Source organism: Neoarius graeffei, chromosome 5, assembly GCF_027579695.1.
Source record: "Neoarius graeffei isolate fNeoGra1 chromosome 5, fNeoGra1.pri, whole genome shotgun sequence".
NCBI classification, from domain to species: Eukaryota; Metazoa; Chordata; class Actinopteri; order Siluriformes; family Ariidae; genus Neoarius; species Neoarius graeffei.
Window position 1 is genome coordinate 109,274,333 of NC_083573.1, and position 59,418 is coordinate 109,333,750.

The 59,418-nt window shown below is 43.4% G+C and overlaps 1 protein-coding gene across 1 annotated transcript; it reads left to right on the forward strand.

Annotated features, from left to right (window-relative positions):
• The first annotated feature begins 15,396 nt into the window (after positions 1 to 15,396).
• LOC132887227 (mucin-2-like) lies at positions 15,397 to 52,282 on the forward strand. The gene is made up of 13 exons (XM_060922722.1): positions 15,397 to 15,467; positions 19,379 to 19,477; positions 19,569 to 19,631; positions 19,723 to 19,791; positions 19,876 to 19,947; positions 20,050 to 20,124; positions 30,873 to 30,962; positions 31,164 to 31,235; positions 32,437 to 32,487; positions 32,742 to 32,813; positions 32,931 to 33,039; positions 50,007 to 50,109; positions 51,865 to 52,282. Exons 2-13 carry the CDS (start codon positions 19,404 to 19,406, stop codon positions 51,879 to 51,881), a joined length of 867 nt encoding a protein of 288 aa, XP_060778705.1. The 5' UTR covers positions 15,397 to 15,467; positions 19,379 to 19,403; the 3' UTR covers positions 51,882 to 52,282.
• The last annotated feature ends 7,136 nt before the right edge of the window (positions 52,283 to 59,418 follow it).

The window sequence follows — 59,418 nt, forward strand, 5'->3', positions numbered from 1 at the left end:
AGAGGGTTGATGGTTGATGAGATGTTGGCCTCTAACTGGTTTACTGGACCCAAGTTTTTATGGGAAAGGCAGATTGATCTCTCTATGAAGATCTCACCAGAACTGTCAGTAGGAGATCCTGAAGTAAAAGTAGCTCAAGTCCTTAACACAGAGAGTGCAGATCAGCCGGGTCTAACAGACCGTTTGTCCAACTTTTCTTCTTGGTCCCGTGCTACCAGAGCTGTCGCCTGTCTCCTGAGATGGGTAAAGAAAGACAAATCGAACCACCTTGCCACTGTCACTGAAAGAAAGAAAGCAGAATGTGTCATTGTCAAGGCTCTACAAAGGGAGACTTATAAGGATGAAATGAACACAATAAACAAAGGCAAAAATGTACCACAGAACAATGAGTTGTTTGCTCTTGACCCCTTCATAGGAGAAGATGGAGTGCTTAAGGTGGGAGGGAGGCTCGGCAACTCTGCATTGCCTTATGCCTTCAGACACCCTATAGTCATACCTAAGAGCCACCCCATAACCAGAATGATCATTGCAGACTATCATGAAAAGGTCAAACACCAAGGCAAAGGATTCACAATGAATGAGATAAGAGCAAATGGATTTTGGATACCAAGCATGAATAAGGTCGTGGCGTCTTGCATTCGACAGTGTGTCATCTGCCGAAAACACAGGAGACCAACCGAGGAACAGAGAATGGCTGACTTGTCATCAGAAAGAGTAGACCCCTCACTGCCATTTAGCTATTGTGGAATGGATTGTTTTGGCCCTTATCTTGTTAAGCAAGGGCGTAACACTCACAAAAGATATGGCCTTCTTTTCACGTGTTTCTGTTCTCAGGCAATCCACATTGAGATGCTGACTGACTTGTCCACAGATGCCTTTATCAACGGGCTGCGCTGCTTTATTGCTATACGTGGTACAGTTAGGCAAATAAAGTCAGATCAAGGGAGTAACTTCATTGGAGCCCGAAATGAATTGCGAGAGTCACTAAAGGAACTTGATCAAGAATTAATAGCTGCTTTCCTGTCTGACAAACAGTGCGACTTCATCATGAAAGGCTGTACTGAACACCACACTCTCACCGGGAAGGATGGATGATTCTTCACTCCATGCTTTCTTTTATGAAGCAATGGCAATAGTGAACAACAGGCCCCTCACTGTCACAAATTTAAGCGATCCAAATAGCCTAGAGCCCCTTACACCAAACCACTTACTTACCCTCAAGTCCACAGTAGCATTGCCCCCACCAGGCAAGTTTACCAGTGAAGACCTATACTGTATACACGCAAGAGGTGGCGTCATGTGCAGTTTCTAACTGAGCAGTTTTGGAGTCGCTGGCGCAAAGAGTATCTTGCCAATATTGCCATTGGACAACGCTGGCATGTACCTAGGAGAAACCTACAAATAGGTGACATAGTGATGGTTAAAGATGAGGACTTACCAAGAAATGAGTGGCGGCTTGGACGAATCTTAGAGACTAATGCAAATAAGGATGGGCTTGTCAGAAAGGTTAAAATTAGGTTGGGGGACAGAAACCTGAATCACAAGGGTGAGCGTGTATGCAAACCATCAATAGTTGAACACCCCATACAGAAACTAGTCCTATTAATGGAGGCCTAAAAATTAGCTTAGTATCTGCCACTAATTCTCTTTACCTAAATGTGTGGGTTTCGAGACTCATGAGGTAAAATGGACTCATGGTTTAAAAGGTCACTTTATGATTTACAAGGTCATTTAATGTTAAAAACAGGTCATTTCATGATTTAAAAGAAGCTATTTCATGATCTAAAGGTATTTAATCTGCACTGTGTTAAAAATGTGTTTGAACAATTCTTGATTTAAGATGCATGTATGGTGTATACTTTAAATGGGTTGTTTGATGTTACATTGTTATGGAATGCTTATCCAGGGTCATTTTCTATTGAAATCATTCATTCCTGTTGTGACATGAACTCCTGATTTGGTGGGAGTGTAGATGACCCTGTCAATCACACCTTTGAGTTTGTTCATTTGAACCTATAAGATATAGAAAAGGACTTTTATTGAAGTATTGAAGAACATTAATGCATTTGCAAGAAGGACTTTTATTGATTTAATGTGTATTGCAACTGTAACCCCTCATAAAATCTGCGTTGTGAAGTGCTTAAAGGACGAGGAGATGTGGGACAGTGCAGCAAACTTTATTTACCCTGGGATGCACAAAATTACACAGGAGGTCAGCAGGACAGCGCAGGCTTGCATGCACAAAAGAAAGCACTCGCTCACTCTCCAGGAACTGTGTGAGTGCATATGAATAAAATTAAATAAAACAGAAAAAAGCCTAACAAGGAATTGCTTATGTACCTGGGATGCACAAAATAACACGGGAGGTCAGCAGGGCAGTGCAGGCTTGCATGCACAAAATATGTCCATGATATTTGCAAACACACTGCAGAACAATAAGAGCTTAACATTGCTGGGGCAGCAAACAACCTAAATGGAAGGTTGACAAACTGGTCCAATCCCAAACAGATTGGAAAAGGCCTTTTTTGTGGAATAATGGGTCCAAGGAAATCTGCCAATATCCCTTAGTTAAGACCAGTGTTGAACAAAAGCAAGCTGCGCCTAACCAACTGAGCATTACATTACAGGTATTTAGCAGATGCTCTTATCCAGAGCGACATACAACATACCCAGAGCAGCCTGGGGAGCAGTTGGGGGTTAGGTGCCCTACTCAAGGGCACTTCAGCCAATCCTGTTGGTCCAAGGAATCAAACCAGTGACCTTTGGTCCCAAAGCTGCTTCTCTAACCTTTAGGCCATGCCTTCTCCATGCAGTTCACCAATGTGAGGCATCAGACAAGTGTCAAATTTAGACACCTTGTTGCCTTTTCTAAAGTCTACACAGAAAAGACAAACTTGTCAGTTTTGGGAACCAAAAGCACGGGGCTGCTCCAATCACTGTGTGAATCCTTGATTACCCCGATGCCAAGTATAGCTTTGAGTTCATTCCAAACCACATTTTTTTGTGTTTGGGGGACCCATCATGGGCAGCTGCATATCAGCACCCCTGGAAGAGACTCAATATGTTGCTCTATGACTGAATTTAGTGTGACTGAATTTATTTCTTACTCATAGAAGGTCCCTCCTCCCAATTTTCCCTAATGGCATCCAAGATGCCATAAGGCTTGCAATCATACAGTAATTCAAATGGGGGAGAGCCCCATGAAGGCTTAAAGGACCTCTCATAATGCAAGTAAGTGTGGTTCTAACCACCAGTAGCAATTTTTGTGTTGCCTACACAAACGTACAAATCATATTTTTCAGTGGTCAGTTAAACCATTCGACTAGGCCATGCAGATGATAAACACTGGTATGAATCATTACCTGAATCATTCCTGGTAATTCATACAGTTCGCAAAATGTGCATGACATCAATGCTGTGCCTTGATCATGCAGAAGAGTGCTTCTGCAACACTGCATGCAGAAATTTTGTGTAGCGGCACTGCTTCCGGGTATTGCATTGCATAATCCACTAAGACTAACACAAAGCAATATGCCTGTGCAGATCGATCTAATGGCCTGACAAGATCCATACCAAGTCTTTTGAAGGAAATCTTGATCAATGGTGAAGAGCACAATGGCTCTTTTGGGGTGGCCGGTGGATTCACCAGCTGACATTTGCGATATGCCACACACCACCTGTGAACATCACCATGAATGCCCAGCCAATAGAAATGGGTGATGAGTTGGTTCAGTGTTTTATCTTGACCTAAATGCTCCGCCATGGAAATATGATGAACTGCACTGGATAAAAGTTCCCTGTGGCTCTTCATGACCAACAATTGGGTCATTTCTTCCTCTGTGCTAGTATTTTGTGTCACTTAATATAACCTATCTGTAATAATTGAAAAGTATTGTCAGGAGAGTGCAACCTTTGGCTGGAAGTTTTGATCATCGATTACTCTTACTTGGTCAAAAGCATGCCTCAGAGTTTCATCTTGTGACTGCTCCAATGGGAAATCCCAAAAGGATATCCCTGCGGAGAGTGGAAGGGTGGAGCTATCACCACCTTCTGTGTCCCCCGATGCAGATCTGATGCAGACAGCCCTGGGACCCCACAGATAACTCTGCACTGGAAACCCCCCAAGTTGTGCTACAGCAGGACCCAGTCACAAATATGTAAGTGTTCCAATAAGGCTTGAAACCCCAACCAATTGGTTCCCAAAGTCAATGGATGGGTGAGCCGAGCACTAACCACCACCTCCACACTATGTTTTTAACCCCTGATTAAATAGTGATGGGCACCAGTGGATACTTGTGAACATCCCTGTGTACACACCTCATCTTCATCAATTGTGCATTCCCTAATGCCCCACACTGAAACAGGCTTTGATGAACTGTGGTCTGATTATAGCCTGAGTCTGCCAAAGCCTGATGTGTACCCCCTTGAAGCGCATCACGAATGCAGATCAGAATCCATGCACCCTTAAGGGGATGCTGATCTCAGAAATGCCTAGCTTTCCCACTCTGCCTGCACATCTACCCAGGCTTTGTCCTGGCCTTGGTGAACATGGATGGTTCCACCTGTGGAAAGAGAGGGGGTTAGTGGCAACATTGGTGTGGAAGGACAAAGGGCTGAGGGAAAATGGAGAGGGACATTGGTCCAGGGAGCAGGCTTTGGGGAAATTGGCCTCCATTTCCACAATGCAGGAAGAGGGGAAGGGTGGGGAGACATGGAAGTAGAGAAAGAGAGAGAGAAGGGGTGTGGGGGGGTGTCTGCTCTTGGAAATGGTACCAGATGATCCTCTGCCAGCCAGACTGCCTCCTCCATGTGGTGGCACTGGACCCAGCCTGCCACTCCTGCCAGCACCCAATCGATGAACTGCTCCAGTACCACTAGCCAATGATGTCATCGGTGTCACACTCTTATGTCAGCAGGTACCAGCAGCAGGTGTCTCAGGGCTATTGGGTGAAAGTGAATGGGCAGCCAACCTCACTAAAGGCCAACACACAAATATGTTGGTGTTGTTGTTCTGGGGTGCAGCTGACCCACTGCAGTATGACTAATTTCAGGTCCAGATACTTCAGCAGGTTGGAGGTTGGGAGCAGTTAAGCTGCAAGCTAGGCTTCCACAGACACGAGTGGCAATATAAGGACCACCCACTCTGAGGTTGGCCATGAGCAAGCTTCAGTGACATGCACAAACAGCTCCACAAAGGCCTCAGGGTTATCCTGTGGACCCATTTTGGCCAAAGTGACAAGGGTGAGGGCCAAAGCATCCATAGAAATGGCAGGTGGAGTACCTGTTGGCTGGACCAGGCTCTGGATCACCTATGGGTCCTCCACCTGGGCCTGGAGCAGAGCCTGGAAGCGGTGCTCCTGATTTTCTCTCAGGGAGTTGAGGACCTGATATTGGCTTTGGTGGATGCTGACAAGGGTCTGGAGGATCTTGGCAATGGGCACCGACTCTGTGATGGTATTACACACATCATTGCCTCAAAATTGCCTCAAAAAATACTTCAAAACACCAGTTCTAAATGAATTGAAAACAGTATTCTTCCTCAGTTCAGCTGGTAAGCTGTTGTAGATCATCTTGCCATTTTAGTGCAGTGCTTGTCTTCTAACTTTTAACTTTGCCTTTGGAACCCATAAGTCATTGTTTACAGTTGTTATCCTCTTGGTAACTGTTGGCTTGAGATGAAACATGTCACACAGGTACTGAGGAACTTGGACTTCCTCTAAATTTCCAGAGCAATAAGAGATTGTGTGATATGACAGCATCGACCTCAGTGAATATGCTGCTGACAAACTGTATCAAGGGGAAACTGCTTCCCTCTGCTCTCCTCTGGATAGCATCTCAACCAGGAGCAGCCAATCAGGTCCCTCCTGAGTGTGTAGACCAGGTAACAGAAGCATGAGGGTTCAGTGATCCTTAGAAAGAAGAGTACTTCAGGAAGAGGATCAGTGATCAGAACCTGGCCAATAAAATCATCACACACATGAAGTCTTCAAGAAGCCTCTACATCTGTCTGTGAAGGATCTCAGTCATCCAGGTCATCATAAACTCATCTCATCTCATTATCTCTAGCCACTTTATCCTTCTACAGGGTCGCAGGCAAGCTGGAGCCTATCCCAGCTGACTACGGGCGAAAGGCGGGGTACACCCTGGACAAGTCGCCAGGTCATCACAGGGCTGACACATAGACACAGACAACCATTCACACTCACATTCACACCTATGGTCAATTTAGAGTCACCAGTTAACCTAACCTGCATGTCTTTGGACTGTGGGGGAAACCGGAGCACCCGGAGGAAACCCACGCGGACATGGGGAGAGCATGCAAACTCCACACAAAAAGGCCCTCGCCGGCCCCGGGGCTCAAACCCAGGACCTTCTTGCTGTGAGCTGACAGCGCTAACCACTACACCACCGTGCCGCCCGTCATCATAAACTATAGGTGGTAAAGAAGGCAACTGGACTTGCTTGAAATTCTTGAAGACGTTTCACCTCTCATCCAAAAGGCTTCTTCAGTTCTGTCTGACTAGTGGGGAGATCCAGATATTTATTCTCTAGTGGACCAAAAGCAACCCAAAGGAGAGTCATTGAGGTCACATGGGTCGTTGACCCTCTCAGTCATCTTGTAGGTCTTAGGGTCACTGGAGGCTGGGTGTGAATGGTGTTAGCAGCCTAGAGGGTTGTTAGGGTGATCTGTGGATCATTGGCTCTCTCTCTCTGTCATCACATGAGTCATTGGAGTTGGCTGAGCCTTGGTGTGGATGTACAGTTTTCTGGGAAGTGTGCTATGAACTGCATTGTAGGTGGCTGATAAGTGGTGTCTCAGACCACCTCCTCTGTTCAGTGATGGTCATTCCAGATTGATGAAGATGGCTTCTTTTACTCCTCTTTCAAACCACTGGTCTTCTCTGGCTAGAATGTGTACATTGCAGTCCTGAAATGAGTGTACTTTGTTATTGAGATGAAGATAGACTGCAGAGTTCTGGCTGGAGGAACTGGCTCTCCTATGTTAAGCCATGCATTTGTAAAGCAGTTGTTTCATTTCCCCAATGGACAGGTCTGTGCATTCCTCACTGCATTGAATTGTGTACACTACATTGTCCTGTTTGTGTCCGGGTATTCCGTCCTTAGGGTGGACCTATTTCTGCCTCAGAGTGTTACTGCGACTGAAGTGTACAGGGATGTTATGTTTGTAGAAGATCCTCCTGAGTTTCTCAGATAGTCCAGAAATGTAGGAAATGACAATGTTCTTGTGTTTGTTGCTGTTTTCTTCTCTGTCCATTATGTTTCTTTTTCTGGTCTTGACAAAAGCCCAATTGGGATACCTGCACTTCTAAACTGTTTCTTTGATGTGCTTTTGCTCCTTCTCTTTTCCCTCTACCATTGTAGGAATGTTCTGAGCCCTGCCATGTAAGGTCCTAATGACCCCCCAATTTGTGTTCCAGTGGGTGGTGAGAGTCAAACAGTAGGTACTGGTCTGTGCATGTGGGTTTCCGGTAGACCTCGATGCTAAGGCTTCTCTTTTGTTTGATGTGCATGCTACAGTACAAAAAGGCTAGGTTGTTTCCACTGATGTCCTCCTGAGTCAACTTGATGTTCTCCTGAGTCAACTTGATGTTGATATCCACTGCATTGATGTGCTCTATGAAGGCTTTGACCTTCTGGGTTTTGATTTTTACCCAGGTGTCATCCACATACCTGAACCAGTGGCTGGAAGTGACTCCTGAAAAAGTGGTCAAGGCTTTGTTTTCCACTTCCTCTATGGATAGATGGGCTCACTGGTGTCCCCTATAGTGGCCAATCTATACATGGAGGAAGTAGAAAACAAAGCCTTGACCACTTTTTCAGGAGTCACTTCCAGCCACTGGTTCAGGTATGTGGATGGCACCTGGGTAAAAAGATAGACTGCAGAGTCCTGGCCTGAAGAACTGGCTCTCCTGTGTTGAGTCATGCATTTGTGAAGCAGTTGTTTAACCCTTTGATGCAAAACATGGGTCAAAAGTGACCCAGCTGAGTTTTTATCTTCTATATATTTGCAATAAATTAATTCCATCATTCAGTATTCAAGGTATTCCTCAATTAACTTGTTTTTGATCATCATACATCCTTATTTTATTTTTTCCTTTCTTACTTTTTGAAAAAAAAACCTTTTTGTATCACTACCCTTCTAATGCACAACATGGGTCAAAAACGACCTGCATTCATTTTCCAGGTTATTTCATGTATGGCTGAGTGTTTCTATAATATACTTTTGAAATAAATTCATTTTGTCACTTACTTTTCCAAATATGTAGTAAATATCTTGTTTTTGTTTAGCACAAATCATCATTTTTATTTTTCCTTTTTTAAGTTATGAACAAGCACAGCTTTTGTAATTCTACATCAATTTTACACACATGGGTCAGAAACGACCCGCATGCATTTACTACAGCATTTGGTGGGAACTGTGAATTGTGCTTGTGTCAGACATTTCACAGCTCAGCACAGCGCCCTTTGCCCATCTAATACATGTAAGTAATGTTTTTCAATTGTTCTAACATTACCTCTCCTGTGGGTTCACCACCCACAGAGGTAGCAGTAGGGGTTTGGTGCAGTATGGATTGGGTGGCAGTCGAAGGCAGGGGCCTCGAAGACCTGATCCCCGGACACAGTGGCTGGCTGTTGGGACATGGAATGTCACTTCGCTGGGGGGGAAAGAGCCTGAGCTTGTGCAGGAGGTTGAGAGGTACCGGCTAGAGATAGTCAGGCTCACCTCCACGCACAGCTTGGGCTCTGGAACCCAGCTCCTCGAGAGGGGCTGGACTTTCCACTTCTCTGGAGTTGCCCGTGGTGAGCGGCAGCGGGCTGGTGTGGGCTTGCTTATAGCTCCCCAGCTCAGCCGCCATGTGTTGGAGTTTACCCCAGTGAACGAGAGGGTCGCCTCTCTGCGCCTTCGGATTGGGGAGAGGGCTCTTGCTGTTGTTTGTGCCTACGGGCCAAATAGCAGTATAGAGTATCCGGCCTTCTTGGAGTCCCTGGGAGAGGTACTGAGGGGTGCTCAGACTGGGGACTCCATTGTGCTACTGGGGGACTTCAATGCTCACGTGGGCGACGACAGTGACACCTGGAGGGGCGTGGTTGGGAGGAACAGCCTCCCCGATCTGAACCCGAGTGGTGTTTTGTTATTGGACTTCTGTGCTAGTCATGGTTTGTCCATAACGAACACCATGTTCGAGCATAGGGGTGTCCATAAGTGCACGTGGCACCAGGACACCTTAGGTCGGAGGTCAATGATCGACTTTGTAGTCGTTTCATCTGATCTCCGGCCCTATGTCTTGGACACTCGGGTGAAGAGAGGGGCTGAGCTGTCAACTGATCACCACCTGGTGGTGAGTTGGATCCACTGGCGGAGGAGGAAGCTGGACAGACCTGGCAGGCCCAAACGTATGGTGAGGGTCTGCTGGGAACGTCTGGCCGAGCACTCTGTTGGGGAGGTCTTTAACTCCCACCTCCGGGAGAGCTTTTCCCAGCTTCCGAGGGAGGCGGGGGACATTGAGTCTGAATGGACCATGTTCTCTACCTCCATTGTGGACGCAGCTGTTCGGGGCTGTGGCCGCAAGGTCTCCGGTGCCTGTCGTGGCGGCAATCCCCGAACCCGGTGGTGGACACCGGAAGTAAGGGATGCCGTCAAGCTGAAGAAGGAGTCCTATCAGGCCAGGTTGACCTCCGGGACTCCTGAGGCAGCCGACGGGTATCGACAGGCCAGGCGTGCTGCAGCTTGGGCAGTTGCGGAGGCAAAAACTCGGATCTGGGAGGAGTTCGGGGAGGCCATGGAGAAGGACTATCGGTTGGCCTCGAAGAAATTCTGGCAAACTGTCCGGCGCCTCAGGAGGGGGAAGCAGTACTCTGCCAACACTGTTTACAGTGCGGGTGGGGAGCTGTTGACCTCGACTGGGGACATTGTCGGGCGATGGAAGGAATACTTTGAGGATCTCCTCAATCCCACCATCATGTCTTCCACTGAGGAGACTGAGGCTGATGACTCAGAGGTGGACTCATCCATTACCCGGGCCGAAGTCACTGAGGTGGTTTGCAAGCTCCTCGGTAGCAGGGCACCGGGGGTGGATGAGATCCGCCCTGAGTATCTCAAGTCTCTGGATGTTGTGGGGCTGTCCTGGTTGACACGCCTCTGCAACATTGCGTGGCGGTCGGGGACAGTGCCTCTGGAGTGGCAGACTGGGGTGGTGGTCCCTCTTTTTAAGAAAGGGGACCGGAGAGTGAGCTCCAATTATAGGGGAATCACACTTCTCAGCCTCCCAGGGAAAGTTTACTCCAGGGTACTGGAGAGGAGAATTCGACCAATAGTCGAACCTCGGATCCAGGAGGAACAATGCGGTTTTCGTCCTGGTCGCGGAACACTGGACCAGCTCTATACCCTTCATAGGGTGCTCGAGGGTTCATGGGAGTTTGCCCAACCAGTCCACATGTGCTTTGTGGATCTAGAGAAGGCATTCAACTGTGTCCCCCGTGGTATTCTGTGGGGGGTGCTTCGGGAGTATGGGGTTCGGGGCTCTTTGGTAAGGGCTGTCCGGTCCCTGTACGAACGGAGCAGGAGTCTGGTTCACATTGCTGGCAGTAAGTCAGACCTGTTCCCAGTGCATGTTGGACTCCAGCAGGGCTGCCCTTTGTCACCGGTTCTGTTCATAATTTTTATGGACAGAATTTCTAGGTGCAGCCAGGGGCCGGAAGGAATCCTGTTTAGGAACCACAGGATTTCATCTCTGCTTTTTGCGGATGATGTTGTCCTGTTGGCTTCTTCAAACCAGGACCTTGAGCATGCACTGGGGCAGTTTGCAGTCGAGTGTGAAGCGGCTGGGATGAGAATCAGCACCTCCAAGTCCGAGGCCATGGTTCTCGACCGGAAAAGGGTGGCTTGCCCTCTCCAGGTTGGTGGAGAAGTCCTGCCTCAAGTGGAGGAGTTTAAGTATCTCGGGATCTTGTTCACGAGTGAGGGAAGGATGGAGCGTGAGATTGACAGGCAGATCGGTGCAGCCTCCGCAGTGATACGGTCGCTTTACCGGTCCGTCGTGGTGAAGAAGGAGCTGAGCCAAAAGGCGAAGCTCTCAATTTACCGGTCGATCTACGTTCCGACTCTCACCTATGGTCATGAGCTTTGGGTAATGACAGAAAGAACAAGATCGCGGATACAAGCGGCCGAAATGAGTTTCCTTCGCAGGGTGGCTGGGCGCTCCCTTAGAGATAGGGTGAGAAGCACAGTCACTCGGGAGGAGCTCAGAGTAGAGCCGCTGCTCCTCCACATCGAGAGGAACCAGCTGAGGTGGCTCAGGCATCTTTTTCGGATGCCTCCTGGACGCCTCCCTGGGGAGGTGTTCCAGGCATGTCCCCCCGGGAGGAGGCCCCGGGGAAGACCCAGGACACGCTGGAGGGACTATGTCTCTCGGCTGGCCTGGGAACGCCTCGGTGTTCTTCCCGAGGAGCTGGCTGAGGTGTCTGGGGAAAGGGAAGTTTGGGCTTCCATGCTTAGACTGCTGCCTCCGCGACCCGGTCCCGGATAAGCGGAAGAAGACGAGACGAGACGAGACATTACCTTAGAAAAAAATTGATTATGTTTAGGTTACCTTGAGAGTGAGTAGATTACTTGTCAGAAAGTTACAAGTAATTACTATTAGCTACCTAGCTGTTGACATATTCTACTTTAGTTAGCTAATTTTATTGTAGTTGGCTTAGCTAACTACATAGCTAAGTGGCTTGCAAAGCAAAGTAGTTAGCTAAGTAGTTAGCAAAGCTACTTAGCCAAGTCACCAAAATATAACTATGTATGTTTATGTATATTGATGTGCGTCTGAAATTATTATTGTGCTTTTGATTTTCTTTATCCAGAGTATGGCTGCTTGTTTTACTGCTGAGATGGTTGTAGCAATGCTGCAGGAAGAACCAGATGAGGAAGATGAGGAAGCAATTTGTCCTGGTTCAGAGTCAGAAACCTCTGATGATGATGATGACCCAGACTATTTGCCACAGGGTCAAGCTGGAGTTGTGGGTGTGTCTGGGAATCCAGCTCTTGTACATGAAGAAGACTCCTCTGATGATGCAGAAGACTCATCTGATGAGTCCTCTGAAGAGGAAACTCAGACCCAGTCCAATAGATTCAGTAAAAATGGATCTTACTGGAATGAGAATCCCCCACTCATGGCAAAACGAGAAGCCATAACATTCTGAGGAGCTGCCCAGGACCTACACCTGGATCCAGAGCTGTTTCACCAAAAGATGCCTGGGATATGTTCATGAGTGACAACATCATTGAGGAGGTTCTAAAATGCACCAATTTAGAGGGACGAAGAACAGCCACATCAAAAGGGAAAGAGTGGAGAAGCATTGATAAAGAAGAATTCATGGCCTTTATGGGCTTGACCCTCCTTGCGGGGGGGGGGGGGGAGAAGAGCTGGGATGTGGCTTTGAGGGATCTGTTTGTGGATCCACTGCAAAATCCCATTTACAAGGCCACGATGGGGATTGGGAGATATGAAGATATCCGCTGGGTCATACGGTTTGACAAAATGACAAACGTTGCAAATATTAAATAAATAACTGGCCCCATTCACTGCTAAAGTAATTACTTGAAACAAATTATTATTATAGTATTAAGACATTTAATTTTAAATCACACTTGGATGACCCATGTGTAGTAATATAAGTATTTTTGTTCATAAAGTAGGAAATAAAAAATTAAATTAATGATTTGTGGTAATTAAAAACAAGATATTTAAAGAATACTTGGAATATTCAATCATAAAATAAATTGATTTCAAAAGATAGAACAAAGAAAAACTCAGTCAGCATGAAATAACCTGGAAAATGAATGCGGGTCATTTTTGACCCATGTTGTGCATTAGAAGGGGTGTGCATATGTTTTGCATCAGAGGGTTAAGTTCCCCAATGTACAAGTCTGTGCAGTCCTGACTGCATTGAATTGTGTACACTGCATTGTCCTGTAGTCATGGGTGTTGAAAGCTCACCGATTTGCATGGGGCATGAAGGCTAGCCCATATGGTCCAATCCCACAGAAGATTGACTGTAACACAAACTGCTGAAAAAGTGAATGACCTTTCTGTTTTAGCCAGTGTTAACTTTTCATTAACACTTCATGCCTGTTGGTTTGGGACACAGCCACAGTGTTGTGAGAGGAACCTTATCAGGATGAGAGGTCCATGTGATGTGTGTGCGTGCATGTGTTTGCTTGTACACATGCATGGATGCACGTGTGTGTATGTGGGGGGTGTACTCTTGAGAAACTATGTATGGAATGTTTGTAAAACTCAAGTCTATTTCATGACTCAGAGAGAAGAAAAACTTGCTTCCAGATGAGAGTAATCTCATTACTTATTACACACACACACACACACACACACACACACACACACACACACACACACACACACACTGTGACACACAGTGTGTACCGTATATGGTAGAAGAATAAGATGATTCGCAGCTTAACTACAACAGTAATATCTGGTCAGACAGAGAATACTCATTTCTGATTGGAAGCCTCTAAAGTTAATTTAGTTCTAAATCACTGTCGTCATTTGAAATGTAACCATAGCAGTAAGCTTCAACATATCTTTTCACATCACTGAACAACCAGAAATATGGATGAAACTGATTTAAAGGCTATACATGATTCTCAAGACAAAATACAGTATTTGAAATAATGACAAAGCCATGTCTGCTTTATTACTTTATTACTATTATTACTAGTAGGCTCATAAATAATTTATTTAGAATTTCATGTACAACTATGTTTGACTCTTAACTTTTGCATTAATCTGAGTAGCAGTGTACCAGGAGAAGTTACTACATGAACTTCTCTAAGCTGGCTGTTAAACTAACCCACTAAAGGACTGCTATTAGCATTAACCAGCAGGTTTGTGTTAGCTTATTCACATTCAAGCTAACATTAAAGTGAAATGGCCTTTTGATTTTATAAAATTGGTGAAATTTAGTTCCTCTGAAATGTGGTCATTGTGATATATGTTTATTTCTGTAATATCTCACAAAATATCAGGCCATTCTGTGGCTGGGAAGTTATTTAATTTGAGGGGATTAAAGCAAATAATGTGCATGAAATCACTCGCTTGGCGCAGTCAAGCAGACAGAGGAAGTCCGTGTGCGCATGCGCAGGTTTACCTTCTTCTTCTATTGGGTTTTACTGCAGCTGGCATCCACAGTGTTGCATTACTGTCATCTACAGGTTTACCTTTGAGCGTGCACTGACAGTTCCATCATTCTGTCGCTAAAAGAACAGCTGATCACACCGAGGTGCTCGCTGACCGCCGATATTTATTAGTTTGGGCCTGCGTTTCTTTCCTTTCTATATAACATAACGCCTTTTCTTCTTGCTTTCCATTACTGTTGTCGCTCTTTCACATTTCATTCACACACTCACGTCCTCCATTTTTCTCTCAAATTTGTATCCCACAATGCCTTGCATGAATGGGGAAAGCCCACCATGTGATGCATGACGTAGTATCTTGAATTGGGTCATGGGAAAGCAGGAAAAAATAGCAGAGAATTTAGGGCCACATGCCCTTAAAGTAATTAATTGTTCTCTTTTTTATAAAATAAACAAACAAACAAACAAACAAACAAACAAACAAAAACTGGAAGTCTGTAGTTCAAATTCGGTAGCTTTCAGTCCACTAAACAAAAATAATTGGGTGTTGGGGAAAATTATTTTTATGAATTACACTTGAAAAGTCTGAAAGACCGTCTACCTTTCATTAGCAAATCAACTGTTAAAAAATATCTCTTAAATTAAATATTGCACTTTAGAATGTTATGTTCTGTGAACTTCCAAGGTGCACGAACTTCAATTGAAAAACTGACAAAGAGCCAGCTTCCTGTGGCTTCCCTCACCAAGAAATGTGATTAATGTGCATGTTTACATGATTGTAATTTAATTCCAGACATGGGCTTTTGCATGTGGATGATTTAATTTAAAATTTTGTACTACATAATATGCAAAATGTTAGTAAATTTTACTTACTTTTCTGAAGCATGTCTTTTTTTTTGCATTTTGCTACTTGACAACCACATAATTCTTCTATTTACTAATTAATTCTAATATTGACTACAGTAAAAACAAATACCCATTACATCCATGACATAAATCTATAGAAATATTTCATGGTTGTTTCTGACATGAGAATGCAAACCTAAAGAACCTGTTAAACATCACTGAACTAAAATTTACTCTTGATGGAAGAGACAATAGTGTAATACTTTTAATGAGAAAGTTGATTAATTAATCTCCCTAACAGAACTGACACACCAAACTCGCCTGTCAGGTTTGAGGTGTATGATAACATACTATTTTAGATTATCGTCCCTCCCTTTGGCGTAAGGTGGAGGTTAGTGAACAGAAGAAGGCACATCGTTGTTATCCGTCTGTCACTTTGGATCGTGAGAAGCAGGTGAGTGTAATTAATAGGTAGAATATATATTGGTTTAAAATTGTGTATACATTCTGTATACTGTGCACAGTTTGTTCATGAGTTAAATCATTATTTAGCCATTATTTGCTTGTGTTTAATAGTGTTGATAATGTTAGATTCAAATGGTATTGCTGGATGAGTACTGAAAGATCAATGTCTTTGGACAAACCTGAGCAGATACGTTGAAAATTATTGAATCAGAGGGTAATTGAGAGAGCAACCCATATTTACCAGTAAATCTATTAAAAATGCTAATGGAAAAAAAGAGAATATAAAATTTTAAGCTATAAATTTTGCACGTGACTATATAATAATAGCAGTAAGAGATTTAGAGTTACGTTCTGTAGTATAGAGATGTTTATTAGACTGAACAGCTTAAAGTTTTAACTTGAAACAAAATGTTTAAAGGAATAAGTCAGACTTAAAAAGATGAAGAAAGAAAGAACCAGTCATACACCCCATAGAGGAAATGGTGAGGATAAAGGCATTCAAATGGGGGTGAATCATAAGGATAGGTTGTGTCAGTTCACACCCATGCAGTGAGATTAAGAGAACAATTGCTACAGCAAGAAAAATATTTGTGACTTGCCACAAAATATGAATGGTATCAAGCTTGTAATTAAGTTCATGAACTCCCTAAAGCACAAACTGTTGCATGCAGCAAATGCCAGAATCAGTATTTGCTATACAATGACTTAACTCCTTGAATTTTCAGTTTATTGTCCAGTTACTCATCTTAAAGCATTTTATTCAGTAACTACCATGATTTATGCATTAAATATTACTAAAAAAAAATGGTGTGTAGTTACAAGAGTGATAAATGTAATGCCTAGACTTTTCATAGGACTGGGTGATATTTAAAGGGGTGACCATTAACAGGGACTCATTATGAAAAATACACTTTTTTAGCGTTTATGTACATAAATCTAGTTATCTGGAGCTCACAAACTCTGAAATAAGAGACAACCCGGTCAGTTTCTTTTGTGCTGCATATTTCAGAAAACATGAGCTTCAACAAGCTGTTCAGATTCACTTCCCCTTTCTATGGGGGGGCATTAGAATAAGCCCACCCCCTCATCTGAGTATCTCCACTCATGGCATGAGATCTGCCCTTGTGCATGAACATTCATGAGGAAAGTGGTACTTGATTAGCTGGTGGAACGGGGGAATCATTGTGCTTGTGTTTTATCCTTGTGGTATTTTGACCAAAGCATGTCACAGACATTTCATGAAAGCTAGACGGCCTTTTGATTTCATAAAATCAGTGAAATTTAGTTCCTCTGAAATGTGGTCATTGTGATATGTTTACTTCTGTAATATCTCACAAAATATCAGGCTATTCTGTGGCTGGGAAGTTATTTAATTTGAGGGGATTAAAGCAAATAATGTGCATGAAATCGCTCGCTTGGCGCAGTCAAGCAGACAGAGGAAGTCCGTGTGCGCATGCGCAGGTTTACCTCCTTCTTCTTTTGGGTTTTACGGCAGCTGGCATCCACAGTGTTGCATTACTGCCATCTACAGGTTTACCTTTGAGCGTGCACTGACAGTTCCATCATTCTATCACTAAACGAACAGCTGATCACACCGAGGTGCTTGCTGAGCGCCCATATTTATTAGTTTGGTCCTGCATTTCCTTTCCTTCTTATATAACATAAGGTCTTTTCTTCTCACTTTCCGTTACTGTAGTTGGTCTTTCATGTTTCATTCACACACTCACGTCCTCCATTTTTCTCTCCTGTTTCAAATTTGTATCCCACAGTGCCTTGTGCGAATGGGGAAAGCCCACCACGTGATGCATGATGTAGTATCTTGAATTTGGTCATGGTGAAGCAGGAAAAAATAGCAGAGAATTTAGGGCCATGTGGAGATAAATTCATTAATTGTTCTATTTAAAAAAAATAATAAAATTGGAAGTCTGTGATTTGAACTCAGTAGCTTTTGGTCACTAAACAAAAATAATTGGGTGTCAGGGAAAATTATTTTTATGACCAACACTTGAAATATCTGAAAGGCAGTCTAGCTTTAAGACCTCAGGTAACTGTGTCAACTTGTGGAAGAGGGGTTTAATCTGTCACCTTTAATTTAAAAGTTCAGATTTAGAATTGCCAAACCAACTCCAATGTGCTGGCAATAATTCTGTCGTTAAAACAGGTCAGCCAGTTGCACTGATTAACGACTGAAACTTTAATCTCAAATTTATTGACACAATATCTCATTTTCTTTATGTGCCATCCTCGTGATTCTTGAGAAGTAAACAAAGTCATGCAGAAAGTCTTGAAGAAAATGGCCAGTTCTCAAGAAATGTAATAAGTTTAACACAGATTTCTTCACAATGTTTGGATTGTGAGACAGGAGTCACAACAAAAGTGGTGACTTTGTTTATTGTCCAAGTTAGCAGTGAAGCTAGACACATTTTCTGATTAGTTATGATAACACTAAAATGGCAGTGCATTGGTTCAAAAAATATTTTTTTTGCAGGGTGTTCTTAAAAAAAACCCTCTACAATTCCTTGCATGCATTTCTCACAGCTAGAAACAGGAAAATGGTTTCCTTGCTCCAGGTTAAAGTTGAGATTATTACTATACATCAGAGGAGCTGAAGAAGAAAAACAAAATTTACAAAATGGTGATAAAACTAGGAAGCATAAACTTTATACCATGAGACAAGTTTGCATACTGAAATTACATCGAGCCCAAAAGTCCCTTGAATGATGGGTTTTTTTTTTTTGTTGTTGTTCCTATTATTTTGGCTACTGTGTTATTGTCCTACCCCAAGACACACTGAGTCCCTATATACTGTAAAGTATAACTGTGAATTTGCCAATTGTAACATGGACACAGGAAGAGAGTCACTGTACTGATTAAACTCCACCCATTCTGGGCTGTTTTTCTGCACTGGCTCGATCTGTTTCTCTTCCCCTTTACTGCCTTGGCTTATAAATTACAGCACGTTTTAAACACTGACTCATTGTCATCCTTTATTGAAATGTTTCTTCAGTCAACAATACCCGATGTATCATTTACTAACTTTAGATTTGCTAACAAAGTCTTTGTGTGACAGTTTTACTGAAAATTTATTAGTATTCTGTAATCGTGACTTTCCAAAGCAGTTTAAGAATGCTGGTTTTATGTTTATTTACAATAGATTTTTATAACAACTACAACATAACTATATCATGTTATAGCAAGCAGAAAGTAAAGTTTTGCTGAACAATTTAAATGACAGTAATACCAAGACCAACAACTAGTTTTAAAAAGAAAGAAAGAAAGAAAGAAAGAAAGAAAGAAAGAAAGCCAGGAGGTCTCAGGAACTTGAAAGAGCTCTTAATGACATCATCAATGATGCTTGTGGCAAACTAGAACATGCTAGAACTTGTGGAGTCCATCATGAAAAACCTGTTTTGACAAAACGAATCTTCTGTACATTTGATTCTTTGTTTTCACAGAAATAAACTGGCTTCAAATTGTACTCCAGTAAGACACTGCAATCACTCATGTCTTGTTCGATTTTCTTTGTGTGTGACTGCAGAAATTCATGATGTAATTTACAGTGTCAGAAAAAAAGGCTTTCTAAATGTAAAAAATGGATTTTTGGAACCAGAAATGAGAGTGTGACTTTGAGGGGATGGATTATACTTGTTCATATTATGATTTCAAAATCATTTATGTTCATCTAACTTCCACTAAAAGCACTGACCTTAAGGTACCTTTAATTGCTATCTCGTGACTTTTAGCAACATAACTTTCAATTGTTCGTATCTGAACAGTTTTTTTTCTTTTTCTAAAATAAATGGCACACAGGGACCTTAACTAAGGGGTCAACTGGGTAATAGGGTGTGGGGTTTCAACTCAGACCCTTTTCCCCAAGTGTATTCAGACCATTGTATTCAGTTCTTCAGGTGTGAGTCCTAGCAATATGATCAGGAAGAAAGGTCTGCTACAAGACAACAGCTGGATTAAGAAAGATGTAGAAGAAGATGAACCAGTAGAGTAAGACACCACCCAGACACACACCCAAATACCATCATGAATGAATAACCATTAAACTGTCACTCATGCATACATCTCACTCAATTTATAGTGATGATCCTAACTATGGCAAAGATGTCTTAAGTAGCCTTAAACCATGGACCAGCACTGAAAGGTAAGCAGTAAAAAGATGCAGTAATCATAACTAATATTCATTTCTGTGGCTAATTTTTTCTCCTTTCTTTCTTGATGTATTTCCACAATAGCAAGTCGACATACACGACACAGAGCAACACAGCAAACTTAAACACCTCCGTTACCACAACCACTAAGAGGTACTCAACACTGTCTGATCATGACCAACTGATACACAGATTTTTTTCTTATCTCTGTTCAGAAATTCATAACTTATATTGTAGGTTCAGTGAGAGTGAGGACTTTACAAATAAAAGCACCAGTCCTACTGCCACCAAACCCCCGGTCCCTGAAAAGTAAGCTACACAATGCACAACACAGGCACAACAGATGCACAACACAGCTTCAAAATATTCCTCGGTATATGAACAAGCTAATTTTTTTCTTTATTTTTGTAGGAAAACTGTACTTACATCACCATCGAACACTTTTACAGCTCGGGTGTTCTCTGGTGCAAACTCAAGCGAAAGACTGTAAGTGAAATAAAAAAAAAAACAAGCAAAAAACTGAGTCCCACTGTGTTTTCATGATAGTATATACATACATAGCGTACAGTATACATACACTTATTCACATGAAATGTTGGGCACACATTGGTGTGAATACAATAAAGCTGCACAGAAAAAGAAATCATAATATTTAAATCCATAAAAAATGATGTGCAATGAAATGGAATGATGCAGGAAAAAGCACTGAACACAGTAAGAAGCCTAGCTGATTGCACTAATTAGTTCTCTTAGCTGTGCCAATTTGAATCAGTGGGTTCACCCACTGTGTGGTGTGGTGGTGTAGTGGCTAGCACTGTCGCCTCATAGCAAGAAGGTTCTGGGTTTGAGCCCAGTGGCTGACAGGGGCCTTTCTGTGTGGAGTTTGCATGTTCTCCCCGTGTCTGTGTGGGTTTCCTCTGGGTGCTCTGGTTTCCCCCACAGTCCAAAGACATGCAGGTTAGGCTAATTGGTGGCTCTAAATTGTCCATAGGTGTGAATGGTTGAGAGGAGAAAATCTCTATTATAATCCAGTAGAAAGCAACGGGAAACCATTACTGTAATTCTCCTCTAGAAACTTTGATGGCTGAGGCCGTCCGAGTGGACCTGCCATCAGGCAGAACACTGAAGAAGAAGATTACTTCTGCCAACTTAGTTGGATGAGGTTGTGTTTTTGACTCTGTGTTTGTTTGTTTGTTTGTTTGTTTGTTTGTTTGTTTGTTCCCAACATAACTCAAAAAGTAACAAACAGATTTTGATGAAATTTTGAGGAAAGATGAGCCATGGGCCAAGGAACAATTGTTTAGATTTTGATGCAAATCTGGATATGTATGCAGAACCACTTTTTTTTTGTCTATTCCCAACTCGAATAGAACTTGAAAAGTAGTGAATGGATTTGGATGAAATTTGGTGAACAGCTTTAGTATTATTCCAGGTTTAAGTGATTAGATTTTGATGTTGATTATACGTGGCTTGGCAGAGATATGCACTCTACCAAGTGCCCTTCGAGTTTTATATATAAATATATATATCAAAGTCCCTCCCACACCAGGACCTGGTCTTCCCAGGCGGTCTCCCATCCCAGTATTAACCAGGCCCTTAAGGCACATTGGGTGGCACTGATCTCCACTTCTATAGCCCTCAGCCACTCCATTATATAGCTAGGATTAAAGTGGGAGGCTAGTCCTCTGGTTTGACTCCTCACCAAATTTAGACTCCTCCTCTGTATTGCAGCGTGCCTTGCAAAAGTATTCTTCCCCTTGGTGTTTTTCCTGATTTGTTGCATTGCAAGCTGGAATTAAAATGGATTTGGGGGGGGGGTGTAAAACCAGAGCAGGTGGGTGGAGCACAGAAGCACGGCAGGCCAGAACTGAGTTCTCAGAAACTTTTATATTTTACGATGTATATGTGGCTTTTCAGCTCATTCACTCTCTCACACGCACACACACATGCATTCTGGTCGGGAGAGAGCTCCCTTTCTCTGCTCTCTCTCTCCTTTTATAGGGCGCGGTCACTGGGGGAGACACACAAACACAGGTTAATTCACATCAGGTGCAGTGATACTACCACCTACCTTTCCTACCACCCCCCTCCATTCACAGACCGACACTTGACCACACCCCCACTGCCACATACCCCCACTGCCTGACTCAGGCCGGGGAGCTGTCCGGCCTGCAGCCGACAACACCCCCCCCCCCCCCCTTGGCGGGAGAGGAAATCCGCCACGACCATCTGCGCCCCCAGCCTGTGGACCACCTCGAATTTAAATGGCTGAAGTGCCAGATACCAATGGGTGATCCGCTCGTTAGCATCCTTTATGAGGTGGAGCCACTGCAGGGGTGCATGGTCCGAACAGAGGGTGAAAGGGCGCCCCAGCAGGTAATAATAATAATAATTATAATAATACATTATTAGGTAGTAGCGGAGGGCGAGGACTGCCCACTTGATGGTGAGACATTCCTTCTCTATCGTGCTGTATCTGCCCTCGCGCACCGACAGCTTCCGGCTGATGTACAGCATGGGATGTTCCTCCCCCTCCACTTCCTGGGACAGAACAGCCCTCTGTCTGATGCATCCGTCTGCAAAACAAAGGGGAGAGAAAAGTCAGGGGAGTGTCATAGTGGTCACCCACACAGTGCAGCCTTTACCTCAGAGAAAGCCTGCTGGCATTGCTCCGTCCACTGGACCGGATCTGGTGCTTCCTTTTTAGTGAGATCAGTCAGCGGGCTGGTGACGTCCGAATAATTAGGTATAAATCTACGATAGTAGCCAGCTAGCCCCAGGAACTGTCTCACCCCCTTTTTGGTCTTGGGCCTAGGGCAGGCTGCAATCGCTGCTGTCTTATTAATTTGGGGATTCACCTGCCCATTGCCCAAGTGGAAACCCAAATACCATACTTCCACCTGCCCAATCGCACATTTCTTCGGGTTGGCTGTGAGACCCGCTCGCCTCAGCAACCTAAGGACGGTCCTCAGGTGTTCCAGGTGCCACGGCCAGACATTACTGTAAATAATGATGTTGTCTAGGTAGGCGGCCGTGTAGGTGGTGTGGGGGCGGAGGACCCTGTCCATAAGCTGCTGGAACGTAGCAGGCTCCCCAAACAGCCCAAAAGGAAGTGTGACAAACTGGTGTAAGCCAAACGGTGTGGAAAAGGCCGTTTTCTCTCGGGATAGAGGAGTCAAGGGGATCTGCCAGTATCCCTTTGTCAAATCCAGTGTCAAATAAAAACGAGCCGTGCCTAGTCGATCGAGCAACTCGTCAATACGAGGCATTGGGTATGCATCAAATTTAGACACCCCATTGACTTTTCTGTAGTCCACATAGAACCGGACCAACCCGTTGGCCATGGGAACCAAGACCACTGGGCTGCTCTAGTCACTGTGGGACTCCTCGACGATGCCCATTTCGAGCATGTCCTCAAGTTCTTCCCGAACCACCTTTTTTTTTGTGTTCGGGCAGTCGGTAAGGGTGGCTGCGCACTACTACCCCCGGGGGCGTCTCAATGTGGTCTTCTATGAGGTGGGTGTGGCCAGGCATGGGTGAGAACACGTCAGAAAATTCTGTCTGCAACTGGGTGACCTCCGTGAGCTGGGTCGGGGAGAGGTGGTTTCCACAGGGGACCGGGGGAGTGGGCGATGTAAATTTTCCCTTTTGGACCTCCGGCCCCAGCTCCACCTTCTCCGGAACCACCAACACCAGCGCCACGGGGACCTCCTCGTTCCAACGTTTTAGCAGATTGAGGTGGTAAATCTGTAATGCCCCACCCCTGTCCATTCGCCTCACCTCATAGTCGACGTCCCCGACTCACCATGTGACCTCAAAGGGTCCTTGCCACCTGGCGATCAATTTGGAGCTCGATGTGGGCAACAACATGAGTACTTTATCTCCTGGTGTGAACTCCCTAAGCCCCTGTCGTACAGACGGACTTGACGTTCTAGGGTCTGCCGCAAATTCTCCTGGGTTAGGCGCGTGAGTGTGTGGAGTTTGGTGTGCAGGTCAAGAATGTATTGAATTTCATTTTTACTAGTTGAAGGTCCCTCCTTCCAATTTTCATGTTGCACATCCAGAATGCCACGCGGCTTACGCCCGTATAATAATTCAAATGCGGAGAACCCCGTGGAGGCTTGTGGGACCTCTCGCACTGTGAATAACAGGGGCTTGAGCCATTTATCCCAGTTACATGTGTCATCACTTACAAATTTTATAATTATATTTTTGACTAAGCCATCCGTTTGTGGGTGATACAACCCCGATTCCAAAAAAGTTGGGACAAAGTACAAATTGTAAATAAAAACGGAATGCAATAATTTACAAATCTCAAAAACTGATATTGTATTCACAATAGAACATAGACAACATATCAAATGTCAAAAGTGAGACATTTTGAAATTTCATGCCAAATATTGGTTCATTTGAAATTTCATGACAGCAACACATCTCAAAAAAGTTGGGACAGGGGCAATAAAAGGCTGGAAAAGTTAAAGGTACAAAAAAGGAACAGCTGGAGGACCAAATTGCAACTCATTAAGTCAATTGGCAATAGGTCATTAACATGACTGGGTATAAAAAGAGCATCTTGGAGTGGCAGCGGCTCTCAGAAGTAAAGATGGGAAGAGGATCACCAATCCCCCTAATTCTGCGCTGACAAATAGTGGAGCAATATCAGAAAGGAGTTCGACAGTGTAAAATTGCAGAGTTTGAACATATCATCATCTACAGTGCATAATATCATCAAAAGATTCAGAGAATCTGGACGAATCTCTGTGCGTAAGGGTCAAAGCCAGAAAACCATACTGGGTGCCCGTGATCTTCGGGCCCTTAGATGCCACTGCATCACATACAGGCATGCTTCTGTACTGGAAATCACAAAATGGGCTCAGGAATATTTCCAGAGAACATTATCTGTGAACACAATTCACCATGCCATCCGCCGTTGCCAGCTAAAACTCTATAGTTCAAAGAAGAAACCGTATCTCAACATGATCCAGAAGCGCAGACGTCTTCTCTGGGCCAAGGCTCATTTAAAATGGACTGTGGCAAAGTGGAAAACTGTTCTGTGGTCAGACAAATCAAAATTTGAAGTTCTTTATGGAAATCAGGGATGCTGTGTCATTCAGACTAAAGAGGAGAAGGACCCGAGTTGTTATCAGCGCGCAGTTCAGAAGCCTGCATCTCTGATGGTATGGGGTTGCATTAGTGCGTGTGGCATGGGCAGCTTACACATCTGGAAAGACACCATCAATGCTGAAAGGTATATCCAGGTTCTAGAGCAACATATGCTCCCATCCAGACAACGTCTCTTTCAGGGAAGACCTTGCATTTTCCAACATGACAATGCCAAACCACATACTGCATCAATTACAGCATCATGGCTGCGTAGAAGAAGGGTCCGGGTACTGAACTGGCCAGCCTTAGAAAACATTTGGTGCATCATAAAATGGAAGATACGACAAAAAAGACCTAAGACAGTTGAGCAACTCGAATCCTACATTAGACAAGAATGGGTTAACATTCCTATCCCTAAACTTGAGCAACTTGTCTCCTCAGTCCCCAGACGTTTACAGACTGTTGTAAAGAGAAAAAGGGATATCTCACAGTGGTAAACATGGCCTTGTCCCAACTTTTTTGAGATGTGTTGTTGTCATGAAATTTAAAATCACCTAATTTTTCTCTTTAAATGATACATTTTCTCAGTTTAAACATTTTATATGTCATCTATGTTCTATTCTGAATAAAATATGGAATTTTGAAACTTCCACATCATTGCATTCCGTTTTTATTTACAATTTGTACTTTGTCCCAACTTTTTTGGAATCGGGGTTGTAAATGCTGGTGCGGATCGGCTTAATTCCCAGTGTGCATGACATGAAAGTAGTGCCTTGATGAGTCAGAATCTCTCTGGGGATTCCGACTCGGGAGATGACGCGGAAGAGCGCTTCTGCAATACTACATGCTGAGATATTACGAAGGGGTACTGCTTCCGGATATCGCGTTACATAGTCCACCAGATCTAAAATAAAGAGATATCCTCGTGCTGACCGATCTAATGGCCCGACGAGATCCATCCTAATTCTTTTGAACGGGGTCTTGATTAATGGCAGAGGGAGCAAAGGTGCTTTTGGAATGGCTGCGGGATTTACTAACTGGCATTCGCGACATGCCGTACATCACCTACAGACATCGCCGCGAATCCCTGGCCAATAGAACCGGGCCATTATTTGGGCTAGTGTCTTATCCTGCCCCAAGTGTCTGGCCATGGGATTAAAGTGAGCCACCGGGAATATGAATTCCTGGCAGCTCTTTGGGATCAAAAGCTGGGTTATTAGATTAGATTAGATTAGATTAGATTAGATTAGATTAGATTAGATTAGATTAGATTAGATTAGATTAAACTTTATTGATCCCTTTGGGTGGGTTCCCTCAGGGAAATTAAGATTCCAGCAGCATCATTACAGATAAACAAAGAAAAGAAATAGAGAAAACTTCTAGAGAAATTAAAATAAATTAAGTATTTACATATACAAATATAAAAAGAATAAGATATGGGGAAGAGAGGAAGGGGGGAAAGGTGATGAGAAGGGGGGGCGATGGCAGGAGAGATATTGCACTTTATATTACACATTATATTGCACATTGTCCGGTATTGCTTATTGTTAGGCTAGGCTACTGCTCCTTCCCGTCCTCTGTCCTTCTGTTTCCCCTCCTCCTCCCCAGAGAGGAGTTGTACAGTTTGATGGTGTGAGGGACAAAGGAGGTTTTAAGTCTGTTTGTCCTGCACTTGGGAAGAAGCATTCTGTCACTGAACAGGCTCCTCTGGTTGCTGATGATGGTGTGCGGAGGGTGACTGGCATCGTCCATGATGTTCAATAGTTTGTCCATAGACCTCTTCTCTGCCACCATCACCGGAGAGTCCAGCTTCATGCCGAGCACAGAGCCGGCCCGCCTGATCAGTTTGTCCAGCCTGGATGTGTCCTTCTTGGATGTGCTGCCCCCCCAGCACACCACGGTGTAAAACAGGACACTGGCAACCACAGACTGATAGAACATCCACAGGAGTTTCCTGCAGATGTTAAAGGATCGCAGTCTCCTAAGGAAGTATAGCCTGTTCTGTCCCTTCCTGTATAAGTGTTTGGTGTTGCAAGTCCAGTCCAGCTTGCTGTCCAGCCACAGCCTGAGGTACTTGTAGGAATCCACAGCCTTCACCTCGACTCCCTCAATCAGAACTGGTCGTGACCTTGGTCTGGACCTCCCAAAGTCAATGACCAGCTCCTTGGTCTTCGAGGTGTTGAGCTGCAGATGGTTCCTGTTGCACCACACAACAAAGTCCCTCACCAGGCTCCTATACTCCTCCTCTCTGTCGTCACTGATACACCCAACGATGGCTGTTTCATCGGCAAACTTCTGAATGTGACACAGCTCCGAGTTGTAGCAGAAGTCCGCGGTGTACAGGGTGAAGAGAAGAGGGGCCAGCACCGTGCCCTGGGGTGCTCCGGTGCTGCTAATCACAGTGTCAGACATGATGTCCTTCAGCCTGACATACTGCAGCCTATCAGTGAGGTAGCTGGAGATCCAGGTGACCAGGCAGGGGTCCACTCGCATCCTGTTCAGTTTGTCCTGAAGCAATGGGGCTGGATGGTGTTGAAGGCACTCGAGAAGTCCAAGAAGAGGATCCTCACTGTGCCATTTCCCTTATCCAGATGCGAGTGGGCTCAGTGTAGCAGGCAGAGGATGGCATCTTCCACACCGACACCTGCCCGGTATGCAAACTGCAGACAGTCCTGGGCATGTTGTACCTGGGGTCTGAGGAGGCTGAGGAAGAGCTGCTCCGTCTACATCAGATGTGAAGTGAGTGCCACCGGTCAGAAGTCGTTCAGCTCACTGGGCCGATTCTTTTTGGGAACTGGAACGAGACATGATGTCTTCCGGAGGGTGGGTACTCTCCCCAGCTGCAGGCTTAGGTTGAAGATACGTTGGAGTGGTTCACCCAGTTCAGCAGCACAGGTCTTCAGTAGTTGGGGATACACCTTGTCGGGGCCTGCTGCTTTCCTGGGGTGAAGCTTCCTCAGTTGACCTCTGACCTGGTCTGTAGTAATGCATGGAGGAGTCTGTGTTGAGGTGGGGGAGGAGGTGGCTGCTGTGATGACTGGGGGGAGGTGTGTTAAGGGAAGAAGGAGAGATGGCTGCAGTGAGAGAGAGGGTGGGGGGGACGTGGGCTGGTTGAACCGATTGGTATTGGTTCCTTGGTTTGAGTATCCTGCATCACTCAGTATAATCTATCTTTAATAATGGAGAAATAGGGAAAGGACGGTGTGGCGTTCGGCTGGAGAGTTTGACCATCGATTACTCTCACTTGGTCAAATGCATGACACAGAGTCTCGTCTCACAACTGCTTTAACGGGAAATCCCCAAGGGAATCCCTGAGAGAGGGAGGAGGAGCAGGCTGCTCCTCACTCTGACACGGTGATGACATAGACTGCTCTGTGACAGCCGCTCCCGCCAAAGCCACTCCGGGACCTCCCCTCACTAAACTATGGCAGGCCCCACTCTTCACTAGATGCGCCATTAATTCCCCAAATCCCGGCCAATCAGTCCCCAGAATTATCGAGTGGGTAAGGTGAGGATTAACCACCCCTTTACTCTAAATTTTTCCCCTCAAAATAGAATGTGGACTGACACTAAAGGGTAGTTGTGAACATCCCCGTGCACACACAACACCTTCACCAATTGTGCTCTCCCCATTGCCTCATCTTGCACCAGGCTTTGGTGGATTGATGTCTGATTTCAGCCGGAGTCCACCAAAGTCTGATATGTATCCCCTTGGATACTCACTGGTATGCGATACGCTCCGGCCCAATCGAGGGCGGTCTCTGGCGCGTCGGGGATCCAGACCACCACGCCCACCTCCATCGCTGAGCACTGATGCTGGAGGAGCCCCGGTTCCCCGCAGTGCCAGCATACTGTCCCAGGCTCTCCCTCTGCACCGGTGTTCCAGATATCACTCACCTGAGGGGGAGAAGACACAGACAAGGAAGTAGAAAACAGGAGGGCACCATGGGTGCGGGAGGCCGGCTGGGGTGGAGCCGGCCCCCGCCTCCGCGGTGGGGGAATGGGGTGAGGACGGGGAGCAGAGAGAGAGAGAGAGAGAGAGAAGAGAGGGGAGAAGAGGAGACACGCTGTCCTGCCGTCGGGATGGTCGCCATATGGTCCTCCGCCAGCTCGATTGCCTGATCCAGCGACACTGGGCAATGGCACTGGACCCACTCCGCTATTCCTTCCGGAAGTCGGGGAATGAATTGTTCCAGCGCCACCAGGTTGATGATTCCCTTGGTGTCGTGGTTGTCGGCCCTCAGCCACTGCCAGCAGGTGTCCTGGAGTTGCTGGCCAAAAGCGAACTGCCGGCCAACCTCTTCCAGGCACAGCATGCGGAAGCGCTGCTGTTGCTGTTCTGGAGTGCGACCAACACGTTGGAGGACGGCCCTGCGGAGGTCCAGGTAGACCAGCCGGCTGTTGGCGGGGAGCTGCAGCGCGGCCAGCTATGCTTCACCCATTAGCAGGGGGAGGAGGCACTCCACATGCTGTTCCACCGGCCAAACCCACGCCTCCGCCGCCTTCTCAAAGAGAGCGAGGAAGGCTTTGGGGTCATCATGTGGACACATCTTCATTAGGGTGAGGTGGGGAGGGTCTGCAGTGGTGGTGGTCATGGACCCCGCCAACATGAGCAGGTGCTGGAATGCCTGGTGATCTTCCTGCTGCGCCAGCACTATGGCTTCGAAGCGTTGTTCCTCCTCCTTCCAGAGGGCGATCAGCGCCTGGTGCTGGCTCTGTTGGGCTGTGGCGAGGTCATGGACCAGGTCCTTGAAGGGAGAGGACTCCATGGGGCTGTCTCCTTCTGCGCTCTGTTCCTGGGTTTCAGCACCACTGTAAAACCAGAGCAGGTGGGTGGAGCACAGAAGCATGGCAGGCCAGAACTGAGTTCTCAGAAACTTTTATTTTTTACGATGTATATGCGGCTTTTCAGCTCATTCACTCTCTCGCATGCACACACACATGCATACACACATGCGTTCTGGTCGGGAGAGAGCTCCTTTTCTCTGCTCTCTCTCTCTCCTTTTATAGGGCACGGTCACTGGGGGAGACACACAAACACAGGTTAATTCACATCAGGTGCAGTGATATTACCACTTACCTTCCCTGACTCTGCCCTTCATTCACAGACTGACACTTGACCACGCCCCCGCTACCACAGGGGGTTAGCACCATTTGATTTACACAACATGCCTACCACTTTAAAGGTGCACATTGTTTTTTTTATTGTGACAAAAACAATACTTAAGATGAAAAAACAGAAATCTCGAGTGTGCATAAGTATTCACCCCCAAAGTCAATACTTTGTAGAGCCACCTTTTGCTATAATTACAGCTTCAAGTCTCTTGAGGTATTTCTCTATTAGCTTAGCACATCTAGCCATTGAGATATTTGCCCATTCCCCAAAGCAAAACTGCTCCATATCCTTCAAGTTTGATGGGTTGCGTTAGTGCACAGCAAAGTGGTAGGCATGTTGTGTAAATCAAATGGTGCTAACCCTCCAAAAATCCATTTTAATTCCAGCTTGTAATGCGACAAAACAGGACAAACATCAAGGGGGATGAATTCTTTTGCAAGGTACTGTAGGTACCATTTTTATGATGGTCTTTGGTATGACCCGACCGCAAGTAGAACTCACAACCTCCCAATCAACACGTGTGTGTGTGTGTGTGTGTGTGTGTGTGTTTCATAAACAAAATACTTTCCTAATTAGATAGGAGGAAACTTGCAGGAGGAGGAAACTGAAACTTAAATGATATATAGTTAATGGCAGTCCAGCAATAGCAGACTCACCTCATTTTAGTTTTTTACCTTTACACATCAGTGCAGGACTCTAGGTCCACTATTCTTCAGCTTCCTGATCATGCTTCACATCTCTTTTGGAAACATTACCCACTGAAGCTTTTACCTCTCCTGTGTAAATTGTCTTTCAGTATAAAACAAATCAGGTTTCTGGCTAAGTCAGTAAATGAGTCTATTTATTTATGACCGAGAATAAAATTAGAATCCCTATTCCTCAATCAATTACAATTACTTCAGTCAGGTAAGTATTCACATCTGAGGCTGAGTAAAGGGTTACTTAAAACATTCTTACTATTTTTATATATAGAACAAAGGTAAGATTATGATAAAATTACCCTTGCCCCATACAGAAAGTCAACAGAGACCTACACAACCTCAGAAAAAACCTATCCTTCCTTTACAAGCAAAACAGAAACCTACTCAACAAACCTCAATCAAAGGTAGTATAATTTATATTTATCCAAATATTGTCATGTTTAGACCTTTCAAAACTATTACTATTGCTAGAACAACTGAAAGCAAAGTTAAAGCTTCTACATGAAAATAATTTGAAGCTTTTATTTTGATCATTTTCTGAAAATCAACACATTCAATGAAAATTACTCTGTCAAAGATCGCTAAGAACTGTTTTCTTTTTTCAGTTCTGCCATGAAGGAGCTTGCTGATGATTTGATTCCCCCTATGTCTCCCAGCATTCAAACAAACCCTACCAGGTGAGATTTATATGGAAGCATGCACTTATTGTCCACTTCATTAGGAACACCTGCTCGTTTATGCAGTTATCTAATCAGCCAATCATGTGACAGCAACACAATGCAAAAAAAAAAAAAAGGTGATACAGGTCAAGAGCTTCAGTTAATGTTCACAATCAACATCTGAATGAGGAAAATGTGATCTCTGTGTCTTGGCATGGTTGTTGGTGCCACATAGGCTGGTTTGAGTCATTCAGGATCTGCTGATCCTGTGAGTAGAGGGTCTGCAGGCTGAAAACACCTTGTTGGTGAATAATAATAACTCAAATAATCACTCTTTACAACCATGGTGAGCTTAAAAGCATCTCAGAATGAACATCAATCCTTGAGGTGGATAGGCTACAACAGCAGAAGACCACATCAGGTTCCAGTGTCCAGTGTTTTATTTCTTAATCTTCAATTGTTCAGCTTTGATGAGCCTGTGCCTACAATATCCTCAGATTCCTGTCAATTTTCCTCTGATCTCTCTTATCAACAAGGCGTATTCTATCCACATTCACTGGATATGAGCAATCGTGCACTCTGATTGGCTACTCTACTACTAGGCTATCAGCTCATATACTGTGAGTAGAGAAAAACAAAATGGCAGAGTGTGCTGCTGAACCAACCGAAGACGAAATAAAAACTCTACTCAAAAAGAAAACCCCCAAAAATAGAAAAAAAAACCCCAAAAGCAATAAAATATGGAATAAAAGCATCTGATGGTAGGAACGTATTTTTTTTTCAAGAATTATTATTATCGCATTTTTCACAAATTGTTACTGTCATTTTGCCAGTTTGCTTACATTCTAAGCTGAAATGATTTTGTCAGATGTTTTGTATAAAGCTTTTATCTATCAAATTTGCAAAAATAAATAAATAAATAAATAAATAAATAAATACATTTTTAAAAATGCTCTGTTTCTCAAAATCCAGTGAATGTGGATAGAATAAAACAGTTATTCCACTCAATCTTGTCATACATGGATTATAGACAACTCAGTGCTACGCTCCTCGTCGACTATCAGCTCATGTATGACTTGATTTCATGGAATAATTGTTCATTATTTCCATCATGCATTCTACATACAATTAGAGTCATAAGGAAAGTCCAGCATGTGCCTTAATCAACCATTTGAATTTAATCAGAACTCCTCTTATCATTCTCTTTTCATCCCCAAAGGAGTCCTTTGGATAGGAGTTATAATACATCTCAGCAAATAAACACTACTGAGTAAGTTTGTTAAATACAAAATATATATTTTTAATCGATGATAATGACTATAAATGTGTGTGATGAATAAAGTTGTTCTTTCTTTCTTTCTTTCTTTCTTTCTTTCTTTCTTTCTTTCTTTCTTTCTTTCTATTAAATGTACATGTGGAATTACATAAATTATAGCAGAAACATTCTTACCAATAAAAACAAATTGTAGAGCCTGTTAATTTACATGATTACATATCTCTTATTTTCTCTCTCCCTCTGTACAGAATTGCAGTTAGCCCCACTGTGAAAGTGATTTCACATGTATCCCAAACACCAGCACCTTCAACACCATCCAGGTCAGAGTGTGTAGACTCAGTCCCAGAGGAACTAGTCAATATAAAATAAAATAAAAATAAAATACAATTCACAGGCCCTTTATTGCTCTATCTGACTTGAGGGTTGTGTCTCTACAGGATTGTCGGTAAAAGGGATCTCTGCTCATTCTGTGCTAAAAGCATTACTGAAGGAGAAAGGATTATTTTGGATGACCTTCAAATCTTCAGTCACACATTCTGCTTCAAGGTAATGTAGATCGTGCAGTTTGGCATCTTTCTAGGCTCATCCTTTAGACAAATCTCACACTTAGGCTGATTTTCTTACATTCTCTTTTGAATATCTTACATACTCTGTATACTCTTTTGATTTGAAACAATAAGGCTTGACATTAAGCTCTTCTTCTTCTTCTTCTTCTTCTTCTTCTTCTCCTTCTTCTACTTCTCCTTCTCCTCCTCCTTCATGTTTTCCTCCTCCTTCTTCTTCTGCTCCTCCTCCTTCTTTCCTCTTCCTCATTCATCTTTTCCTCCTCCTCCTCTTTCATCTTTTCCTCCTCCTTCTTTTTTCCTCCTCCTCCTCCTCCTCCTCCTCCTCCTCCTCCTCCTCCATCTTTTCCTCCTCCTCCTTCTTCTTCTTGTTTAAAGCAAGATTTCGCACCATTTGGTGCATTACTGCCACCTACAATATACAATCATTCAATGATTCATATCTCCTCATATGTCCAACATATTTCATCTTCTGTCTCCTCATCAATTCTTCTGGTTGCATTTCCTCAATTAGTGATTTGGTCTAGATGTTCACCTGTTAGATAAAGATAATGATTCAGCCTACAGTGACTTGGGTAATGGGGGTATTACTTGATAATTTAGAACAGTAGTTCCTCCAACTCTTTCTTTGTTGTCTTGATTACTTTCCTTGATAATGCCCTGAGATATTTATACTGAATAAGGTTATGTACTTCTGACAGCTTTATCATGTTCTTTATTCCACCAAGGGACTGTTTTCCTCTCCCACCCCTTACTTTGTTTAGGAATAACTACTGTGGCTGCAACAGATATGCAGGGTGTCAGAGATTCATTCCATTCATCTACTGAATCATCCTTAACTCCTTATTAAAAAAATCACATAAACTTCCAAATGTTTCCCAATCAGCTTTAAAATATTAAACTTTCCCACTAAGCCAGCAGCCTCAGTCTTAAACTTCTATCGAAATAGATCTAAAGTTTGAAAGTGATCACTACCCATGTTATTTGAATCTAATACCTACCATTCACTCTTAACTGCTAATTCTCCAGACATGATCATTAAATCGAAACATGATTGAGTGTTTATATTTAATTGAACTCTTGTTGGTTGGCCATCATTCAAGATACCAAATTAAATTGATTTAATAAAGCCTCCATGACCACTTCACTTCCCAAAAGATCACCATGTGCATTAAAATCTCTGGTCCAAATAACTGAGGATCATACTTGCTTCATAATAACCTCTATTTCAGTCAAATATGGTTTATAAAAAATGACTACTATGATTCTTCTCATTTTACTCCAGATCTCTGTAACAATACACTCTAGATCAGTTTATATTAATATTGTTCTCTATTCTATACCATTTCTTATAAATATTGCACCCCCCCCCCCGGCCTATCAGTTTTGTCTTTGCATATAGATGCATAACCTGGGATAATAAAATCTAAACAACGTTGATGCCATGTCTCCTGCACACATCCATCCATTATCTGTAGCCGCTTATCCTGTCCTACAAGGTTACAGGCAAGCTGGAGCCTATCCTAGCTGACTATGGGCGAGAGGCAGGGTCCACCCTGGACAAGTTGCCAGGTCATCGCAGGGCTGACACATAGACACAAACAACCATTCACACTCACATTCACGGTAAATTTAGAGCCAGCAATTAGCCTAACCTGCATGTCTTTGGACTGTGGGGGAAACCAGAGCACCCAGAGGAAACCCACACAGACATGGGGAGAGCATGCAAACTCCACACAGAAAGGCCCTTGCCGGCCACTGGACTCGAACCCAGGACCTTCTTGCTGTGAGGCAACAGTGCTAACCACTACACCACCTCTCCTGGACACATATTATTTAAAATTCAAATTCACAGGTAACAACAAATCTTTTAAATTCTTGCACATTCCCAACTAAACTCTGAGCAGTCCATTGTAAAAAAATGAGACATCTACTAGTTTCCTACCTTTCTGCTTCTTTCACCATCTCATTACATGCCTTTAGCAGATACTTTTATCTAGAGTGATGTACAAGATACCCAGAGCAGCCTAGAGAGCAATTTTGGATTAGGTGCCTTGCTCAAGGGCACTTCAGCCATTCCTGCTGGTCCAGAGAATTGAACCAGTGACCGTTTGATCCCAAGGCTGCTTCTCTAACCATTGGGCCATGGCTTACCTGGCTCTGTGTGACTCCACAACTACCCTGCTGCTTTTTTTTTTTAATAATTTGAATTAGTGACTCAGGTGAGATATTAACTTGTATGTGGGCAGCATGGTGGTGTAGTGGTTCTTGCTTTGAGCCCAGCAGCTGGTGGGGGTGGGCTATCTGCGTGGAGTTTGTATGTTCTTCTTGTGGATTTCCTCTGGGTGCTCTGGTTTCCCCCACAGTCCAAAGACATGCGATTAGGTTAATATGGGGCAGCTTTGGGCTGAAATGAGCTTGAGCGAGGCACCAACCCCCCAACTGCTCCCTGGGTGCTTTAGCATAGCTGCCCACTACTCTGGGTGTGTGTGTGCTCATTGATCACTTGTGTGTGTGCGTGTGTGTTCACTGCTTCAGATGGGTTAAATGCAGAGAGGAATTTGAGTGTGCATGTTACAAATAAAGGCTTCTTCTTCTTCTATATATCTTTTGGCAGAATTCCATACAAGCTTGAAAACATCTGATCTATTCCTTGTTAGTTTTAATCTAGTTGGCACATCTGTAATAAATTTTTTGAGAGTTAAGCCATCACTTGGAGGAGCGTGCGCAATTTGGACTCTAGCTGCCTACGTGGCATACTGTATTTCTGTGCAACAGCTACTTTCTTCACAGCTTCTGTTATGACAAAATCCTCATTAGGTCTAATGCGTAGGACCTCCATAGCTTTAATATAGAGAATTCACCCTTTAAATGCTGCACTGTTCTCTCCACCACAAATACAACAGCACAATGCTCTTCATTGAATGCACTCACCATACACATGATCCCTACCACATTTACCACATTTTCTCCTGCCGTGACAAACTGCAGCAACATGACAAAATTTCTGATAATTATAACAGCGAAGTGGAAGTTTAACATACTGTCGCCCAAACTAATTCTTTGAGGGATTGTATCTGCATTGAACATCAATAAAATAGTTTGGTTTTTGATTTTATTCAAATTTCTCATCACCTGGAAGTGTTTAACATCAATGACCTGTCCTTCTTTAATTTTCCACACAAGTTCTGATGTCTTGATTTCAGTGGGGACTCCACAAATCACACCTTTAACCCTACTGTTTTCTCCTGGCACATAAACTTCCACTGCACATTTATTCAGGAATTTAAAGCTATACAACCTTTCGATTTCCTAAAATTGGTGAAATTTAGTTCCCTCTGAAATGCGGTCATTGTGATATATGATTATTTCTGTAATATCTCACAAAATATCAGTCCATTCTGTGGCTGGGAAGTTATTTAATTTGAGGGGATTAAAGCAAATAATGTGCATGAAATTGCTCGCTTCGCACAGTCAAGCAGAAAGAGGAAGTCTGTGTTTGCATGTGTAGGTTTACCTTCTTCTTCTTCTTTTGGGTTTTACAGCAGCTGGCATCCACAGTGTTGCATAACTGCCATCTACAGGTTTCCCTTTGAGCGTGCACTGACAGTTCCATCATTCTGTGGCTAAACGGACAGCTGATCACACCGAGGTGCTCGCTGAGCACCGATATTTATTAGTTTGGTCCTGCGTTTCCTTTCCTTCATATATAACACAACGTCATTTCTTCTCGCTTTCTGTTACTGTAGTTGGTCTTTCACGTTTCATTCGCACACTCACATCCTCCATTTTTCTCTCCTGTTTCAAATTTGTATCCCATAATGCCTTGCACAAACGGGGAAAGCTCACCACGTGATGCATGACATAGTATCTTGAATTAGGTCATGGTGAAGCAGGAAAAAATAGCAGAGAATTTAGGGCCACATGGCCCTAAATTCATTAATTGTTCTATTTAAAAAAAAAAACTAATAAAATTGGAAGTTTGTGATTTGAATTCAGTAGCTTTTGGTCCACTAAACAAAAATAATTGGGTGCCAGGGAAAATTCTTTTTATGACCTACACTTGAAAAATCTGAAAGACAGTCTACTTTTAAGAGATAAAGCTTTCCTTTGCTGGGTTTCCGATTTACAAAACATGAATAATTTTCCATTCACGAGAGTTTTTGCAAAAATAGAAAAGTTCATATTTCTTTTCCTAATGCTTTTACAAGTTTAATTAGATTTAGCACTCTTGCTCCATCACCTTTGTTCAGTCTGATTATTACCTTATATTCTTCATTGCTGACTTTTCTCTCTTTCGTTTGCTGAGACTGTTCTTCACTGCCTGTACTTGATTTATTCCTCTCCTTCTACTTTCTATTGACTTAGATTTAACCAACTTCTCCACTCTCTTTCATACTGTCAGTATACCCCACCCATCTGATGGCATACTATGAGAAAACTCATACTAGCACCAACCCCTGATACCAGACAGTTTTCAAACAGGGTCCTTGCTCTCTCACCACTTGGTATTGCCACATCTATCACCACAGTCTTGTTCTTCCATTTGTCCCCCGCTACCATATCTGGTTGATTAGCCCTTATCAGTTTGTCTGTCTGGATCTGGAAGTCCCACAGGATCATTCTCAACCACCTTTGGTGGTGTGTATCACTTTGACCTTGGGACTTCCAGTCCATACTCGGCACAGATGTTTCTGTACACTATGCCAGCCATTTGGTTATGATGTTCCATGTACGCTCTTCCTGCTAGCATCTTACACCCTGCTGTTTTGTGCTGGACTGTCTCAGGGGCATCTTTGTACTGTCTGCACCTGGGGTCCTGTCTCATGTGGTAGACCCCCACCTCTATCAATATTGTGCTTAGGGCTTGTTCCTGTGCAGCTATGATTAGTGCCTCTGTGCCATCTTTCAGGCCAGCTTTATCCAGCCACTTGTAGGATTTTAACATCAGCGACTTCTTCTATCTGTCAGTGGTACATCCCATGCAGTAGTTTGTCTTTCCATGATAATTCCTCTTGCACTTCTTTCTCTGGTTTCTGCTGCCTGAGGTATTCACTAAGCACTTTATCATTCAGGGCCATCTCCCAGATGTACTCATGGATCTTTGTTGTTTCATCCTGGAAAGTGGCTCTGATCCTCATGAGTCCTCAGCCTCCTTCATTCCTCTTAGCATACAGCCTCAGGATGGTGAAACCCTCTATGCATTGTCAGGAGTTTTCTTGTCCTAATGCCGGTGGCCTGTAATGCCTCCTTCAGCCAGCTTATTATGTGAGCAGGGTATCTGGTGAGTGGTGGATTTTTATATATATATGCACACACATACTGTATATATACAGCTGGATAGTACAGTGGTAATGCTCACTGACTACGATGCGGGAGATTGGGGTTCGAATCCTGGTCAGGGCAAAACATCATCCAGTAAGGGTCCTTAGGCAAGACCCCTCATGATATATCAGCCTACCTCAGGAATGAGTGAAGACATAACTGATAGAGTCATATGTCTTCCCGGGTCAACAAGGTCTGCGTCAGTTGCTAGGGAACCAGGGCAAACTGATGAGAAATGTTCTACTGGAACAAGACATCATGGAGATGCTTGGACACAAGGTGGGCTTGGGACATAACAAACAGTATCCACCATAGAAGAGACAATTAGAGGCCAAGATAAAGGCAGCATGGAGAGAAGTTAGCCAGCTAGCTGGGAACATGGTGAATAAAGGGGCACCCAGGAAGTACAACTCACTCTCCATACCAGAGGCACTCGAAACTGCCAAACAGCGATTAGCAGCTCTGGCCACCTGGTTGACGAGATACACCAAGGAGGGAGAGGCCAGGAGAATAAACAAGCTGTTCTCCACTGAACAGCCAAGGTGTACAACAACCGGTCAGACCCACCAAGAGCTGAGGTGGAAAAATACTGGAAAGACATATGGGAAAGAAAGGCATCACACAACACCGATGCCCAATGGTTAGTGGACCTAAGAGCTGGAAACCACAGCAACCTCCCAGAACAAGAACCAGTAACCATCTCAATGGCAGACGTCCAAGAAAGAGTGTCAAAGATGAAGAGCTGGACAGCACCAGGCCCCGATATGATCCATACGTACTGGCTGAAGAAGCTAACTGCACTCCATGAACGCCTAGCAGCACAGATGAACCAGCTGCTGAGGGATGAGACCCATCCAGAATGGCTAACCCATCCAGAATGACAGTTCTAATCATGAAGGACCCCCAGAAGGGATCCATCCCATCCAACTACCGGCCAATTACCTGTCTCTGCACAACATGGAAGGCCCTGTCAGGCATCATTGCGGCAAAAATGAGTAAGCATGTGGCTCAATACATGACCGAGGCACAGAAAGGGATTGGCAGTAACACATGGATACTGGAATGTCTGAATGTACCTTCATCCAGAACTCAATGGAAATGTGGAAGACAACCCTAGAGGCCAACTCAAAACCCATTGCCCAAGTCAACATCAAGTGCAGCATATACCAAGGAGATGCGCTATCACCACTGCTGTTCTGCATAGGCCTGAACCCCCTCAATCGGATCATCACGAAGACCAGCTACGGGTACCGATTCCGTAGTGGGGCAACAATCAGCCACCTGCTCTACATGGATGACATCAAGCTGTATGCCAGGAACAAGCAAGAAATAGACTCGCTGATCCACACCACCCGGATCTACAGCGATGACATAGGGATGTCATTCGGATTGGACAAGTGTGGCCGGATGGTCTCAAAGAGAGGCAAGATGATCCAGACTGAGGGGATTGACCTACCAGAGGGCAACATAGGTGATATCCAAGACAGCTACAAGTACCTTGGCATCCCACAGGCTAATGGAAACCATGAAGAGGCCACAAGGAAGTCAACCACAGCCAAATACCTCCAGAGAGTAAGGCAGGTCCTGAAAAGTCAGCTGAATGGTAAGAACAAGGTCCAAGCCATCAACATGTATGCACTACCAGTCATCAGATACCCTGCTGGTATCATAAACTGGCCAAAGGAGGAGACAGAAGCCACAGATATCAAGACTAGAAAGCTCCTCACTATGCATGGAGGGTTCCACCCCAAGTCCAGCACCCAGAGACTATACACTAAGCGGAAAGAGGGAGGCCAAGGGCTAGTGAGCGTCAAGACCACGGTCCAGGATGAAACATCGAAAATCCAAGAATACATCAGAAAGATGGCCCCAAAGGATGAACTGCTAAGTGAATGTCTCAGGCAGCAGAACCCTGATGAGAGCGCAGAGGAGGAGGAGGAACAGACAACCTGGAAGGACAAACCCCTACATGGCATGTACCACCATCAGATAGAGGAAGTGGCTGATATCAAGAAATCCTACCAGTGGCTGGATAATGCAGGACTGACAGACAGCACAGAGGCACTAATCATGGCAGCACAAGAACAGGCCATAAGCACAAGAGCCATAGAGGCCAGGATCTACCAGAGTAGATCAGACCCAAGATGCAGACTGTGCAAAGAAGCCCCTGAAACAGTCCAGCACATAGTAGCAGGGTGTAAGATGCTAGCTGGATCAGCGTACATGGAGAGGCACAACCAAGTGGCTGGGATAGTATACAGGAACATCTGCAACCAGTATGGAATAGAAGTACCCAAGTCCCAATGGGCCATACCACAGAAGGTGGCTGAGAACAACAGGGCCAAGGTTCTGTGGGACTTCAGCTTCCAGACTGACAAACAGATCCTGGCTAACCAACCGGACATAGTGGTGGTGGACAAAGAGCAGAAGAGGGTGGTGGTGATAGATGTGGCGATCCCAGCTGACGCCAACATCAGGAAGAAGGAACATGAGAAACTTAAGAAGTATCAAGGGTTGAAAGAACAGCTGGAATGGATGTGGAAGGTCAAGGGTTGCGTGGTCCCCGTGGTAGTGGGGGCACTTGGGGCAGTAACCCCCAAACTGGGAGAGTGGCTCCAGCAAATCCCAGGAACAACATCTGAAGCCTCAGTCCAGAAGAGCGCAGTACTAGGAACATCGAAGATACTGCGCAGAACCCTCAAACTCCCAGGCCTCTGGTAGAGGACCCGAGCTTGAGGATGACATGGATACCACCCCCCCCGCCGGGGGTGAGAAGGACATATGTATGTTTCTTACAAGGACTAGCTGTTACAATCCCTAATGAATCAGCTTGGCACTTGCCTTGAGTGGATCAGGTCGACATGTCCTCTTGGTTGGGTTGAGCTTGGGAGTGACCACTGATGCCCCTTTTCCACCAAAGCAGTTCCAGGGCTGGTTCGGGGCCAGTGCTTAGTTTGGAACCGGGTTTTCTGTTTCCACTGACAAAGAACTGGCTCTGGGGCCAGAAAAACCGGTTCCAGGCTAGCACCAACTCTCTGCTGGGCCAGAGGAAAGAACCGCTTACGTCAGCGGGTGGGCGGAGTTGTTAAGACCAACAACAATAACAAGACCGCAAAAGATCACCATTTTTAAGCGACGAGAAGCAGCAGCTGTACAAACGCGAAGTCATCCATTATTATTATTATTATTATTATTATTATTATTGTTGTTGGTGCTGCTGCTTCTTCCATGTTGTTTTTGCTTCGATATTCGTGCCAAGGTTTATGCAAACGTAGTGACGTAACTGACATATACAGTGACGTAATGATGTATACAACGACGTAACTGACGTATACAGCGACGTAATGACGTGTCTTCCCTTAGCACCGCGAGCTATGGAAAAGCAAACTGGTTCTCAGCTGGCTCGCAAGTTGAACGAGTTGTGAACCAGCACCAGCACTGGCCCCGAACCAGCCCTGGAACTGATTTGGTGGAAAAGGGGTATGAGTGATGTTTTTCCAATGAAACAAATCTTCAGTTGTGCACCACAACATCATTGGGTGTTTCAGCCATTTATCACAATACACCCTCAGTTGTGGCAGGCCCATCGCAGGCTGATCAGACCCGGGTGTGTGCCACATGGAACTAAGTGCTCATTTAGCTCCCCATGCTGGCACTTTTCTTCTCAGCCACAGCCAGTGACTGCACTTCTCAGTGACTGAAGCGAGTTCCTTGATGATCTTCTTCTTGGTCTGCCCTCTGATTCCTACTTCCTTCAGGAATCTTCCTGTGGAGCTGGCAACAAAGCCCCTGCAGCCCACCTCCACTGGGCACACCTTCACAGTCCAGCCCCAATCCTCTGCTTCAGCTGCCAAGTTGGCATAGTGCAGCCTTTTTCTTTCATATGCCTCATCAATGGCATCTTCCCAGGGGACAGTCAGCTCAACTATGAAGACATGGTGGCAGGAGTTGGACCAGAGCACCAGAGCTGGATGCAGATTGGTCACAGCAATCTCCGATGGGAAAGTAATCCTCTGGCTTAGGTCAGCCTGCATTTCCCAGTCTCTCACTGCATTTAGTTGGCTGGAGTCTGAGGGTTCGATCTTGGTCAGCTGCTTCTGGCCTTCCTGGACAAAGGCTGTTTTCTGTGGGAGAGTACCCTGAGCAGCTGGTGGGATGGCATTGATTGTAACTCTCCTGTGCTCAATTGCAAAGGCTAAGGATTTCAGTACTTTATTGTGCCGCCAGGTGTATCTTCCTTGGGTCAGGCAGCTCTTACAACCCACTAAGATGTGTTTGAGGGTTGCTGGGGCCGCACACGGGACACGCTGGATCCTCTCCAAGCCAGAGATGTAGGTTTGCTAGAGAGGGGAGAACATCGGAAGTTGCTCTGATGATGAAACTTAGCCAGTTCACCTCCATGTTCCACATCTCGCTCCAGGTGATCTTACTTTTCTCTATGCCATCCCATCTCATCCACTGGTCTTGCTGTGCTTGGGAGATTGCTCTGGCATACCTAGCTGCTTCCTCCTGGTGTCACACCTCCTCCACCACCATGTGCCATCGTTCAGTTGAAGTCGCCTTTTGCCATGTGGGTGCAATTGTTCCTAATCCGAAGCCTCCTCTGCTGTATTGGATGTGTCCCATGATGTCCTGGTGTCTGAGAGCAGCCTGTGCATCTGCCACTGCATTGTGTGGCTTCCACTTCTTCCCTCTTGCCAGGGTGGGAGCAGCACCTCATATCAAAGGATCCCAGGACTCGGTAAGGGTCAACTCCAGCCGTGCTTTGGCACATTTGTACTCCTCCACCAGGCTTGAGATAGGCAGAGAGAGAGCTCCATTCCCATACAGTCTCACACTGCTCAAGCGTCTTGGCAGCCCAAGCCACTTCCTCAGCTGGGCATTCACCAGTCTCTCCAGTCTATTGGCATGGGATAATCCAACTTCGTAGATGGTAATGGGCCACATGAGATGGGGCAGGAGACCAAAGTGGAAACACCACATCTTCAACTTCCCTGGAAGACCAGTGCTGTTGATTTGGTTCAGGCCGTGCATTGTATCCTGCCTAAGTTGTTCCACTTGTTCAGCATCTTTGAGGGCTGCATTGTACCAACGTCCAAGACTTTTGATGGGTTTCTCCAGGATCGTTGGTATTGGCTCCCCGCTGATGCAGAACCTCTCATTGGAGAGTTGGCCTTTAATGATGGAGATGCTGCGGCATTTACTGGATTTAATCTTCATTCGAGCCCAGTTGATGTTTTCCTGGAGTTTGTTCAGCAGACGTTTGGTGCACGGCTTTGTTGTTAAAGTCATCAGGTTGTCCATATATGCCCTGATTGGAGGAAGACGCAGCCCATTCTCCAAACGTTCGCCTCCAACCACCCACCGTGATGCTCGGATGATCATCTTCATTGCCATAGTGAAAGCCAGGGGAGAAATTGTGCAGCCTGCCATTATTCCAATCTCCAGGTGTTACCAGGCAGTGGTGCTGTCCTGTGTTGTGACACAGAACTGGAGGTCTTGAAAGTAAGCCTTGACCAGCTTTGTTATGCTCTCAGGGACATGGAAGAACTTGAACGCCGTCCAGAGTATTTCGTGTGGCACTGACCCAAAGGCATTGGCAAGATCTAAGAATATACAGTATATACAGAGGTGGACAGTAATGAAGTACATTTACAGTACTTGAGTACTGTACTTAAGTACACTTTGAGTATCTGTACTTTACTTGAGTAATATTTTTTGGAAACTTATGACTTAACTTCACTAAATTTGAAAGACAAATATCATACTTTTCACTGCACTACATTTCTATCAAGGTCCTCGTTACTCATTACTATGAAGCAACTTTGAAAGTGGATGTTTTTTCTTTTCTTTTCTAAAATGTGATTGGCTTTCTCAATGTCACCTGCAAAAAAAACAGTTAGTAATTACTAGGGTCACGTCACATCCATAGACTGTATAAAATCAAGTTCAATGATTTCTCCGCAGCATTATTTAAACACGATCAGTTGATGGCAGAATGGAAGGAAGCAGTTCTTCTGGGGAATGCATGCACCCATGGCCCATGAACCCATGTTTCAGTTTTCTGAAAGCATTAAAGATTAATTTAGTTTTAATTGTTTGCTTTGTTTGCCTAAAACAAACCATATCAGGGCCTATACAAACTCACTATCCAACCTGCAGAAGCATATTGATGTATGTAAACATTTTATTCCAAGAGAAAGCTTGCAGTGAAGATGTCTGTGCTTTTGGAGCTAGCAATAATGTTGCAATACCGTAGCTATGCAGTCTGGTTAGTCAAATGACTTTCTATGGACTTGCCCACCAAGTTGCTGTAGTCTTGTCCACGGCTAACATTAACACATGGCTAGTTAACTTGGACATTGTTAGTTAGCATGTAAAAACAGAGTGACGCTAACATGAATAATGTTAACTTATCTGAAGTCCTTTCAGAAATATGTTTTAGCATAATGTTGCCAAATAAACAATGTAGAAATCTGTGTTTATCTCTGTTTAAAGGTGTTTATTCTCCAGGTTCAACAAGCTAGTCAGTAAATCCAGTAGGTTGCTTCAGAGGCATTAGGTATTGTTAATGTTGTGGTAATAATACAAAAGTGCATTGACAGAAAATGTACTTTTAATACTTAAGTATTTTTAAAAGGAAGTACTTCAGTATTTTAATTTAAGTAAAAATTTGACTGTACAACTTTCACTTGTATCGAAGTAACATTTGACCAGTGGGATCTGCACTTTGACTTAAGTAATGAAGTTGGGTACTTTGTCCTCCTCTGTGTGTATATATATATATATATATATATATATATATATATATACACTGAGTGCAGAATTATTAGGCAAGTGAGTATTTTGACCACAACATCCTTTTAATGCATGTTGTCCCACTCCAAGCTGTTTAGGCTTGAAAGCCTACTACCAATTAAGTATATCAGGTGCTGTGCATCTGTGTAATGAGAGGGGGTGTGGTCTAATGACATCAACACCCTATATCAGGTGTGCATAATTATTAGGCAACCTCTTTTCCTCAGGCAAAATGGGTCAGAAGAGAGATCTGACAGACTTTGAAAAGTATAAAATTGTGAGATGTCTTGCAGACGGATGCAGCACTCTTGAAATTGCGAAGATGTTGAAACGTGATCACCGAACAATCAAGCGTTTCATTGCAAATAGTCAACAGGGTTGAAAGAAGCGTGTGGGGGAAAAAAGGCGCAAAATAACTGCACATGATCTGCGGAAAATCAAGCGTGAAGCTAACAAGCAGCCATTAGCATCCAGTTCTGCCATATTCCAGAGTTGCAACATTCCTGGAGTGTCAAAGAGTACAAGGTGTGCAATACTGAGGGACATGGCCAAGGTAAGGAAGGCTGAAAAACGACCACCACTGAGTAAGGCACACAAGATAAAACGTCAAGACTGGACCAAGAAATATCTTAAGACTGATTTTTCTAAGGTGCTGTGGTCTGGTGAGATGAGAGTGACTCTTGATGGGCCAGATGGATGGGCCTGTGGCTGGATCAGTAATGGGCACAGAGCTCCACTCCGACTCAGACGCCAGCAAGGTGGAGGTGGAGTACTGCTATGGGCTGGTATCATCAAAGACGAGCTTGTTGGACCTTTTCGAGTTGAGGATGGACTCAAACTCAACTCCCAGACCTACTGCCAGTTCCTGGAAGAAACCTTCAAGCAGTGGTATAGGAAAAAGTCAGCATCTTTCAAGAAGAACATGATTTTCATGCAGGATAACGCTCCATCTCATGCGTCCAAATACTCCACTGCGTGGCTAGCCAGTAAAGGTCTGAAAGGTGAAAAAAATAATGACATGGCCCCCTTGTTCACCTGACCTAAACCCCATAGAGAACCTGTGGTCCATTATAAAACGTGAGGTCTACAAAGAGGGAAAACAGTACACCTCTCTGAACAGCGTCTGGGAGGCCGTGGTTGCTGCTGCACACAATGTTGGTCGTGAACAGATAAAGAAATTGACAGAATCTATGGATGGAAGGCTTTTGAGTGTCCTCATGAAGAAGGGTGGCTATATTGGTCACTGATTTTGTTTTTGTTTTGTGTTTGAATGTCAGATATGTTTATTTGCAAATCTGGAGTTGTCATATCAGTGTACCTGGTGAAAATAAATAAGTGAAATGGCTACACATTTGGTTTTTATTAAGTTGCCTAATAATTCTGCACAGTGAAAGTTACCTGAACACATACATATTCTCCTAAAATGGCCAAAACTAAAAACACCCCACTCTAACTTCCATACATATTCAGCTTTGATATTTATGAGTCTTTTTGTTTGATTGAGAACATAGTTGTTGTTCAATAATAAAACTAATCCTCAAAAATACAACTTGCCTAATAATTCTGCACTCCGTGTATATATATATATATATATATATATATATATATATATATATATATATATATATATATATATAATCACTGTTGGCAGCATGGTGGTGTAGTGGTTAGCATTGTCACCTCACAGCAAGCCCAGTGGCTGACGAGGGCCTTTTTGTGTGGAGTTTGCATGCTCTCCCCATGTCCACGTGGGTTTCCTCTGGTCCACAGTCCAAAGGCATGCAGGTTAGGCTAATTGGTGGCTCTAAATTGACCATAGGTGTGAATGTGAGTGTGAATGGTTGTTTGTGTCTGTCAGCCCTGCGATGACCTGGCGACTTATCCAGGGTGTACCCTGCCTCTCACCCACAGTCAGCTGGGATAGGCTCCAGCTTGCCTGCGACCTTGTAGGACAGGATAAGTGGCTACAGATAATGGATGGATGGAAATATATATATTGCACTGTGGGCAGCACGGTGGTGTCATGGTTAGCACTGTCACCTCACAGCAAGAAGGTTCTGGGTTCGAGGCCAGCAGCCGATGGGGGCCTTTCTGTGTAGAGTTTACATGTTCTCCCCTGTCTGCGTGGGTTCCCTCTGGGTGCTCCAGTTTTCCCCACAGTCCAAAGACATGCAGGTTAGGATAATTGGTGGCTCTAAATTGACCGTAGGTGTGAATGTGAGTGTGAATGACTGTTTGTCTCCATGTGTCGGCCCTACAATGATCTGGCGACTTGTCCAGGGCATCCCTGGCCTCTCATCCATAGTCAGCTAGGACAGGCTCCAGCTTACCCACGACCCTGCACAGGATAAGCGGTTACAGATAATGGATGGATATTGCACTGTAATGAAGTTACATGAAGAGGTACAATAGCAATAGAAATGTTTGTTGGAAATGTACTGTATATTGCACTTTACTTAGATGGAATTACATGAAGAAGTGTAAGAGATGGGGAGAATGAGGGAGAAGTGATGACAAAACCTAGTTATTTTCTGTTATTGTCCTGGTTTAGAGCTCGAATGGCCTGGGGGGAAAAGCTCTTCCTCATTCTCTCTGTGTTGGCATTAAGGGAGTGAAAGCACTTCCCTAACCTCTACAATTTATGGTTGAAATGGCTGAAGTCCTTCATTATCTTCCCAGCATGATTAACTGTTGTTTATTACAGAAATCAGGGCATCTGTTTAATAAACAACAGTTAATCATGTGTTGTGGCACAGTGGTTAGCGCTGTCATCTCACAGCAAAAAGGTTCTTGGTTCGAACCTTATGGCTGACGGGGGCCTTTCTGTGTGGAGTTTGCATGTTATCCCCATGTCTGTGTGGGTTTCTTCTGGGTGCTCCAGTTTCCCCCGCAGTCCAAAGTCATGTGGATAAGTTAACTGGCTACTCTAAATTGCCTATAGGTGTGAATGGTTGAGAGGAGAAAACCTCTATAATAACCCAGTAGAAGGCAACGGGAAACTACTACTGTAAATTCCCTATAAACTGTGACACAGACAGAATCATATGTTGTCATGTTTGATATTCATTCACTTACAGTATTTTCATCCTACATTTCTCTAGAATGTCCCTTCATGCTTTCTACTTATCTTCTTTGTAACCATTGTAACCCTCAGTTTCCTCTAATTTGTCTTATTTATGTTTATCCTTTTTTGACTTTTTTGTGTCATATTTTTCTGTTTCATGCTTTTCTGTGGTCACTGCTGTTGAATCATGTACAACCCCGATATCAAAAAAATTGGGACAAAGTACAAATTGTAAATAAAAACGGAATGCAATGATGTGGAAGTTTCAAAATTCCATATTCAGAATAGAACATAGATGACATATCAAATGTTTAAACTGAGAAAATGTATCATTTAAAGAGAAAAATTAGGTGATTTTAAATTTCATGACAACAACACATCTCAAAAAAGTTGGGACAAGGCCATGTTTCCCACTGTGAGACATCCCCTTTTCTCTTTACAACAGTCTGTAAATGTCTGGGGACTGAGGAGACAAGTTGCTCAAGTTTAGGGATAGGAATGTTAACCCATTCTTGTCTAATGTAGGATTCTAGTTGCTCAACTGGCATTGTCATGTTGGAAAATGCAAGGTCTTCCCTGAAAGAGACGTCGTCTGGATGGGAGCATATGTTGCTCTAGAACCTGGATATACCTTTCAGCATTGATGGTGTCTTTCCAGATGTGTAAGCTGCCCATGCCACACGCACTAATGCAACCCCATACCATCAGAGATGCAGGCTTCTGAACTGAGCGCTGATAACAACTTGGGTCGTCCTTCTCCTCTTTAGTCCGAATGACACGGCGTCCCTGATTTCCATAAAGAACTTCAAATTTTGATTCGTCTGACCACAGAACAGTTTTCCACTTTGCCACAGTCCATTTTAAATGAGCCTTGGCCCAGAGAAGATGTCTGCGCTTCTGGATCATGTTTAGATACGGCTTCTTCTTTGAACTATAGAGTTTTAGCTGGCAATGGTGGATAGCACAGTGAATTGTGTTCACAGATAATGTTCTCTGGAAATATTCCTGAGCCCATTTTGTGATTTCCAATACAGAAGCATGCCTGTATGTGATGCAGTGGCATCTAAGGGCCCGAAGATCACGGGCACCCAGTATGGTTTTCCGGCCTTGACCCTTACGCACAGAGATTCTTCCAGATTCTCTGAATCTTTTGATGATATTATGCACTGTAGATGATGATATGTTTAAACTCTTTGCAATTTTACACTGTCGAACTCCTTTCTGATATTGCTCCACTATTTGTCGGTGCAGAATTAGGGGGATTGGTGATCCTCTTCCCATCTTTACTTCTGAGAGCCACTGCCACTCCAAGATGCTCTTTTTATACCCAGTCATGTTAATGACCTATTGCCAATTGACCTAATGAGTTGCAATTTGGTCCTCCAGCTGTTCCTTTTTTGTACCTTTAACTTTTCCAGCCTCTTATTGCCCCTGTCCCAACTTTTTTGAGATGTGTTGCTGTCATGAAATTTCAAATGAGCCAATATTTTGCATGAAATTTTAAAATGTCTCACTTTCGACATTTGATATGTTGTCTATGTTCTATTGTGAATACAATATAAGTTTTTGAGATTTGTAAATTATTGCATTCCGTTTTTATTTACAATTTGTACTTTGTCCCAACTTTTTTGGAATCAGGGTTGTATACCCAAAAAACTGGATGTTTTGGGTTTTTTTTTTGGGGGGGGGGGGGGGGATGACAAAGAACAAATATACTTCTCATATGAAGTAACATTATTCCTTCTTCTGGTTCTGTTCCTCAGTGTGACATGTGTTTTCATGCTCTTGGAAATCTGGAGGCAGGCGACTCTCTGTGGGTGCACAGGGGAAGGGTGACATGTGACAACTGTTACATAAAGACCAAAGGTAATATTTGAGCTGGTCACAACCCCTTAGCATGTATGTAGCATGATGAACATGAATCAGTTAATTAATCATTTAAGTATGTACAGTGGTGCTTGAAAGTTTGTGAACCCTTTAGAATTTTCTATATTTCTGCATAAATATGACCTAAAACATCATCAGATTGTCATATAAATCCTAAAAGTAGATAAAGAGAACCCAGTTAAACAATTGAGACAAAAAGATTATACTTGGTCATTTATTTATTGAGGAAAATGATCCAATATTACGTATCTGTGAGTGGCAAAAGTATGTGAACCTTTGCTTTCAGTATCTGGTGTGACCCCCCTTGTGCAGCAATAACTGCAACTAATGTTTCCGGTAACTGTTGATCAGTCCTGCACACCGGCTTGGAGGAATTTTAGCCCATTCCTCCGTACAGAACAGCTTCAACTCTGGGATGTTGGTGGGTTTCCTCACATGAACTGCTCGCTTCAGGTCCTTCCACAACATTTCAATTGGATTAAGGTCAGGACTTTGACTTGGCCATTCCAAAACATTAACTTTATTCTTCTTTAACCATTCTTTGGTAGAACGACTTGTGTGCTTAGGGTTGTTGTCTTGCTGCATGACCCACCTTCTCTTGAGATTCAGTTCATGGACAGATGTCCTGACATTTTCCTTTAGAATTCACTGGTATAATTCAGAATTCATTGTTCCATCAATGATGGCAAGCCGTCCTGGCCCAGATGCAGCAAAACAGGTCCAAACCATGATACTACCACCACCATGTTTCACAGATGGGATAAGGTTCTTATGCTGGAATGCAGTGTTTTCCTTTCTCCAAACATAACGCTTCTCATTTAAACCAAAAAGTTCTATTTTGGTCTCGTCCATCCACAAAACATTTTTCCAATAGCCTTCTGGCTTGTCCATGTGATCTGCAAACAAAGATCTGCAGTCTGCAAAATGCAGACAAACAGCGATGTTCTTTTTGGAGAGCAGTGGCTTTCTCCTTGCAACCCTGCCATGCACACCATTGTTGTTCAGTGTTCTCCTGATGGTGGACTCATGAACGTTAACACTGGCTAAATGTGAGATATGTCTTCAGTTGCTTAGAAGTTACCCTGGGGTCCTTTGTGACCTCGCTGACTATTACACGCTTTGCTCTTGGAGTGATCTTTGTTGGTCGACCACTCCTGGGGAAGGTAACAATGGTCTTGAATTTCCTCCATTTGTACACAATCTGTCTGACTGTGGATTGGTGGAGTCCAAACTCTTTAGAGATGGTTTTGTAACCTTTTCCAGCCAACAACGCTTTTTCTGAGGTCCTCAGAAAACTTTTGTTCATGCCATGATACACTTCCACAAACGTGCTGTGAAGATCAGACTTTGATAGATCCCTGTTCTTTAAATAAAACAGGGTGCCCGCTCACACCTGATTGTCATCCCATTGATTAAAAACACCTGACTCTTATTTCACCTTCAAATTAATTGCTAATCCTAGAGGTTCACATACTTTTGCCACTCACAGATATGTAATATTGGATCATTTTCCTCAATAAATAAATTACCAAGTATAATATTTTTGTCTCTCTTTTTAAACTGGGTTCTCTTTATCTACTTTTAAGATTTATATGAAAATCTGAGGATGTTTTAGGTCATATTTATGCAGAAATATAGAAAATTCTAAAGGGTTCACAAACTTTCAAGCACCACTGTAGTTATGATGTGAGCCAGAGTGTATGCATTATTTACAAATATTGTCTCCTTTTCTAGATAAGTGGTATCGCTGAAGACATGAAGTCTGTTTTGTACCCTTGAAAAAGAAACATCGGGACCAGTCTTCTGGGTTTAAATCAAAACATAATTCTTTTTGTAACATCTAAATGGCATGTTTGAAGAATTTCTTTGACATATTTGCATGGGGAAAAGATGTGTATATATCTGTGCTTTTTGTTTTTTGCATAATGGTTCTGGAAATATATGAATACATACATATAATCTGCAATAAAAATACAAACAAACAACATACAGTAGACTACAGGTGCTAAAAGAACTTACGTTTGGATGGTTTGGGTTTTTTTTGTCAATGATGAATTGACTCTAATAGACAGTATATATGCAGATCAGCAATATAGGTGATGGATGGATAAATGGATGGATGGAGTAATAAAATAGTTGATGAGTACTTCAATATTTTACTAGTCTTGCCTGATTTCATTGATACTGTACTTTTGTGGCCTATAGTCTTGACGAATATTATTTTTAGCTTAAGATTTCGACTGGTAGCTTTATTTCTACATGGCTTGCATGTAATAAAATTAAACAGAGTCATGCCACGAAGCGACATGGCCCAATAAGTGACATGGCAGGTAACTGACTGTGTTTTAAGTTGTTATTTACCATGTTTGTGTAAATATAAAGATCATAAAGCATGTTCAACAGAAGGAGAAACATTGTGCACATCAATACAAGCAAACATCTTTGATTTCAATGCTTTTAACCTGCCGATGTCCCAGAATTGATCAGAAACATTTATTACTTCATGTACTGCAACCCCTTCCTAGAAATGAAGCATCATTATATTTGATAAGTTCCCACAGTCTACAGTATACATTGGAGAGTTTTAACCAAAAGCAAAAACATTAATTAATAATATGAAACTGTTGGTCACCCATGGTAGAAAATGGATAGCAAACAGAATTTAATGGGAATTAATTGCTAATATGAAATATAATTAATAAATCAATAAGATCACAATGATGTGGTGCAGGAGCACACAGGTAACGACCAAAACTACAGTCATCTCTAATATCAGCCTTATAATTCCTTCTCATATATATATATGTGTGTGTGTGTGTGTGTGTGTGTATATATATATATATATATATATATATATATATATATATATACACACACACACACACAGAGGATACAGTGTTTTGCAAAAGTATTCATCCCCTTTGTTGTTTGTCCTGTTTTGTTGCATTACAAGCTGGAATTAAAATAGATTTTGGAGGGTTGGCACCATTTGATTTACACAACATGCCTCGCACTTTAAAGGTGAAAATTGTTTTTGTGACCCAAACAATAATTAAGATGAAAAAACAGAAATCTGGAGTGTGCATAGGTATTCACCCCCTTTTGTATGAAATCCATAAATAAGAGCTGGTCCAACCAATTCACTTCATAAGTCACATAATTCATCATCATCATGGCTTGACTTCACTGGCAAAGATTAGTTGAAGGGTTGATGTCCACATCGGCTGCAGGTTCTTTGGTGGCTCACCAGTTCGATGCAGGAATGGCAGAGTCATCCACAGAGGCTGCAGGTGAAGGTCTGGGTTTAGTGTGCTCTTTGGGTCACATGATCCTTCCTTCTTCTTTTATCCTCAAGTCTGACCCTGTGACTTTCCTCAGATGAGAGGGCTGCCTGGTGGATAGTTTGTTTCCAGACTGCTCAGTCTGCCACCAGGGTGGGCCACTGTAGGAGGTAAATGTTTAAATTTTTAAGAGTTCTTTTTAATCAATCTTTATACCTCTTTTTGGGGGCCCCTACAGCATGGTGACCTCAGGACAGCTCTCCATGGAGGACAATCTTTGATAGTTGATTGTCCTCCATTCTGGAGATGTGTTCAAGCCATCATAGCTGTATTTTCAGCAGCATGGCCTGAATACTGATTTGTTCTGACTGTTTGAGGACTTTCAAGTTTGTGAAACAGTCATTCCAATGGATATTGAGGATGGAACGGAGGCAGTGCTGGTGGAATCATTCGAGAAGTTGTAGGTGTATGAGGAAAGTTGTAAAACTTTAGAGAGAGATGGCTGTAGATGTGGACATGTCCTTCCAGCCTGCACAAAGGAGTTTTTAGGTGAAGCAGTGTGCACTGTACTGGTCCCACCTTTTACAATCATGGGTCATCTGCCATGGTCTAAAAAGTCGGAACAGTGGCAGTGAGAGCCACAGGTCATAGGTTTGTATTTGGGGTTCCCTTCCCCAAGACAGACTGCTTTCCAACATGTGTTCTCTTTGAGCAAGCTCTCTCTCGGATCTCAACTAAAATGCCAGACTCTGTAGAGGACTTACTGGAATTTTTTAATTTAAATATGACCCAAATTATGGATGATATTGCTCCATTCAAAATCAAAAGAGTCAATGACAAGCAGAAAGCACCATGGAAGCAATACCCAGCTGTTAAATTGCTAAAGAGAGAATGTAGGAAGACTGAAAGAAAATGGCGCAAATCTAAATTTCACATCCATTATCAAATCCATAAAGAGATGCTTTGTAAATATTATTATGAAATTGGTAAAGCAAGACAGTCTTTCTTCTCCAACATCATCAACAGGAATATGAACAATCATATGGATAATGGATGGATGGATTTCCAGTCCAATTTCACTTTGTCAGTTGCAATCACTTACACACTAGAGGAGAGCATGCAGAGATTTCATTTTAGGGCATCAAGATGGTACACTGGTTATCAAATGTCACCTCACAGCAAGAAAGTTCTGGGTTTGAACCTTGCAGCTGACTGGGGCCTGGCTGTGTGGAGTTTGCCTGTGAGTTTTCCCCTCACAGTTCATAGACACATGGATTATGTCAACTAGCTCCTCTAAATTGCCTGTGTGTGTGAATGGATGTTCATCTCTGTTTTAGCCCTATGATGTATTGGCGACCTGCCCAAGGTGAACCCCACCTCTTAACCAAAGTCAGCAGGGATTGGCTCTAGCTTCCCCCATGACACTGATGGACATAATGAATGGATGGATTCCTCATATTCAAACAATTCAAAAGTATCATTCAAATAAGTCAGAAGATTGTTACAAGAGGCAGTCAATGGTTCAGAGAAATTGGGGTATGAAACACAGGTTGAGTAACATGAAAAGCATGACCTCAGAAGGGGAAGTTGTGTCAGTATCAACTCTGAGTGTTTGACACAATGAGGGAAGCGAATGTGGAAGAGACAGCATGATTCACCAGTCAATAAACTAGAGCCCTTGTGCAGGTGCAAAAATGCATAGCAGAAACCAAAATTATGATCAGAGTATTGACAATGGGCATGATCATTCTGAGGATAGCTGCACCCTGAGGCCCCACCAGATTAGAAAGTCAGCAAAATCAGTAAAATTCATGGGACTGCAAATGGTCTTCAACAAGAGTAGTGTATCATCACTATCAGCAATGTAAGTACATCATGTTTCAATCATTAAACAAACACCTCCTTCTTTAGTCAACAGCTAGTCTAAAGCAATCTGTTTGTCATCCTCTAATCCTACAGGAGTAGTATCACTAGTGGTCATTATTTTAAAGCGTTTAGCTAACATTTTTGTAAATGTAAATATTTTGATTTGATGTTAAACTGAATATTTACAATCATGAAATGCTTTTGAAAAATTATGGAATTGGATTTTTTCCCACTTTTTCAGTGTTAAATAATTTTTGTATACATTAAATGGCATTACATTAGAGGCATTTAGCAAACACTCTTATCCAGAGTGACATACAACATACCCAGAGCAGCCTGGGGTTAGATACCTTGATCAAGGGCATTCAGCCATTCCTGCTGGTCCAGGAAATCAAACTGGTGACCTTTTGATCTCAAAGCTGCTTCCCTAACCATTTGGCCATGGAGTCTCCTCAATAAATAATCAAACTCAGTTTTTTTCTTCAAGTATCATGATGATACTTGATGTATGTGAAAATCAATAGATAATTTAAAAATGTTAAATAAAATGACACTGTTTCTTATAATAACATATTGATATTCACTCCGACCACTAGAATACTACAGGTCCCCACCGCCCAGGTACAACAAAACCCTTTGTCCTCACTGGAGGCATCTGTGGTATAACAGCAATAAAACATTTAGGGACATACTGTTATAGGAAAATAATCAACTTCAGTGTGCTAACAGTCACTCCACTTCATCACACCACCCCATCACTCAGAGTTTTACTGAAGCGCCTTTCACATGCAAAACCTAAATAAATTAGTTAAAAACAACACATTATGGAGAACAAATATTCATTTCTTCTCAGTTTTCCATAACAGTAAAGTAGTGGGTGTTGTGTATTCCCACCTGACTGTATTTAATCAAATCAAATCAAATCAAATCAAGTTTATTTGTACAGCGCTTTTAACAATAAACATTGTCGCAAAGCAGCTTTACAGAATTTGAACGACTTAAAACATGAGCTAATTTTATTCCTAATCTATCCCCAATGAGCAAGCCTGTGGCGACGGTGGCAAGTAAAAACTCCCTCAGACGACATGAGGAAGAAACCTTGAGAGGAACCAGACTCAAAAGGGAACCCATCCTCATTTGGGCAACAACAGACAGCCTGACTATAATATTAACAGTTTTAACAGGTATAACCCTAACTGTCCTTATGGGGCCGTCCTTCACAGGAGTGGGGCGATAAAACTCCGACCAGACACAGGGCACCAGGATGGATCAAGCAGGTCCGAGGGGCAGAAGAGGCCAGCATCTCAATCCCAGGATCAACATGTAACTCAGAGGGACAGATGGGGGGGGGGAGAGAGAGAGAGAAAGAAAACACGTTGTTAGGTATGCCCTAAAAATGACAAGTATTAAATCTGTGTGGTAGGCTCACAGAGACGAGAGTCTTTACATCAGGCATAACACACAATGGCATGTTAATATGGTAAAAAATATATCATGACCTGCTCTGGCTGGATGCTTGATTGGGTGATGGGAGCACACTCCTCAGCAATGATGAGATGCAGATGGGACCCTTAGGCCTGGCCAAGACAATTCAGTTACATTTCACCGGGTCTGGGACATGCGACAGAATGTCTGACAGCCGATTCCCTGCAGGCTACGATAGCCAGTCGAGGTCCCCACCGTCTCCACCAAAAGATTTCCTGTTGACTCCATGTAACTCAGAGGGACAGATTTGGGGTGGGGGGGAGAGAAAGAAAACACAGGTGGTTAGGTATGCCCAATGTCACCTGAATAAGTAGGAACAGTATACATATTGCACCGAGTACAAGCAGGGACTCCGGCAACTAACTATGACAGCATAACTAAAAGGAGAGAGCCAGAAGGTAACACAGGCATGAGGGAGCCCCGGGACATAAAGCAGCCAGCCACTACACCGTCAACAAACTCGAGTGAGCAAGCGAGTGGGGACTGACAGCATCCATACATCCCAGTTTACCAAAACACTCTATGTCTGAGGACCCTCCAGATCTACTCCTTTACCTCATAAACACCATTAACAAAAGGCTTGACTAAACAGATATGTTTTCAGCCTAGACTTAAATGCTGAGACTGTGTCTGATTCCCGAACATTACTTGGAAGGCTGTTCCATAAGAGTGGGGCTTTGTAAGAAAAGGCTCTGCCCCCTGATGTAGCCTTCACTATACGAGGTACCAGCAGATAGCCTGCACCTTTTGATCTAAGTAGGCGTGGCAGGTCATAGAGGAGCAGAAGTTCACTCAGGTACTGTGGTGCGAGACCATTTAGTGCTTTAAAGGTCAATAGTAGTATTTTATAATCAATACGAAATTTGATTGGGAGCCAATGCAGTGTGGATAAGACAGGTGTGATGTGGTCATATTTTCTAGTTCTAGTAAGGACTCTTGCTGCGGCATTTTGAACTAACTGGAGCTTGTTTATGCACTTATTGGAACATCCAGACAGTAAGGCATTACAATAATCCAACCTGGAGGTAACGAAAGCATGGACTAGTTTTTCTGCATCATGCAATGACATTAAATTTCTTATCTTTGCAATATTTCTGAGATGAAAGAAAGCTATCCGGGTGATGTTATCAATGTGAGTTTCGAATGAAAGACTGGGGTCAATAATCACTCTGAGGTCTTTTACTGCTGCACGTGAAGAAACAGAAAGGCCATCCAGAGTTACTGTGGAATCAGAAAACTTACTTCTAGCTGTATGTGGTCCTAGCACAAGTACTTCAGTCTTGTCAGAGTTAAGCAGAAGGAAATTTATAAGCATCCAGTGTCTAATGTCCTTAACACATTCCTCAATTTTATTAAGCTGGTGTCTCTCATCAGGTTTTGCAGAGACATACAACTGTGTGTCATCAGCATAACAGTGGAAACTAATACAATGTTTACGAATAATATCGCCCAGAGGTAACATATATAGAGAAAAAAGCAGTGGACCCAAGACAGAACCTTGTGGAACACCAAACTTTACCTCGGTACATCTAGAAATATCACCATTTATATCAACATCCTGATAACGATCAGTTAGATAAGACCTGAGCCAGGAGAGGGCCATTCCCTTAACTCCCACAACATTTTCTAGTCTATCCAGAAGAATGGAATGATCAATGGTATCAAATGCTGCACTAAGGTCAAGCAACACAAGTAGCGAGACACAGCCCTGATCAGAAGCCAACAGTAGGTCGTTTACTACTTTAACCAGTGCTGTCTCTGTGCTATGATGAGGTCTAAATCCTGACTGATACATTTCATGGATGTTATTCCTATGTAAATATGAGCATAACTGCTGTGCCACAGCTTTTTCAAGGATCTTGGAGATAAAGGGGCATTTAACATGATGCTACAGAGTACAAACCTCCACAAGACATGAAAAACATCCGTAACCAGATATGATGTATAATTCATGAAGCAGCAAGTCCATATTGCTGTGAAAAGCCCAAGCTGAGACATTATCTACTTAGTTAGCAACATGGCACCAGTCGAGCTGCATCACGTCCCTGTTGGGAGAGTTTCTTATTGCTTCTGAAGATTTATTTTGTTCAACTAAAGGCTATTTATAACATTTACTGCTTTGCAAACACATAATTCTACAATATGAAAGAATTTGCATTCAGATCTGAAGGTATCAAATGAGACATATGATGCAGACAGGAGCAGAAGACCAAGGCGAAGGTTCTGCTTCAGTCATTTACATCACCATCGGCAATGTCACAGTCATAACACATAGCAAAAGATTATCATTAATGGGACTATGTCACCAGGTGACAGATTAATATTTCTACTTCACTGTTTTGCTCCCATTCCCACATGACACCATTACAGCATAATAACAATAATTAAACATTTTTCAGAATGAGTGTGAATAGGGTATATCTCACACACTGTTTCCAGAACAGGTTGATTTATACAGACATCATGTGACAAATCATGTGACACTTTGATTGCACACAGATGGATCTTAATCAACTAATTATGTGACTGATGAAGTGAACTGGTTGGGCCAGCTCTTATTTAGGGGTTTCATATGAAAGGGGGTGAATACTTATGCACACTCCAGATTTCAGGGTTTTTTTCATCTGCATTATTGTTTGTGTCACAATTAAAAAAA

What these genes read in the sequence shown, in the direction of transcription:
- LOC132887227 (XM_060922722.1), top strand. Translation starts at nt 19,404, where the DNA reads ATGATCAGGAAGAAAGGTCTGCTACAAGACAACAGCTGGATTAAGAAA. An exon ending in ATTCAAACAAACCCTACCAG is followed by an intron (nt 31,236 to 32,436) that starts GTGAGATTTATA and finishes TCATCCCCAAAG; the next exon opens with GAGTCCTTTGGATAGGAGTT. An exon ending in GCACCTTCAACACCATCCAG is followed by an intron (nt 32,814 to 32,930) that starts GTCAGAGTGTGT and finishes GTGTCTCTACAG; the next exon opens with GATTGTCGGTAAAAGGGATC.